This window comes from Manduca sexta, chromosome 5, assembly GCF_014839805.1.
Source record: "Manduca sexta isolate Smith_Timp_Sample1 chromosome 5, JHU_Msex_v1.0, whole genome shotgun sequence".
Lineage (NCBI taxonomy): Eukaryota > Metazoa > Arthropoda > Insecta > Lepidoptera > Sphingidae > Manduca > Manduca sexta.
In genome coordinates, this window is record NC_051119.1 from 928,242 (window position 1) to 1,000,330 (window position 72,089).

Below are 72,089 nucleotides of genomic sequence, written 5' to 3' on the forward strand. Positions count from 1 at the left end.
CAATATTTAAAGTATTTTATTACCACACACCATAACGTTACAGCACGAATTAGTACATACAAAAAAATCCTCCATCACGCGGTAGTACGCTCAAGATGATTGCAGGCTGTTTGACTTTGATTTACGCCACACTGTTCTATTCGTCACTAAGACGTCGCACAAGTCTATGGTTACAATGACTGAAATAATTGCACAGTTTTGTTTGGCGGTAGAAATAAATATCGCGGTGGTACCTACCTACCCTGCCGGATTCTCGGATACTAGATACCACCTGATCTAATATTAGTATATTTGGGTTGTGAAATTAAGCAGTTAGGGGTTTGCTTCCAAATTCGGACGACAAGTGATTTTCCGATTCGAGGAAAATATGTTATTTGCCGCGGTTTGGAAATTGTGCCAAAGATAGCGGTAGACTCGTCTACCTGGTACCTATATCATATTATTGAATTTATATAACAGCGAGTGGTTGGCCTAGTTACACTTCTGTTTATGCTTTAGGACTTTAAATCTTAAGTTTTCAGATCGAAAACGTTAATTGAAATTGCAACAGAGGAAAAAAAAGCCTAGTAAAATAATTATAATACTACGTCCTAAGTTACTTATTGCTATTAAAGTTTTTAAGGCGCACATAAATTCAATACGTATATTTTATTTTTGAACAAAATAATAAGATGTAAAACAACATGTGTTTCAAAGAGCTAGTTTATAAAACTAATGGATTAGTTTGTAATTTCGAGTTTTTTAAGGTTATTAATATTAGCGTAAGATGTATTATATCAGCACGTTGCCAATAAGTCTTACTAAACGTCGTTTAAGTAAACGAGCCGATTATTCTTTGTTTTGGCTCAGATTTTAAATTAATGAATGAATGAAGACTCACTAGAAGAGGTATTTTCAAACACTCATCCAGATTCCAGACCACATTTATTGTAGATTTAAGGTTTGTTCAGTGTACGCGGATGTAGCCGTGAGCAGAAATTGTGTTTGTCAACTTTGAACTTTTATACTTAGATATTTTACCTACAAGATTTCTCGGATCCCTCGGTGCACGCGTCCAACTCGCAATTATCCGTTTTTTTTTGCTCATGCTTATATCATTAAAAGTTTATTTCAATCAAAGTAATCAGAGAAATTAAATATTCTGTTTCGTGTCAATTATTTTTTTGTATTTTAATAGATACACGTATCTATTAAAATTATGTTTTTATAATAAGAATTATGTAAGGACAGCGTATGGCGCAGCTGTCGCGCACACTAGCTTGTAATTAGGGATTGCAATCCGGTACAAACTTAAATCCGGCCGGATTCAGCCGGAATCACGAAAATTCCGCCGGATCCGGCCGGATCCGGATTAGTATTTTGGGTGTGCAACATAGCACATATTTCTAACTTCATGGCGTAATATAAGGAATAATCTACGGGGAAAAATAGAAACGATTTTATGCGAAAATGAACTCTTATTTATTTATAATTATTATCAGTCAGTTATTATATAATAATCAGTCTCAAAGATTACAAACAACAGTGAATTATTTATGGTTTAAATTAAGTTAAACCCGTTCATAAAAACTAAATGAAATCAACATCATATTCTTCTATAATCCAAATTAAAATTTCCAAAATCAACAGCTTATGGATACTATACCCATGCATTCATTACAGCACAGATCACTTTTCTTGTTGGAAATACGCTCTTAGAAAACAAATTGTATTAATAGTATCATCCTTTAGCCTACTTCTCAAGGAACTGCAAATATAACCAGCGGCCGAAAAAGCCCTTTCAGCTTTAACACTGGTTGGTTTCACTAAAGTCAAAAGGACATATATTAGAGACAAGTATTTCCCTCTATCTCCTTCAGTTTCATAAGCGCTCATTTCTTTCTTAAGTTTTTTAGTACTTTCGCACGGTTTTAATAAGAGAAATCACGTTTTTCTTAATATATCGGATCCGGCCACCGGATCCGGTGATATTGTTGGATCCGGTAGGCAACGAAAACGTACCGGATCCGTCGGATTACCGGATCCGCCGGACCGGATTGCAATCCCTACTTGTAATACTTGGCCTTCTAGTTTTAGCGTTAGTGAAGCGCGCTACTCTGTCTAGACATTAATTTGTCTAAGCTGTACTGTTTAATGTCTTTGCTACGGAACAATTTACTTTAAAATTTATAAAATTCCCGCGCCCCTTCGCCTCGAGCACACCTCAAACACATCACTCCACTCACACACCGTACGTTATCATATTTATACTAATCATTTATAATAATCCTGAAGAATTTGTTTGTTTTTTATTCTTTTGTACGCACTGATCTTAGAAACTACTAAGCCAAATTTATTTATTTTTTAGTCTTGAGTGCTATAGGCTCCAGGAAAACTTTTTACGCGGGTGCTGCCGTGAGCAAAAGTTAGTACAAAATATTGGTATAAATGCGGATAAAATACATACTTCTTTCTCTTTCATACTGATGAATGAAAATTATACCGATAAAATGTTACCACAGTAATGTTTTCTACAGCAATTAGTAAAAAAATAACCCATTTATACTGCAATATATTGCTTTTTTTAAATGAACAATCTTTTAATTTGTCATAAATATATGACGATTTTAGTATTACTATAATTTTATTATAATAATTACCTATTTGTATTGCACTTTCTTTTTATCCAAAAGTTTTTGTCACAATATTTTCAGCATTAATTATGTGGAATAATTTTAATTTCGTAATTGGCAACACCAATAATTTGTTTTGATTGAGTCCACTGATGAGCTGGTGATACATATTGAATAATTTGTATTTATGAAGTAATTATTGAGTTATTTTAAACGTTCAATTACAGAAAGATGAGTGAAATTATTATTTGTGAAAGTTTAAAGTGTGTGAAAGTTTTGATCGGCGGGAATAAGATAAATTTGTTAGGTTATGATACAAACCAACAACTTTGTACTAGCTGGCGGATGGCGCGAAATGTAGGTACTACGTACGCGTCTTAAAACATTAAAGGTAAATACATAATTAGATCAGCATCTAACTTATTGGCGTGTTGGATGCTCTCATACGAGTAAGTATTAAGTTATAATCTTGTCCTTGCACATTTTTCCCGAATGGCTTGAGTTTGGAATACTTTTAGTTAAGAATAATGATTTAACCCAATTGATCGGTGCTATCACTACTGGTGGTACTGGTGGTAGGTCTCTCATATGTGAGAGTCCGCCTGGGTAGGTACTACCGCAATGTCTATTTCTGCCGCCAAGCAGCAGTGTGTAGTCACTTTCATATAATTTCATATAATTATTTCGCAAATTATAACCTCATTATTCCGTCAATAAAGTAGGTAGGTATAGATTTTTTTTGTTCCTGACTCCGCAGCTAACGTCGGGGAAAATCTGCGAAAGAGATAGCGGAATCCGGCTTAGCAACTGCTGGGGCCCTGGAGGAACGTTGGAAGAGGATAGATGGCAAGGAAGTGTTGGGGAAGAAGAAGGGACCATCTTATAATGGCTAGGGAATGTTCGCGAACCCTTATAGGCGTCAATGTGAATTTGGCAACCAAAAGGTACTTATACATTTCACTATGTGCTTAGGGCTGCAATAAATCATATAAATGTCCCCCAGTGCGGGTGTGCGTTCGGTGTGGAGACCGTGCGCACAAGAATTGCTGAGGGGGGGGGGGGGATAGATATAGTTTTGCGACAATATTTGTAAATAAATCTTACGCGTCGTAGTAATTATCGTAGTATTTTTTTTTGACTGCCTCGGTGGCGTCGTGGTAATTGTACACCGTACAAGTACGACTACCGCGCTGAGGTCCTGGGTTCGAATCCCGGGTCGGGCCAAAATAATTGTGACTGGGTTTTTCCATCTTAAAAATTACTCAGTCGCAGCTCGGAGTCAGGAAGTTGGCGGTGTGATACCTCCGTGCCTAGGAAACCACGTAAAGCCGTTGGTCCTGCGCCTGATCTCTCTCCGGTAATGTCGGCTTGCCGTCTCAACGGACTATGAGAGTGAAGGAACAGGGAGTGCACCTGTGTATTGCGCTCACACTGGTGCACTATAATATATCCTGCGTAGCTGGCTGATCTGTTAAGCGTGAATTAATGTGTAAAGGATACTATACTGTATCTGATTACCTTAATGATAAGACGGTTTGGAAAGTTTGTCCTGCACACAATGACCCACCATGTTAGCACACATTAGTAATTAATTAACTGCCTAAAATGTCTTTTGTTACATGTCTCACATGCTTTTTTTTTTATAATAATGACATTTCTATAGTTCTAATTTGACATAATCATATCATATCTTAATGAAATGTAATTTTTGAAAGACGACCACCCGATCATGTTGTGTTTGCCTGTTCAATATCACTATTTTTTTTTCTTTTCTCATGATTGAAAACTATGATTGTAAATGTAGGCGAATGCACGCTGTACGCCGTTATTTAAGTATGAATCTATGTTCTCTTTTATTTGCTATCGCTAATTTTATTTTATGCCGCTCCAGGTTTAGTCGATTGGATTTCATCTTATCCCATGTTAACGGTGATGTGCGTGCATTAGCTTATATAACTATTGTGACTATGTACAAGAAAGACTTGGAAAAAAAATACAAAAGAAGTACAGAACAATTGATGACAAAAAAGAAAGCCCGGAGTTTCTTTCTGCCTTTCTTCTTCGGGTAGTCATCACTTAGGTAGCTAGTGAAAGGCTGGTAGGTTAGTTAGGCTAGGGCTCATGTCCTCACCGGTGAGGATCGCGACGCGTTACCCTTCTATTTCCCCCTACTTGCCAGCCCGAGCTGGTTACTTCGGTTTGTACCTAGTCTTTTGTATAAACTTTATCCCTAATTTAAAATCTCCATAGTTATATAAGTGATTTTAATAGTTGTTTAGAAATAATAATTATTCTTATTCTTTGTTTTGACGTATCATAAGTGCAACTTTGTTCGCCTACGTGATAAATAAAGTATTTTATTTATTTATTTTATTTTATTTATTTTTTATCTCCGTTGAGATTGGCCGCCGTGGCCGAAATTTGGCTAGGAGGAGGTTATTTTTATTTTTTTACTAGCCTTTGGCCGCGACTGCACCCGTGTAATAGATTTCTCGAGATAAATGTCTCACTTCATAATTTCCCGGAATGAAGAGAGCTTATGTTTTATGTCAGATCTGTAGTAATACTTTGGTTAAACCTGCATTGAATTCCATGCAGTACATTTTTCGTGGTGCGTGCACAAACATACAGACACAAAAATTCTAAAAACTGTTGTTTTGGCTTCTTTTGCTTTCACAAAGGCCACCACATTAGTTTCACTTCAATATGTATAATGTACAGACGTCGGCATGTTACAATTGATTATGTATATGTTAAGGTGAGATCAATATATTAAAAGAATTTTCTAAATCGGTTCATAAATAAACGAGTTCTGAGGTAACAAACATACAAAAAAAAAAGAATTCACGTCGAATTGATAACCTCCTCCTTTTTTTGAAGTCGGTTAAAAAATAGGTTGTTTGTTATTTAACATGAGACCTTCCTTTCATAGGTCTTGATGTGTCAATATCCTTGTTTAATAAAGGCAAGTACCTAATTTGTAAAATGCTTCGACGGCGCGACACAGTTGTGGTGCGTGCTCGGTGCGACCACCGCTCTGAGACCCGGCTTCGACGCGAGATAGGGTGGATATTATTTAAAAAAAATGCATTTCATATGAAACTGTGACTCGATGTTTTGTTTTGTGCTACATTGGCTTGCTCATACCCAAAAAATAGACAGGCCACTATGTACTACAATATCTTTAACCTGTAATATTATTTTTTTAAGGACTAGTTTCCATATTCATGTTATTATTAAATTCCTTTTATACGCTTTCATACGAAGTGAATAAGATGGATGGATTTCTGTTTGATTTTTTTTACGTCTCTTACAATATTTCAAAGTAATAAATTTAATCGTCAACTTTTTTTTAAAGAGACATATTTTTACACAAAATGATTTAACGAAGATTTTAAATTGGTGGGTCATCAAGAGTTCCGTTACTTGTAATTAAAATATATATATATTTATTTTATGCAACATTTTTAATGTTCCATGTTTTCAAAAATTTATAATATTATATTTGACTCAAAAATAATTGAGATAACATTTAAAAGTTTTATAAAATCAATTTTTAATGCCTTTTAATTAATGAATTATTTTTTTTAATAATATTAATAACAGAGTGTAACAAACATGACCTATCACACGATGTTTGTACCCAACTACACAATCTGGCCGTATCTGCCGCCAGACACCGCAGCAGCGTGACGCGACGCGACGCGCCACTGTCACTCCACGGCACTGCGCTCGCGCCCCGGCCACACCCAATCAGCGTGCAGGGGCGGGACACAGAACGAGACACCATGAGGCCGCGCGGTCGCGACAGAGCGAGACAAAACACACGAGGGTTGGTCTCCAACCGGGCGGCGATGGTGGCAACCAGCTCTGAGGCAGTCGAATGTTAGCGGCGAGCCGTGCCGCAGTGCTGTAGTGCTGTGTGATGTGAGTGAGTGAGCGTGGCGCGATGTCGGACTCGGCCCGCCGCGGCGCCGCCTACACCATAGACAGCATCCTCGGACGCAACGACAACAGAAACGGTACGTCCACAACAGTGACAAAGCCTAGTGATTATTAAAAATCTATACAAACTTGAAAAAGTTCTAGTTCAAGTTTTAAAAGTCTAAAGTTTAAAGTTTATAATTTTGAAACTTTCTCACATTAAAGAAGCAAAACACTACCTTAAAAAAACATCTTTATTGACCCTAAACACTCAGGGCTGTATGCAATACTTTGATTGCGAAAGTTCTGTTGCTTTTGGAGAGTTGCGTCATTTGTTTATTGGGTTGTAAAAAACGTGTAAGTAAGTAACCTATAAATAATGACATTTAAACTCAGTTAGCGTTGCTGTAAATAGCGGCAATGTAAGAGGTCAGTGACAAAGTGTCCATACAAACCGATTCCTACCGGCTTCCCTTTTAGGTTGATTTACGTTTGTCTTAGTTCTTGTTTACAGTTAAATTGGCCGATATGTTAACTAAGACAATTTTGGTTACCTTTAAACAATGTCACCCTTTGCTACTAAAAGAGGCTTCAATATTAAAACTACAAAAACTCTTTATTAATCGATGCCGTCTTCGAAAAATGCGATTAACATTACATATTCATTTTTCCCGTCTCATAGGATGACGCAATAAACTTAAAAAGCTAAATTACGTATAGTTTACCTTCTAATGATATTACAGTGTTAAATAATTAATTTATTTGAACTTTATGTACAATTAAATATTGTACATAAGTGGACTTTGTAGGCATTCTCTACCAGTGAACTTTAAAGTGGTGCGGAGATAAACAAGGTAGATGCATCAAAGAAATGTTACGGGAGACAAATACAATATAGATAATACGATATATGATTATAATCACCAGCAGTTATACTGAATATTTAATTGTAAATAATGTAACTACTGTTTTATAAAGTGAGTTTAGAAGAGTATATATAACACTCAAGTTTCCTGTTGCTGTGAAACGCTTACGAATTAGTCGTAGTAAAGTTTGCGAAAGCCACTAGAATATCATGTTAGTGGTGCTAGGTTAAAAATAAAATAACATAACTTTCAGTGGAAATATTTGATTTTTTTTAAAGAGTACCCGACACTACACAGTAGATTTACTAATGCATAAACGCAGTTTGCAAATTGTTCTATATTTTTCATAAATTGCGAAAGAGAAGCCGGCACGAATCGGGTTATATGGCTTGATCAATATTAATAACTTTAAAAGAAATAAATCAATCAGACAATTAGTTCGTGAATAAAAACATCGTCAGAAATGCGTTAAAATTTATAAATTGTATAATTAATAATTAATTAATGACGCAATATTACAATTATAATTGCAATAAATTAATATTTAATTAGTAATTAATTAGTGAAACTGGTCGAACGTGTTTAATTATCGATGCGGTCACTCTTATACGAGAATTAAAATTAATTTATTAATGTTTCGATTCATGCCAAATTTTTAGCAATGTGGAACTTTAGTTTTATGAAATATTTTTTTGTAGGATAAAGTATACTAACGAATTAAAAATGTCAGTTGTATGTAAAGTAAATTTATAACACTTTTATATTCAGTCAATTTATAATTTATTTGAGGAATAAATTGTATCTGATGATTGAAAAATCATTTAAAAACTAAACGATGAAACAATGACCTTTTATAAATTGATTTACAATACGAACAAGTTACTCGTCTGATGGTGGATTTTCCAAAGGGGAACCGGACATAATATATTGGTATTAATATGCATAAATGAGGTCTGCAAATAGTTCTAATGATAATTAGATTTTACATAAATTCTACAAAAAGTGAAGCCGATAGGAATCGTGTTATATGGACACTTCGCCACTGCCACACAATCCGATTACTACCGGCTTCCCTTTTAGGTTTATTTACATTTGTCTTAGTTTTTGTTTTCTGTCAAATTGGCCGTGATATGTTAAAATTCTTAGATATGCAACTTTATTGACGATATTTTTTTTCATCGTTAAATCATTAAAGCAAACGATAATTAACACTTAAACACACCTTAGAGCAGTTATGCTCCGTAGTTGCTACGTGCCAACATATTTGCATACAAAAGATTTCAATGCGCTCTAACAAATACTTTGACCAAGACGTAGTGTTTGTAAAGCAAAAGCTTGGCTCTATTTGAACAGTAATAGCTTTTTAACAGTTATTATGAGCTTGTGAGTATTGGCGGAATCTATTTTAAATGAATGTTTTTGATTGATACCTTACTTTTATATCTTACTAATACTATAAATGCGATAGCTGGTGTAAATATTGTTAGAGGTAAACGTAGACACAGCTGAACGGATATGGATGAAATTTTACACACGTTACAATTTTACACATAATCATTTTTTTATCTCGGTAATTTATAATAAAATAATATCTGCCTGGTATACTGTCCCACTGCTGAGCACGGGCCTCCTCTACTACTGAGAGGGATTAGGCCTTAGTCCACCACGCTGGTCAAGTGCGGATTGGTAGACTTCACACACCCTCGAAATTCCTATAGAGAACTACTCAGGTATGCAGGTTTCCTCACGATGTTTTCCTTCACCGTTAAAGAAAGTGTTGTTGAAAAGTTGGAGAATTGTTGAAAAGTTGGAGATGTGTACCCTTAGGATTCGAACCTGCGGACATTTGTTTCGGCAATCCGTTCCACACTCAACTAGGCTATCGCCGCTTTCTCAGTAATTTGTTTCGTGGAAAATAATGGGATTATTTAAATAGATGGCGCTTGGATCTCGGTTAAATTTACTAATGGTTTAATCATTTCATAGTTTAGTGCACTTTGAGGTGTGCGCGTGGTTTTGTAAGTGTGATGGTACCGTTCTGACGTATTCTCTCAGTCGGTGTAAAATCAACCTTTATTTTTTTGCTATTTTTTTTGTTAGGAAATCACATTAATCATCTTTCATCTACGGTTAGAATCATATTTTTATTTTAAAGTTTTACTTTCATGAAGCCGAGTTTGCGGGTATTATTCGATTTATTTGAAATAAATTAATATATTAATATAATTAAGCTAAAATAAACATTTCATAACGCTATATCAAGATGAATCTGTTTGCAAATCGTATAAGTTCAGATGGTTTAGCACATAGGTATATGAAAATAGCAGTGAATAAGGGTCCATATAACCCGATTCCCACCTGCTTCCCTGTATGTAGAATTCATGTAGAACCTAATCAGCATTAGAATGATTTACAGCAATTTTTTTTTGCTTTGAATGACGAGACGAGCTTGACGTTCGCCTGATGGTAAGCGATACGACCGCTCATAAACAGTAGAAACACCATCCAACACCTTGAATTACAAAGTATTGTTTAGTATTCTGAGATATGAGATGTTAAGTCTCATTATGTCTAGAAGTTACACTGGCAACAATATCCTTCAAACCGTAACACAACAGTGACTACACACTGCTGCTTGGCGGTAGAAATAGACGTAGCGGTGGTACCTACCCAGGCGGATTGTCGCATATGAGAGACCTATCACCAATAATAATGCCTGCATTTATGCATTAAAAATAATATGTTGTGTCTGGTTCCTTTTGGGAATATTTCACATTTCGCCACTGCTAGATAGTATGGTCTACTATTATGCCAAAACATTTTGCATGGTTGGCTTATTCCAAAAAAATGGCTTTCATACACAAAGCCGCGAGCAAACACTGTATTTATAATATAATAACTATAAAGAAATCTGTAGTGGCAATTTGTGGCGCCCCGCGGCGTGCGACAATGGGCGGGGGATAATGGGCCAGCGCCCAGCACATGTGGCGAGTGGCCGATCATCCCTCTCGAGACTCAGGAGAGCGCTAGACGTATATTAAAATTGGTGCAAGAATAGAAAATTTACCTTAACGATCATGTGTTTTAAGTTTTATATGTTTTCTAATTTTTGGTGTGAAGTAGATACGTTTGTGTTGGTAATGCATTCCTATGTTGTGTGTATTATTTTAAAGTAATTATTGCTTTCTTTGACGATTAACGAAATCTTTGCAAAGAAAATAGGTGCTTAATTATAAATATAAGTTTGGAATGTATGTGGAAACAGCCAGTGCGCACTAGGCCAGCGTGGTTCATGAAAGCCAAATGCCTCTGCATGCCTGTCCAGCAGTGGGATAGTATACAACAAATAATAATATAATAAATCATTTTATTTCGTACGACAGGGATCGATATGCGGGTTAGGAAGAGAAGGAACGTTTATAGCTGAGGAATAGTGTTAGGAACATTTTTTTATTTATTTATAAAGGCATAACAGAACACAAACATATTTCTTAAACGATTTTCAATTGTTCTGCTATGGAATGTCTTCTCTAATTAAATGAATTTATAAATAAATAAATTATAGTTTACTTATATAGGTTATCTACGAATTATAATATCATGCAAGGATGTTAATATTATTATTATCTGTCCAGAGGTCCCCGAAATAGTCTGATATTATATGAACTAGTTATAAGTTGAGCTTACAATGATGTTAGTCAGAACATAGCATTAACTTATAACACATGTTGCTTCGATTAGTGCCAGAAGCCATTTTTCTATGCTCGAATTAAAACACTAACAAATCGTTATCGTGCTCTGATTAAAACTAACATGATTTTCTTACAATTGAGCCGATACCACGCAATCTATGTGCTTAGCGTTTTCACTAACTTGTAATATAAATATATACAAATATCTTTCAATCTTATACGATTCCTGTTTTACGACTTATACATTTTGTTCGTCTAAAAACTTACTGTACTTTTAATGTTTCGTGCGAAATTAAGTCGTACGAACTTGTGTCGTACGTATAACCGCATTCCACTGTTTGATGCTCGCTATACAAACTCACAAATAAGATAGGTAGGTGCAATGTCAAGCGTTAACGCACGTATGGTCACACGTCTGATATGGGTTTTTGTTAGTGATATTTCATAAAATAATATGAAATCATCTTGCTGCTAGAATATATTTATATCCGCCCGGATAGCGACCACTGTACACAAGTTGTTAAAACCGTTATAGTGGCCCACATAAGTGAGTTGCGTTCCGGGATCACCCTTTATATATCCAGTTTTAACAGGCCAGCATAATTGTTTCGACTGTTAAGGGGTAATCATCTCTCGTCAATAGATCCCACCCGAGTTACCATGAGGTGCAGAGAGGTCACTTTGCCCGTATTTCAAGTATCACGGATCTCCTGGACAGAACAGCGAATGCCTCTTTATAAAACGCCCTGTTGGCTTTCATTCGTGCATTTGCGTACGACTCAAATTCTTGTAAAGTGCGACCAAGTGTACCTACATAAATATGTATTAGTTGTCAAATGGTACAAATTGCAGAATAACTGCAACTATAATGACATTATTGGAATGCATAGTTCTTTAAATTTCTATTAGGACTTTGCGTCGAAGAGGATTTTAGCCTTCGGAGAATTTTCTTCAGTTTTAAACAAATTCCGGAGATTATCCGGATTGCCTCCGACGAAGTACTATTGTATCATAACCTACATTATAACCACCTAAAAAGGTAAGCAGAAATTATTTTCTGCTACTTTAAAAAAAATCTGACCCGGGCGTCCGGTAAATAAAGCCGTCCATGCATAATTAACTTGATAAATAACTATCGTAAAAATTTGCGGTTATCTAAATCTATTCTGTCCGGAGATTCTTCGGTTTGTTACCTCCAGAGCAAAGCCTTAATGTTTGGTATACAGCTGATATGCTCTGCAGTGGCGAAGGATCCATTTATTAAACGGGTTAAAGCCGATTCCTACCGGCTTCCCTTCCGTAATTATAAATTACATAAGTAAAATCTAATTATTAGTCGATTTGCAGTCCACATTTATGCATATTAATACCTACATTATGTTGGATTCCCTTTCAGAAAATTTCACCTATTGTACTGATATACTGTAGCCATCTATAGCAAAACACGCGCGGCACACATCACAGAAGCACTCGATAACAAATTGTAAAACTGTTTTGACGTGTGTAAGCGGCTTATAAAAATGCTGCCCCGTGTTCCATCGAGTGCCAATTTGACGGGATTACACTGATTCACATGAGCTTTGGATGCACTCGCGACTGTAGGGCTCTGCTTGGCTATTTCCACTGGTACAGTCGTTATTTATAGAGGAATTAATAGAAAGGTAAGGGAGGTCGTTAGTTGTAAAGGAATTAATTTAATAGAAAGGTTTAAGGTATAGATTTGTGTAAAAAACATTGATGTGTACGGATTAAACGGGTCAAAGCGATTGGGTTTGTTTGGCTGTTAAGTATGGTTAGTTTTTGGAACTTGGAAGCAGGAATTAATTTATTAAAAAGGTAGGGAGGTTTGTGCAAAAAATATTTATGTGTATAGATTAAGTTTGTTGACTCGATTAGATATGTTTGTCTGTTAAGTATGGTTAGTTTTGGAACTCGGAAGCACTGAATATTTCATCTACGTCTGTTCAACAACTCACAAATTTGTCTATATGTGTTGCAATAACACTGGATAACATTTAGAAATTGATGTTTAATGCAATAAGTTATCTTAACCTATTTTAGGTGTTGCTTGCTGTTATGCCTGCGTGAAAAGCCCGTATTTTTTTTTCGCGGAGAAAAATGTGCCTATCGCGACCACTATTTTGGTGGTGAGTGGAACCGTTTGTTAGTTGCACCGGTCTTACTGCCTAATGTCGACACTCGGCCTCTTTCGTTGCAAAAGTCTATAATACTGCAATGATTTATAGCGTAACGTGTATGACGCCAAAGTCATCTCTTTTAAATATTTGATTTAAAAATTTCGTTATTTCTCATAAGAGTAAATTACCGGGGAAAAAGTAGCCTATAAGTTAAACTACGACATGGTCTATCCGTGAAGCAAATTTCATCCAAATCCGTTCAGCAGTTTCTCCGGTTACACAAACACCCAACTATCTCCGACGAAATTCGAGTTAATCCAAGACATGTTCTCTGCGTGTGCTAAATTTCATCCAAACACGATCATCTGTTGCTACGTTTACTTTTAACAAACATTCTAAAAGTTTTCCCAAGCTTTCGCTTTTATTATATTAGTAATAAAATTGCTAATTAAACCCAAATTCTAACCTAAAACTATTTTTATACACTACTTTAAAATATTATATTTCCATTTCCTGAACTTTTTACATGTGACCTTTTCGAAATTCCATATTAATTTGAATATGGAATCCGGTCCTTTCCCGTTCGGCGAACAGATAGCGTTACATTCACTCACCGTTCTCGTGAAGTTTGGTATTTAATTAAAGTTATATAACAATACAGGCTCTCGCTCGTGGCGCGAAGTTCGTGCATTCAGGGCTGTAATTTGGGGTGGGAGGTATACATACCTATAACTGTATGTAGTATTATTTGTAATATCATAATTGTAAGGAATGAACTATAGATTAATATAGGTTATTTTTCGGTTGAAAAATAAAATAAGATGTATTTTATATCCGCCCAGGTAGCGACCACCGTACACAAGGTGTTAAAACCCGCCATAGTCGCCCACGTGTCGCGTTCCGAAATCAGCCTGTGTATATCCAGTTCCATCAGGCCGGCATAATTGTGTCGACTGTATAGGGGTAATCATTTCTCGTCAGTCAACATTCTTGTTGGACCCTACTCCACTTACTATCAGATGTTATGGTTACTGCCGAACGCGTATAAAAAAAAACTTTAATTGAGATCGAGAAGCTACTTCAGCAGTGGAATACCATTAAGTTGTATTTATATTGTACTGCAGATCGCGTGGAATTAAAGAGCGAGACTGGCGGCCATTCAGACTCGGAGCACGAACACGAACATGAACACGAACACGAACAGGAGCACGAGGCGGAACATGAACATGCGGCGGGCGAACATGGCGACCATCTCGACGCGCTCGACGCCGCCAGACCGCGCAAGGTGACTTGCACATATCCATGCCTTCAGCTTCACCTTCATCTATTGTAAAACTACATACATTTAGGGATGAGGGGCAAATAAAAGATAGGAGTCCTACAGAAAATCTTTACTTTTGGCCCAATTAATTTTTAATTACACGGTTGCGCGCACGCCTGAGCGTCTGCCGTATCCACCATCGCTCGCGAGAGAGAGAAAAAGCACTCTCACTTTTCTCTCATGCACCAAAAATCGGATATGCGTACAAAAACATTTTATTATAATTCTCTTAAAATACGATCAGATATTCCCCACATACATAGTATCACTCCTCTATCCCATAGGGGTAGGCAGAGACGGTTGCCTCTGCATGATTTTGGCATAGTTCTCTCGCTTCCTGCACCTTCAATCTTTTCATGCATTCTCAGCGGTTCCGGGTGCTTTTGACCTGGCCATTAAGAATCGGTCGCCCCTACCGGCTCTTTTATCTATATTCGCCTTATAAACCATCTTTGTCAGTCTGTTATCATCCATCCTCACCAAATGTCCAAACCACTTCAGCATATTCTTCTCAATTTAGGTAACTACATCCATGTCATTCCAGACAAAAGTAGGTAAACAAATTCAAAACTTAAATCACCTGAATATTTGTATGGCCTTACCAATAATTATTCTGTCTTTCATAAAATGAATTGCAAAGTGATTACTTTGTTTAATATACAGAGAGAAAATAACAATACAAATTTATTTGTACAGAAAGAAGTTTATTTTTGGAATAAAGATAAAAAAATAAAAACACAAAATCCTACATAACATTAACAATTATTGCACCAACAATGGGCCTCCCATTCAGCTATATACTGCAATACCACCTGTAATACTGCAGCGCTGGTTTTCAATGAGTTGCCCTTGTGACGTACAGACAACAAACCGTATACAGTAGTAGTAACTTAATAATAAAAAAAGTGAAAACATGGCAAAGAATTTAGAATTACAGTACAGGTGATTTGAAGTGAAATTGTTTAGCTATTTTCGTGGCTGATTGTACTAAGTTGGAATAAAATCTATGAGTTGTCAAAACAAAATCTTTAGTGTAGTCACAGTAACTATGACTGCGATGAAGAAACTAATCGTTAGAAAGAATTGACTTCATTTGTTTATTGACATAAAGCTCAAATTGAAAGGCTAACAATTCCAAGTTGGATTTTCAATTATAGAATTACCCATAAAATGGTTAAATTCTGAGGGTAGGTATAACTTTTCTTTTCTTTTAGGAAATTTGCTCGACCATAGAAATAGGGTTGACGCGGTGCACCAATAAGTAATTTTAATCAGTGACTTTAGGCAAGTTAAGAAACTGTAATAACCTAGTTTAATAATATTTTAAAGGCGTTTATCGAACCCGTATAAAAATAGATGTGTATTGGAACTAGCGGTCGTCCGGTTGTCGAAATTGGACCGTCGAATTTAATATATTTAAAACACATATTATACACAAATTTTTTTTTTGTACACTTCTCTATATACTTTAATCATACCAAATCCGATACCCTTCCGTGTGCGATGTACTTAAAAGGGATACGTTTTCTCTGAATTTGTTTGTTACCTCGGAACTCAGTCATTTGTTAGCTGATTAGGAAAATTCTAAGCTACCTAAGCTAGATAAATACATGAACAAATATACGAAAACATGTTTGATTTCGACTCCTAAATTGGTGACCAGTATATACATAATGGTAAATATTTATTTGGCTTTTAGTAGTTTTTGAAGGCGGTTAATATATGGTTTTTTATTTATTTATTTTTTTTTAGAAATATATGATAGTAAAATGCGCCAGGGGAATCTACTAGAAACGTCTCTCTTTAAAACTAATGCTTTGCGATTATAGTCCTAACTAGATTATTAACGTAGTATTGACACGGTCGCTAGTGGTGTGGTAACATGTTGTGTGAAGCAGGTGCGCCGGAGCCGGACGACGTTCACCACGTACCAGCTGCACGAGCTGGAGCGCGCCTTCGACAAGACGCAGTACCCCGACGTGTTCACGCGCGAGGAGCTCGCGCTGCGCCTCGAGCTCAGCGAGGCCAGGGTGCAGGTCAGTGCAGGGCAGCGGCAGGGGCAGGAGCAGGGGCAGGGGCAGGGGCAGGGGCAGGGGCAGGGGCAGGGGCAGGGGCAGGGGCAGGGGCAGGGGCAGGGGCAGGGGCAGGGGACTCGCCGTACCTACTCATACACACGGTGACTAATTGAACCTAACGTGTTTCTTTATTTTTTTTATTGCTTTGAATGACGAGACGAGCTTGCCGTTCGTCTGATGGTAAGCGATACGACCGCTCATAAACAGTAGAAACACCATCCAACAACTTGAATTACAAAATATTATTTGGTAATCCACTGCGCTCGCCATCTTGAGATATGAGATGTCTTATTATGTCCAGTAATTTCACTGGCTACAATGCCCTTCAAACCGGAACACAACAGTGACTTTACACTGATGCTTGGTGGCAGAAGTAGGCATTGCGGTGATGACACGCGGACTCCTAACATATGAGATACCTACCACCAGATGTGTAAGGTTAATGTGTAACATGTACAAATGTGTTGGTGATGCAAGGTTTATAAGAAGAAAAGCTGTTTTGAAAAATCTTCGCAAACTAAAACTAAAATCTAGGACAGATAGGACGTGTCGGGGAGGCTAAACCAGGCGGGCGCGGGAGGGTCGCGGGAGGGACGAGAGGATCGCGGGCGGCGGCGGCATGTGTGTAATTAAAATTAGTTTCTATTCTGATCCACATGCGCATACGGCAGTGCTTACAATTGCAGCTAAATTGTGCCACCTGACCGCCCCCCCTCGCCCCACCCCCGCCCCCGGCCCGCCTACACGACCGCAACAATACGACGCGACCGACTGCAACACTCCTTTGCGATTTCGTTATCAACTCATTACTCTGTGTGATTAAAATGCTAAAATTATTTAAGTGCGCTGTTGTTGGATTGGTTTTGCTTGTCCTTGAAATTTTGACGTCATGAAGGCAGCCGGTCGTAAAGCATAAGCAGAATAGGGTGTTTCACTTATTTTAATTTATAACTTCTATAATATATGTACGGTGTACAAATTTTATAACAGAATACATTGTAATCTGGTGAAAAATATACAAGTTACAAGCCATTGAAATTAGGTAGTAGGGGCTAATGTCAAAAAACAGAAAAATAGAAAATACTTGCATGTGACGTCAGCGGGAATTACGATGCGTGCGAAAGAAAGAGATGGAGCGATATCCCCTCCACACCCACTCCTGCACGTAGCAATATTTGAAATTTGAATTACTGCCTCATTTCACAGCAGGACTTTTTGTACTAATTGCTATTACATATTAAAAAAATCACAAAATCATAGTCAAATATCCTATTACAACATTGTTGAATACACTGTTGCTTTTAACATGACACTATGTTTGTTAGCCTAGCATGGGCCGGCTTATATAAACACTTCGGACTTTTGGGTGAGCCCTTTACGCGCTTGCAACCTTTGAAATTATGCGTCCTGAGGTAACCCACTAACGGGTTACGAACCTCGGCTCAGGTCACTGGAGAGGATGAGACATCAACGATTAGGGATGCATAGTCGTAGCGAACTAATAATTCAACCATTACCGTATTCTTCCGAACCGTTAGAAAATACACTGTTGCGTTAGCACTCACAAGAAGGAAATAATAGGGGACCGGACAAATTTTCAGAAGGTGTTTTAAATTGATCATTGTGGATATAAATAGCCAAGAAAAATAGTATTTTGCACAAATAAAGCTTAAAAAGTACATAAAACCATGCCTAAATGTTAAATAACTATAATTCCCGCGCAAACGCTACATTATGTCATTTCGTCTCGTGTGACGTCATACGTGGATAAAGCAACTTGACACGTCTTGTCATTTGAACAGTGATTCAATAATGCCAGATTAGGGTTATTTACCCTAGATTTAGGGTAAAACTGAATCAGCAGGGTATTTTTTTTATGGTAATTTTTGGGGTAATTCTACGAATTAAGGTAGTAAAGCTATTGTTTCACGGTATTGTAATAAATATTGAGCTAAGAGAAAGATGTTTCCTACAAAAATTGTAGGCCATGAAACAATTATAATTTTTTATTCAATACAATTTTCGTGTACAGCTAGTTGTTCCTAATAAAATGAGATAATTAAATTAATAATTATTGAAGTGGAAGTGAAGAAAGAAGTGGCGTCTACATAGATAAGGATATAGAAAAAAAAGTACCGAATTATTTATGATTGGTTTAAGCGTAAAATTTTAAATTCCAAATAATCCTGGGGTAAAGAGAAATTATGATCTGGCAACACTGCATAGACCGTGTTAATCTCAGGCAATCTCAGGTTACTGTGTAACAACCAGAATTCTATATAAATAAATATTCTATTCCATATCATGTGGCAGCTAAAACATAAATAAATACATCTCATAACCATAACCTCCCTGGGTGTACAAATGATTTAATTAATTGAAATATTCATCAATTTATTTTAAACCGAAACACTATTTTTTATTTACTTACATCAAAGTGATCCTCACAGAACTAAATCGGTGAGTCTGCAGACATTCCGTCGTAGGTTCGTCTTGCTAACTGCAACCAGTTTATTCGTATATCTGCTTTTCGTGGTACATCAATAAATAATTTGTTTGCTAAAGATATAGAAGTATTATTACATTCAGGTACGACGCACCAATGATATTTTTTGCGGTCCATTAAATGATTAACGATTAAACAATTTGTAAACGTTAAGCTGGAAGATAGTAACAACGTTCCGTATAAATTAATATTAATTATTAGAGCAGTTCTGTGTCAAAAAACACATTTAAAGCATTAAAATAACACAACGCGGTATGACATCCAGATGACGTCTGTTTGTTTACATTTTACCCACGTGTGACGTCATGCGCCGTGATTGGTGTTTCATTTGCCGTAAAGAATAGACTAAAAATATTATAATTATTGTATTTTATTTATTGATTGAAAAATACAAATCACAACTCTTTTACAAAAACAAATATGAGATAATATTTTTAATATTACAAACTTTACTTTAAACTAAATTTCAGATTTTTTGGTAATACCTGTCCGGTCCCCTATTGTAGGGTGTAGCAGTGGCGAAAGGTAAAATTTTCCAAGAGGGATCCCGACAGAACATAGGTACGGTCCATAAATGCGGTCTGCAAATCGTTCTAATGATAATTAGGTACAAATCCTTCAAAACGGAACACTATTATCCTTGCACGCTGCTATTTCGTATCAGAAATAACGCGTACCTACGCAGAAGATATTTTACGAAGAGTTTGCGAAGGGATTCGTTCGTCTTTACTATTTGTATATACCGGATTTTGTCTACGGCTCCGGTCGCGTGTAAAAGTTGTCCGGGATATATATTTTTCCAGCATAAAAAGTCTATAGCATTCAGGACTAATGTAGTCCTATTAGAGAAAAAAAGGTCAGTCCTAACATTAGTACGTACAAACGAACTCTTCAATTTTCCATATGATGTAAGCAGTGGCCGCATTAAACAACGCGAAGCCTCAGGCGAGAGCAAAAAAAAAACGACGTGAAGCCCCGCAAGAAGCATAACAAAATTGCCCGGTTTAAACAGTTTTGTCGGAAGAAAAGGTCCTCCGAGGCCCCTGTAAACCGAGGCCCCGGACGGCTGCCCGGTTCGCCTTCCCTTAAGACCGCTTCTCGATTTAATCCCGAAGAAACCAAAGACGTATGTTTGGTTGAAACGAAGATGATTGGGTCGCATTACGGCTGTGTCGGAGTGGCGGCGCGTCCGGACGCACAATGCGCGGTAATTCGCGGCTCATTATGTGCTCGCGCGGAGTGCGCTAATGTTTGCCGCGTCCGACCGCCTCGCTCGCGACTCGCCCGCGACTCTCCCGCGACACGCCCCCGACTCGTCCGCGACTCGCCTGCAACGCGACCGCGACTCTACTGCAACGCGAACTATCTCCATTAATTAGAAAAGTAGTAGAGGAGGCTCGTGCCCAACAGTGGGACAGTATATAACACAGGGCTGATATTATTAGAGTAAACTTAATAACCATTGTTTTTACAATAGTATTGGGAGATTAAGAATAAGACCCGGTGATGCCAAAATGTACAAACCCAACAATTGTCCAAAGATAAGTTATTTAAGAAATAATTAATCCAAATGTGATACTTTACGGCTCAAGAAAACATACCAAGATCTATTTATATCTATCTGATCAAAAAATATATGTATGAACAAATCCACACATTTTTTTTAAATATAGAAAAAAAAAACAGTTTTAACATAATAACAATCCATAAATGATGTAGAAAAGTTGTTGGAACATTGGCAAAATTTGGTTCATTTATGGAGCTATCATCGAACTGTGATCAATACATTGTAACTGATGTTATAATTGAGTTTCAGCTTGAATCATGCCAATGCGGAAGATGCAATGTGTACCTACTTTGACGATCTCGAATATCTATTATCTAGTCTGTAGTTTCGAAATAAAGTCTTCCCCGTACATTTATATTGCTGTTTATTGCATACTAATTCTGCCCGCGATTTCGTACACGTGCACAACTTTTAGGAAATCCGATTTTATTGAAACAAAGCTCTGTTACTGTTCTATTTATTTGGGAAAATTATAAAAAAATCCATTCAGTTTTCGAAGATGTGCGCTAACAAACAAAAAAAACAGAGCATTCTAAAAATGGCTTATTTATCGTCTCCAATCATCCCCTTACTTTTTATTCCTTTCATTGAGACACCGGGTTATGCTCTTTTATTATATAGATAGATAACACGTATAAACTCCAAAACGTCGGCATGACACCAGGGGCCTTATTCTCTATCCCGCACGTTATTTTAACAGTGCGTAACAAGCACGTAACACAATCATGTTTAGGACTATAGAAATTTAGCTTACAGAATACCATTCCACGCACATTTCTCGAAGATAACATGACACGGCCGCGTTACGCGTTTACACTATCATACAGAATAAGATGTACGCAAAACGCTTCCTGACGTTAGCGAGTCGCGTCGCGGCGCGGTGGAGCGAGTGCGTGGTGGTGCGGGTGGGGGCGAGCTAATTGCCGCAGATTAATGCCTTGGAGGAGCGCGGTCTAAACGAGCGGCATTCAGTGGCGCCATTTTTGCACTACAATGCTGTAATTGGCGGAAGAGTCGGCGGACGCTCGCCGCGCGGTCACTGCACGCGCAGCCAATCAGGTGCAAGAGTAAACACTTAGCGGACAAGATTACGCTCAACAGCCTTACTAATAACATTTCGCAAAGAAATGCTTAGTTGAAAGCGCCGATAGCCTAGTTGGTTGTGGAACGGACTGCCGAGACGAATGTCCGCAGGTTCAAAACCCAAACACACCTCTGAGTTTTATAAAAAAAAATATGTGTGTTTTCTTTGTGAATTATTGCTTGCTTTAACGATGAAATCTGCACACCTGAGAAGTTTTCTATAGGAATTTCGTAGTGTGTAAAGTCTACCAATCCGCACTAGGCTAGTGTGGTGGATTAAGGCCTAATCTCTCTCAGTAGTAGAGGAGGTCCGTGCCCAGCAGTGGGACAGTATATAGTACATGGCTGATGATGTTGATGTTGTTGGACAAGTTTATGCTCTAACAGTCTTATAAACATTTTGCAAAGCTATACTTAGTTAAAACTATCGATATATGTACTACGTACTAGATTTGGCGTTCCGAACATTCATTGTGTTCAACCGAATTGAACTGTAATCCATTCAAACGGATAGCATGGTGTCAATGTTGATGTTTTTGGTTGTGTACGGAGTGACGCTCATGATATAAGAACTCGAGTCTAAGTGTAAACCTGGATGTGAATAAAAATATTAGTCAAATAAGTAAATAAGTCAAATTATTTGTTGTTAAAATGAATAAATAGGTTATAACAGTGACGTTTTGGTTGTCATTGTAGTTCAGATTTTGAATAAATAGTTTATATGGATGTTCGTATCTATACAATATACGTCAATGGTTAAATAAACAATTTACTCGATCAAGTAAGTAAAAACCCGCCATCGTGCCTCTTAATAAGGTTTAAACTAGGAAACCGGTGATGGTATTCACAGCTATTTAAGCAATTTTTAAACACTTCTTAACGCTGAAACAAGTTTATAAGTAAGACTGTGTTGTTTATTTGTGAGATCCTAGTGTTGTTATACTAGTGGTAGGATATGTTTATATCCGTCCGGATAGCAACCACTATATACAAGGTGTTAAAACCCGCCATAATAACCTAAATAAGTGTCGCGTTCCGGGATCAGCCTGTGTATATCCGGTTCCAACAGGCATAATTGAGTCCACTGCTGAGGGGTAATCATCTCTCGTCAGTCGATATTATATTGGACTCCACTGCACTTACCATCAGGTCCAGTAGGTCCAAATTACCGTGCCTTTAATTGTCAATCTGTTTAACAACGGTATGAGGTTTTTGTTTGACTTGATTTGACGTCAGTCGACACAATTATGCCGGCCTATTGGAACCGGATATACACAGGGTGATTCCGGAACACGAGCTTTACGTGAGCCACTTTGGCGGGTTTTAACATCTTGTGTACGGTGGACGCTATCCGGGCGGATATGCACCTGTTGAACTAAATTTTAATTTAATGATATCAATGAGTCACTTAAAAAGCGGCGATAGCCTAGTTGGGTGTGGAACGGACTGCAGAGACGAATGTCCGCAGGTTCAAATTCCAAGGGCACACACCTCTGACTTTTCTAAAAAATCATGTGTGTATTCTTTGTGAATTTATCGTTCGCTTTAACGGTGAAGGAAAACATCGTGAGGAAACCTGCACATCCGAGAAGTTCTCTATAGGAATTTCGAGGGTGTGTGAAGTCTACCAATCCGCACTAGGCCAGCGTGGTGGATTAAGGCCTAATCCCTCTCAGTCGTAGAGGAGGCCCGTGCTCAGCAGTGGGCAAGTATATAATACAGGGCTGATATTATTATTATTATTATTATATAACGAGTCACTTCGTTTCCCATAAAATAGAGGATAGAAATTCAAATGTAAAGGACAAACATCGACTTTATAGGTGAGACATAAAATTTAAAATAATGTAAAGAATGGAAAATCATAATCTTTATTACTCAGTTTTACATTTTTGACATTTAATACAAAACCAAGTTTAGTAGCTCCCTCATTTTAAGAGACATTATTATTTTTAAAATATACAGATGGAAAATAGATTGTAGCCAGTGTAACTACTGGACATAAGACTTAACACCTCATGTCTCAGGATGGCGAGCGCAGGAGAATACTAAACAATACTTTGTAATTCAAGTTAGATGGTGTTTCTGCTGTTTATGGGCGGTCGTATCGCTTACCATCAGGCGAACGGCAAGCACATCTCGTCATTCAAAGCAAAAAAAAAACCTATTCAACTGTACCTATTTATTTATTTCCAGCAGATTTAAAACTATGATTACAATAATTAATATATTATGTTATAGCTATAATGTAAGCCCCATTTAGGAACTCAACATTTATATAATTGAATCTAAAAGTGACTCAAGCGCAGCAAATTAAACACAATATAATTTGGAAACGTTCACACAATAAGTTAACCTATGCCAGACTATATAAATCTTGCAGAGGTTAAAACATAATATTCAAAGAAAATAACAAACAAACAGTCGAATTGAGAATCCCCTCCTTTTTTGAAGTCGGTTAAAAAGAAGCTAAAAATTGTGCAAGCAAAAATGACCCTTACGTCGTTTGATATTTCGACCGTCGATATGTTCCCGCGATCCCGTTGTCCGGGACTCGCGACTAATTTCCACGTCTCCAAATAGCGCAGGGCTGTAATGACACTTGATTTTTTACGCCGCGCCGAGCTGCAGGGCTGCCACAGAGTACTTAATTGCACTAATTATATTAATTTAGCTGCCGCTTTGTGCGATACAATTAAATTGTTGTGCGTAGTCAATTAATTTTAATTGCTTTTAGCGTAATAAAATTATTTGTGAGTAGTTTTATTGTGTAATTCTAGTTGTAATTTTATTTATAATGTTTGGTAAAGAACGAGTGTAATTGTAATTTTTAAGGATTTATGTGAGGAGAAAATGGGTTATTTCGTCGATAGAGTTCATTTTTAATTGTCAGATATATTTTGTTTGTTAGTAAGTTTTATATTTTATAGGTTCGCTATGGAAGATTAAAATTCTATATTAAAATGTTTTTCGCTGAATAGAATTCATTTATTGGGAAATATATGAGTTTTTAGAATATTTTTTAATTACTAAATATACAAAATGAAGTCGCAGTTAACACTAACAAATAATGTCACTTTCTTAATCTGATAGTTGATGAAGAAACGTCGAAACGTCGGTCCGAAACGATGAAACGACGAACTTCGGATTTAACTTTACTACCAAATTACCTCGGATCTGTCACCGTTCTGTAGCTTACTTTAGTGGTAGGATCAATTGTCCGTATTTTTTTTTTGGAGAAAGCAGTTGGTCTTTATCAGATGGTGTTAAAAAGGGATACCTTATAAGTTCTTACAAATTCCATGTCTGAAATATGACGATCAACCGATTGGATCCGTTGTCGAATCCGTCATCGGATCCGTCATCGGATCCGTAACACTTCGTAGTAACAAAATGTGCGATTCGTCATCCGAAACTACAGATTTCGTTTCTCGAAGTAGACCCTCTGATCTTTTTCGAAAAACTAGCGAATCGTTCGTACGGCTGAATCTTCACTGACCCTAGTTCTAAAGTCAGTAAATCTCGTCCACCGACAACGTTCTAACAAAGCATGTCTCATGTGAACCGCGTACCCTGTAATTACACCAGCTCTCGTGACCTCCGAGGAGACAGGGGGAGGCCGCGGAGTGCCGGGGCGTAATCCCTCCCGCCAGACCTCTCCCACGACGGATACAACGATCGGAAACTTCCAAATGATTTGCTGATTGTTAGGGCCGTCACAAGCGCGTCGAGTGCCGCCAAAGCGTTTGTTCCGCGGCGACTCGCGCCAGCCCTGCGCCGAGCGCCTCTTAAATCACACTTTACTCACTGCAAATTGCTTTTAATCCACTCGATAGATGGCGCTCCTTTACAAGCGCCTTACACGCTCCCCGCGCCGCGCGTGCTAATACCGACCTTATTTATGTGCATCAAGGCGGGTATTTGTGCGTACATTGATTTCGAGTTGAAATTTAGAAAGCAATTGAGTCGCCAATGAGCGGTGATTGTGGAGTGGTGCGGTGTTGCCACTGCACCACGCCACTCCACCACCCCGCCGCGCGGATCGCGGATTACTTTGATGCAGACGTTTAACAATTCTCAATAATGCGAAATTCGTTTGTCTGATTGTCCGCTATTAGAATGATTTTTCTACTTCAGTGGCGAAAGGTGAGATTTTCCGAAAGGGAATACGACAAAATATACTAATATGCATAAATGCGGTTTGCAAATTATCAATCACTAGCGACCCGCCCCGGCTTCGCACGGGTATAACATAACAAAATAACAGTATTTCTCCACTATTTAATGGATGTTATTATACATATAAACCTTCCTCTTGAATCGCTATATCTATTAAAAAATCCGCATCAAAATCCGTTGCGTAGTTTTAAAGATTTAAGCACACATAGGGACAGAGAAAGCGACTTTGTTTTATACTATGTAGTGATAATAATCAAAAATTTGCAATGTTGAAAAGGACTACTATGTCATAAGAACATAAAATGTAACAACAGCAATTATTATACGCTTAGTAAGCAAATAAATCTATATATATAAAAATGAATCCCTATTTCCCTTGGTCACGCCATCACGCGTGAACGGCTGGACCGATTACACTATTTTTATATTGTTGTGTTTGTTATTGACAGGAGAAGGTTCTTATGAAAGAAAAAATTCAAAAAATTACGCGGAAAATTAGAAAATTTAAGAAAACTTAACGAAAATATTAATTTTATATAACTGTCAATTGTTTGAAAAATTGTCAGCGATCGACAGAATGCGCGCTGCACATTCATAGTTAAGACAGGACAACGTCTGTCAGGTCAACTATTATATAAATAATTATATTGTACATAAGTTACGAAAGGGCAGTCGGCAGTAATCAAAATATATGGACCCTTCGACTGTACCTTAATCGATGAAGCATCGGAATGTTTGCCGGCAAACATGACAGCTACATGACATTTACGCGTGTCACGGGAATATAACCTTATATACTACATAATAAGGTGACACGCGTATTGTCATGTAGCTATCGTGTTTGCCGGCAAACATGACAGCTACATGACATTTACGTGTGTCACGGGAATATAACCTTATATACTACATAATAAGGTGACACGCGTATTGTCATGTAGCTATCATGTTTGCCGGCAAACATTCCGATGCTTTAAGTCTAAATAAAGTTTCTAAATATCCACGTCTGATTTTATTGTCAAGTCAGAAGAACTAGTCGTCCTCACCGGTGTGGATCGCGACGCGTTCCTCTCTTTATCTTTAAGATTATGTACATCTTTATTTCTTCTTTCCTGCCAGCCCGAGCTTCTTTGTTTATTTTAAAGTCTTTCATTTATTTTATGGCTAATATATATTGTCTTTAGTTTATATAAGCTACTTTATTTAAATAATAATTAATTATTCTCGTGTATCTTGACTTATCATAAGTGCAACTATGTTCGCCTACGTGATGAATAAAGTTTTTTTTTAACGCGTTAGCCAGTTACACGACTTTCGAATTTATAGAACTGAATGAAGAAATATTTGATAGTATTGACGTATGATTCGTTCGCCCTCTTCAAGAATATACTGAATTCGCTTGTTGAAATCTAAATCTAGTTTTTCCAGGCTATTGTTATGGGACATCTATTGTCTCTGATGACAAGCGCTGCAATATGTATTTTTAACCGACTTCAAAAATAGAGGTATGTACTTTTTAATTTGGTTACTTCAGAAGTCAGTCATTTATTAACCGATTTGAAAAAATATATTTATATTTCAAAGGATATACTTCAAAATTGGTATAACCAGTAATTATAATCAAATTTTTGGATTTTAGTTTTTGAAGGCGGTTTCATTATTGTTATTTTACTCTGGGTGACGTTACATTTTAAGAGCAGTATCTCTCCCTACTGGCGAGCGTCGTGCCGTCTCGTTACTTTGTTATATTAATTTTATTTCATGAATACGTCTAAATTCGCTCGACTATAATGCGAGCATTGAATTATATTGATATCATTAACAAAATATGACCCCATTTGTCCTATACTATGTGCGTGCGTGCGCGTCGGCCGCGATCGGGCGCCGTCGGGTGACTTCGGGTGACTTCGGGTGACGTCGGCTCTCGCGTCGCGTCCGCATGCGGCTCCGACTAAACGCTCTCATTATCATATTATGAAATTACACCAATTTTTACATCGTACAATGTCTTTTTATTAGCGCACTGCGGTTCCGCAAGCTCAATTTGTTTCTATTCTCCGTAGTAATGCTACACAAATGGGACCCTATTCGTTAGAGTTAGAGTCGCGATTGCCGCGACCGGCCGCCGCCGTGGTAACCACGTATGAGTAATTGCTTTTCATTACGCTTCCATTGTAGTCGAGAGGTGTGGGTGGGTGAGGCAGGGGGTGCGGCGGGGCCGCGGGCGGCGGGCGGCGGGGAAATTGCCAACAATTACACCCAATAAAAAAATTAAAAGTCGGTCGCAATCCGCTGCGACGCGACATTTTGACGCAGCAACCATTTTCACATGCTGCCGAATTATCAGCTTAGATCTTTTTTATGATGTAGCTGTTAGATTTATAATAAACAAATATATTTTTAAACTGACAACTCTGTCTTCTTGGTTCGGCACTACGTCGTCCGGACGTTCTCTTGTCATTTGTGGTGTGTAAAAATAAAACGTTATCGAACAATTCACGGCTAATCATTTAATATTTCGCCCTATAAAACCAACAGTAGCTTTGGCTTGCCGCAAGGGTTTGGATATCTGATGTTCCAATCGACATGGTCTTATGCGCCAAAATTCGTTTATTTTACGTTTCCCCAACATCTTTAATAATGTTTAAGGGATTTGTAAAACATGATTAATAGATAAGTCAAGTTGTGGTCAGTGGACTCAGCTGCTTTAAATGTGCCTATATTGTTAACTACTGATAAGTCTTTCGAAGCGAATTCGCGAGTAAAACATTTTTATTATAATTATAAATGTAGGAATTTTTATTTTTTTACCCCACTGCACATGATGAAGTGGAGTGGGCTCCAATATAATGACGACTGATGAGAGATTGATGGATTATGAAAGAAATAACTTAGGATTGTAAAAGTATTAGAGGATTTATTGAGAACAGTAAAGACTAGACAATGACAAAATAGAAGTATATAGTTTCTAAATTTAAAGCGGCATACTGCCAGTACTAATATAGCTCACATTGGTTATTATTGTTAAGTTTATACTCTTTGCTACTATACAGTTCCAACAGAGATGATTATTCCTGGATAGTCGACATAATTATGCCGGCCTATTAGAACCGGATATACACTGTCTGATCCCCGGAACGCGACACTTACGTGGGCCACTATGGCGGGTTTTAACACCTTGTGCACGGTAGTCGCTATCCGGGAGGATATAAAATATATCCCACCACCAGCAAAGTCTATAGTAGTAAGTTGTAAGCCTAAATGAAAGTGTTTTGTGTACAGGTGTGGTTCCAAAACCGTCGCGCGAAGTGGCGCAAGCGGGAGAAGGCGCTGGGCAGGGAGCACGCGCCGTTCATGCACCACGAACACGGTCAGTATAGTGGGGTAGCTGTCCCAGTCACCGGTCACATGCGCCGCTTGTTACTTAAAGCGACGCGCAGACTGACAACTTGTTTGAAAACATTACATACATACACCACGCATTTATCCCCGAAGATAATTAGAGGCGCAACCAGGGCACTCATTTTTCGTCAAGTTTGTTCCGTCCCATGATGTGATAGGTGGCGAGCCTATCGCCATATCAACACAAATTACAAACTTCGGGTTGATACTGAGCACAAAAACCGAAACATCACCCCACCCAGGATTCGAACCCAGGACATCAGACCGCGCACGAAGTACAACCACGTCACCGGGGCAATCATGTTATGCTATTATGAAACTGACAGTTGCTTAAGTTGAAACAACTGCTTACAATACAACGGTGAAAACTGCATTCAATTCCAAGCAGTAGTTTTTGAGTAATGCGTGCACAAAGATACACATCGAAACATTCTAAAACCTTTATATTGATTTCTTATGTTTACGCGAATTTTAGATATTGATTTTTTTTTCCGTATTATATCGCGTTTTTATTATTATATTTTTCTTCCGACGTTTCGAAAGACTAGTAGTCTTCGTCTTCGTCTTTTGAGGGGAGACTTGTGTAATAAAATTCGGAAAAAATAGTTTTGTTTAGGTGTCTGACATTCTTGTAAACATAATAAATCATTATGTTCATAATAAATTAAATACAGGGAAACTGAAAATATCCTCTATTTAATTTGTTTTGTTACAAAGTAATGCGGTTGCTATAATCTCACTGAGTAGAAGTAAAAAAGTTAAAAACGCCAAAGTGTGAGCGAGCCTTCAAAGGAGCTAAATTCAAAATTACATTCAACAGATCTTATATAGTATTTTTTTTTAGCTCTCTCTCTGATCTGTGACATTGTTGGAATCGCAATTTCTTTAAAACTAAATTAAAGTAAATATAATGTATTTTCAGATTATTATTAAAACTAGCTTTTGCTCGCGGCTCCGCCCGCGTTATAAAGTTTTTCAGGCTAAAGTTTTCCGCTATAAAAATAGTAGTTTTCCGGGAGCCTATGTTCTTCCCAGGGTCTCAAACTGTCTCCATACCAAATTTCATCTTAATACGTTGGGTAGTTTTTGAGTTTAACACGTTAAGGCAGACAGATGCAGCGGGGGACTTTGTTATATTATTTAGAACTTTTTAAGTGAAACAATCCCGTTATACATAATTGTTGCATAACTTTAACCGTTTACGCAGCGCACGCAACGGAAGCTCTCAAAACTCATAATTTTCCCCGTTTTTGCAACATGTTTCATTACTGCTCCGCTCCTATTGGTCATAGCATGATGATATATAGCCTATAGCACTCCAGGAACAAAGGGCTATCCAACACAAAACGAATTTTTCAGTTGAAACCGGTAGTTCCTGAGATTAGCCATTACTGCTCCGCTCCTATTGGTCATAGCGTGATGGTATATAACTTTGAGCACTCCACAAACAAAGGACTATTCAACACAAAAATATTTTTTCAGTTCGAATCGGTAGTTCCTGAGATTAGCCATTACTGCTCCGCTCCTATTGAATATAGCGTGATGATATATAGCCTATAGCACTCCACGAACAAAGGGCTATCCAACGCAAAAAGAATTTTTCAGTTTGGACCGGTAGTTCCTGAGATTAGCGCGTTCAAACAAACAAACAAACTCTTCAGCTTTATATAATAGTATAGATTAAAAACCACTAAAAATATTTGTTTGCAAAAATATCTAAAAAATCGTCAAATTTTAAAATCCTCTTCAAATACACGTACAATTAAAGATTATCTTTTGTTAATGTCTCAGTAAGATTACGTAAAACGAGGGGACTCCCCTATTCTGTGTACTTGATTGTCAACTGGTCACCGATTTTGAAGAATGAAGGGCACTTAATACAAATATAAGTAAATAACTACAATTCGATTAAATCCCTAATGTATTTAAAAAGGCAGACGGCTAAATCAAGTTAATAAAATAAAACTTTTAAAATATTTTGTCCGGTGTTTGGCATAATTTCGATGTTAATTCCTTTTTACCTTCTTTTCAATATTACGCCTAGCAAGAATATTTGATTATACTTCTAGATTGGCACGATCGTATTTTTTCCAAATCGGTTCAGTAATTTAGTTTTTAAACTCAAATAACTGGAATAACCATATCGTCCAAGTAAACAAAATTGCGAGAAACAGACTTGTTATCACAGCAATGCTCCGTCCTCAGATAAATAACGTTTTTAGTCTATCACGCTATTATATATCTATATAAAGATTTATCCGGGGGTTATTATTACATTATCGGCATTTAGGTTTTCCTTCCTTGCATAAATTTAACTGTAGCTTGACCAGGAAAATAAAAAACCGGCTAAGGGCTAAACTGCCATGCCGTCAGCACTGAGAAACAGATTTATCACAGCAAAGATAGAGCCTAGATAAATAACGTCTATGAATAAGGGGGTATAAGTATACTCAACGACGTAAAGAAGTTAAACATTAACTAACTCCTTATCATATCCTCTAACGACTAAACAAAAGTTAAACGTTAACTAACTTAATATAATAATAATATCAGCCCTGTATTATATACTGTCCCACTGCTGAGCACGGGCCTCCTCTACTACTGAGAGGGATTAGGCCTTAGTCCACCACGCCGGCCTAGTGCGGATTCACACACCTTCGAAATTCCTATAGAGATTTTATCAGGTGTGCAGGTTTCCTCACGATGTTTTCCTTCACCGTTAAAGCAAGCGATAATTCACAAAGAATACACACATAATTTTTTAGAAAAGTCAGAGGTGTGTGCCCTTGGGATTTGAACCTGCGGACATTCGTCTCCGCAGTCCGCTCCACAACCAACTAGGCTTGACTAACTTAAGGTTATAGCTTAAGGTCCATTTTTCATACATTTTGTTTCACCTTTAATCTGGGTAACTAAACAAGTATTGACAAGTAAAGAATTTAAATTCACGTCTAGTTAGTGATTAGTTCTCGCAGTTGAAAGAAAAATGTAAAAATAATTAATATGCATGGATATTTCGGCCTTTAAAATTTAATACGACGAAATTTTAAAGGCCGAATTATCCATGCATATTACTTGTTTATTTACCCAGATTAAAGGTGAAACAAAATGTATGAAAAATGGACCTTAAGCTATAACCTTAATACAAATAGTTAATTCTTTATTATCCATGTTTGTGGTACATATTCTCGCGTAATGCGTAAAGTCCGTCCCGCGCGTCGATTTAAAATCGTTTAATAAATATTGAAGCGCGGCGCCGAGCGCTCGTTACAATATATTTGTCACCTGTTATTGAGCGGGTTGTCACACCGTAGTGTCGACGTTTGGGACATTTTTAATGCGGAAATAATAATTTGTCTATAATATCGGTAGATTCACGTTGGTAGCTTTATTTATTACACTTTATATGCAGAATATAAAGGTGGACTTAATGAATAATAAATAAATTATAAAATTAATTAAGTTAACTTTAAATGCACTTTGAATTTGTTTAGCAACGTAATTTTCAAAGAAGTATGAAAAAAATTGGAACTGTGAAATTTTGGTATGCCCTTAGACTGAACTATACCCGTCTCAGATCGATAGCTCGAAGAGATTCGTTGATAATTATTATTGGGACACGATTCTATGTAGTTTGTTTATGCGTAACACTTTATTTTATAAGTCGTTAGTTAAACACTTGATATTTTAAATGTATTACGGGCTACAACATGTAATACATTCTTAGTATTTTATTTCAGCCTTTAACACTTTCGTAGTCTGCCTTGGTGGCATACTTGTATTGCGGTACGACTGTAGTGCTGAAGTCTCGGGTTCGGTCTCTGGGTCGGGCGAAATGATATTGGCTTTTTCTACTCAGTATCAGCCCGGAGTCTATGCTAAATATGGTGATAGGCTCGCTCCCTATCACATCATAGGATGGAATACAGACGATAATTGTATGCACCAGTTGCGTCTCTGCCTACCCTTTCGATGATAAAAGGCGTCTTTTGTACCTCATATAACAAGACCTAACATAGCGTACGAAATCTGTCTACCCTTAAATACAGAAAAGGCGTGATACTAAGTGTATTTTTAAGTTTAAAACACCGTTTGAACTAGTCTCATGTAGGCATATCGTTCGGTGATATATATCGTTGACTGCTTCAGTGGCGTAGTTGTAATTGTACAAGGTACACGAATACGACTACTGCGTTGAGGTCCTGGGTTCAAATCTCGGGTAGGGACAAAATAATTGTGACTGGGTTTTTACATCTTAAAAAAATACTCAGTCGCAGTTCAGAGTCGGGGAGTTAGTGGAGTGATACCCCCGTGCGTCGGAAAGCGCGTAAAGCCGTTGGTCCTGCTGATATCTTTCCAGTCATGTCGGGCCGTCTCACCGGACTATGAGAAGAAACAGAGAGTGCTTGTGTATTGCACACTTGTGCACTATAATATCTCCTGCGTGGCTGATCTCCGTTGAGTTTGGCCGAAAATTCGGCTAGGATTCATTCATCGTTCGGTGTTGTGTCAGGTTACGCGTCGGTGTGAGCGGCGTCCGCGTCCCCTGCTCACTCCACCCCTATCATAATCGAGCTCATTTGTGAGTTATCGATAAAGCGCCGCTTACACGCACGTTAAAACAAATCACTGTAAGGCCGTGTGTACACTGACATTTATTCTCGTGGGATATTTCCGATTAGATTTAAATAATAGTAGTATAGGCATTATTTTTAAATCATTTTGGTACTTAACTTAAGCAACTTAAATTTAATAAGCTGTTCCTATAATGTAGAATGTTACTTACATTTGTTTGTTGTTTTTTCTTGATAATTTTTATTGTTTTGTTTTATTTTGTCTTTTTGATATTTTTCACTCAAGCGTCTTGGCGCATTTCCACTGTAAGCTTTTGTGATACTTAATTGATAAATAAATAAGTTGAATGCGTCTGCGCGGTGCTTAAAATATATTTTATAACTAGTAGGATGAAATGACTGTATCATCATCATCAGGCTTGTGGCTTTGCAGGGCAGAAGCCTCTCTACCAGTCTGTCATTTATATTTGTAACTAAACACAGGGTCCAAAATTTGTGACAGTTGTATGTTTTCGCACATCACGCACTATGTCAAACGAGAAACAAATAGAGTTGGAAATTATAATACGGGCGGTCAACATTAATGTGTATGTAATATATAATATCAGCCCTGTATTATATACTTTACCAGTTGGGCACGGGCCTCCTCTACTGCTGAGAGGGATTAGGCCTTAGTCCTCCTTCGAAAATTCCTATAGAGAATTTCTCAGGTATGCAGGTTTTCTCACGATATTTTCCTTCACCGTCAAAGCAAATGATAATTCACAAATAATATACACATGATGAAAAGTCAAGAGGTGTGTGCCCTTAGGATTTGAACCTGCGGTCATTCGTCTCAACGGTCCGTTCTACAACCAACTAAGCTATCGTCGGTTACAGCGGTTGCTGCGGTAAATCATACGCAATATTAATTTATTTGAAATCATAACCTTATGTGTTTATTTATCTATATATATAAAAATGAAGCCCTATTTCCCTTGGTCACGCCATCACGCGTGAACGGCTGGACCGATTTCACTATTTTTTTTTTGTTGTGTTTATTATTCACAGGAGAAGGTTCTTATGAAAGAAAAAACTCAAAACTTGCGCAGAAAATTAGTAAATTTAAGAAAACTTAACGAAAATATTAATTTTATATAACTGTCAATTGTTTGAAATAACTGTCAGCGATCGACATACATAGTTAAGACAGGACAACGTCTGTCGGGTCAACTAGTATTTAATAATATTTTCTTTGATGTCTGTGAACACGCCCTTACGCATAAACGGGTGACATACCGCGTGTAGCGTGGGGTGGATGTTGTCACGCTTTACGTCACTCCACACCAAGGCCCTTATTCTGTATGATAGTGTAAACGCGTAACGCGGCCGTGTCATGTTATCTTCGAGAAATGTGCGTGGAATGGTATTCTGTAAGCTAAATTTCTATAGTCCTAAACATGACTGTGTTACGTGCTTGTTACGCACTGTTTAAATAACGTGCGGGATAGAGAATAAGGCCCCAGTAGTCGATCAAACATAATACAAGTCGGTCTGGGGCCTTATTCTCTATCCCGCACGTTATTTAAACAGTGTGTAACAAGCACGAAACACAATCATGTTTAGGACTATAGAAATTTGGCTTACAGAATACCATTCCACGCACATTTCTCGAAGATAACATGACACGGCCGCGTTACGCGTTTACACTATCATACAGAATAAGGGCCCCGTAGACCTAATGATTAAACAATCTTATTACATATTGCTGGCTCACTATAACAATGTCTTATGTCAAGTACTACTTGGTTGCCAAAATTAAAAATGACTGGTGGTAAGTCTCTCATATTTGAGAGTCCGCCTGGGTAGGTCAAGGGTTAGCTTAATATATAAATCTGTTTTTTGAAATCTAATTACATCATTTCTAAGCTTTTCCTTTTAGTATACCTATTTATAGTAATCATATGAAATTTATCTATTCGTGTATTTTACTCGTTGTTTCCTGATACTTCACTGGAAGGTCTCTTTTATGGGAGAGTCCGCCTGGGTAGGTACTGCTATGTCCATTTCTGTCGCCAAGCGGTGTGTAGTTACTGTTGTGTTCCGGTTTGAAGGACATTGTAGCTAGTGTAACTACTGGACATAAGATTTAACACCTCATGTCTTAGGATGGTGAGCGCAGTGGAATACCAAACAATACTTTGTAATTCAAGGCCTTGAATGGTTTTCTACTGTTTATGGGCGGTCGTATTGCTTACCATCAGCTAACGGCAAGCTCGTCTCGTCATACAAAGCAAAAAAAAAAAATGATGAAAAAATTTCATGTCAGTAAACATTAGATAAAACAGTCATTTACGGGTCCCCCCTTTGTTTATCTGTGGTAATTATTGGAATCAAAATCAATTGACAAAAACTGCATTCAATTCCATGCAGTGGTTATTGCGTGATGCGCGTACAAACATACAGACAAACAATCTAAAAACTGTTTTGGTTTTTATTTTTCTTCAATATCTATAATTAGCGACCCGTCCCGGCTTCGCACGGGTGCAATGCCGATACTAAATACACTACAGAAAAACTGTGAACGTTGTATATAAAAACATAGCGGCCCGCTCTGGCTTCGCACGGGTATAACATAACAAAATAACAGTATTTCTCCACTATTTAATGGATGTTATTATACATATAAACCTTCCTCTTGAATCACTCTATCTATTACAAAAAACTGCATCAAAATCCGTTGCGTAGTTTTAAAGATTTAAGCATACAAAGGGACATAGGGACAGAGAAAGCGACTTTGTTTTATACTATGTAGTGATGTAGTGATGTACGGACACCTGCTTGTTACAATTTTACTATACATAAATGTTTGTGTAATTTACGTAGTTTTCGACAAAATGATTGCATTTAAATATTAATCCGCAGTAAAGTATTTAACTGGAAAATATTGGTATCTGTGAAGTAAACATTTACAGTGCTTCCTGGTTGATTAACATTATTTTATTTATTGTTCATATTTATTTGAAGGTATAATTATTTTGTCGAGAAATACCAACCACATTAAAAATGATTATGAATATTATGGTTATACTCATGAATTAATGTGAATTAATGTTAATATTGTAGTGGAACGGACTGCCGAGACAAATGTCCGCAGTGCACACACCTCTGACTTTTCTAAAAAAATCCTGTGTGTATTCTTTGTGAATTATCGCTTGCTTTAACGGTGAAGGAAAACATCGTGAGGAAATCTGCAAACTTGATAAATTCTTTATAGGAATTTTGAGGGTTTGTGAAGTCTACCAATCCGCACTAGGCCAGCGTGGTGGACTAAGGCCAGTATATAATACAGGGCTGATATTAGTATTATTACAATGTGAATATTTGTAACGATCATGAAATCAGTGAATTAATTTTAGCGTTCATTACAACCCAGTCGTCGTACCTCCACTCGAATGCTTAGAGATGAGCTATTGGGATAGTATACTGGTAGGTGTCTCATATGTGAGCTTCCGCCTGGGTAGGTACCACTGCAATGCCTATTTTTGCCGCTAAACAGCACTGTCACAGTGTGTTCCAGTTTGAACATTGTAGCCAGTGTAACTACTGGACATAATGAGACATAACATCTCATGTTTCAGTGGAATACAAAATAATACTTATTTAAGGCGTTGGATAGTTTTTTTTACTGTTTATGGGCGGTCTTATCGCCTATCATCAGGCGAACGGCAAACTGGTCTTGTCAATTAGAGCAATAAAAAAAATTTGTTTATTGGAATTAATTGTATCGACAAGTGTTTGTGCGTTGTTGTAGTGGTGGGCGAGTGGGGTGGAGGCGGCGGCGGCGAGTGGTGGGCGCTCGGGCTCGGCGCGGGGCTCGTGCCGCACCCGCTGTGGCACGACGCAGAGCCCGCCGCCGCCTTCCGCGCGCTGCTGCACAGGTACCGCGCCGCACCACACACCACACTACACACCATACAGTACACACCACTCATCATACACTACACACCATACACACTATACACCACACACTACACTACACACCACACACTACACACCGCACATCGTACACCGCACACTACACATTACATATCGTACACCGCACACTACACACTACACACTACACACTACACACTACACACTACACACTACACACTACACACTACACACTACACACTACACACTACACACTACACACTACACACTACACACTACACACTACACACTACACACTATACACTACACACTACACACTATACACTACACACCACACACCACACACAGCCACTACATACAAAAATTAACCAATCAACACCTAGTAATTATATTGTTTTGTTGTCTTTGCTGTGTATTTTCTACTGATAGGAAGGAGTAATGTAAAGTCGGTTTGTGTAGGTACGTGCTGGCGCTGCCGCCGCCGGTGCTGCGTCCGGCGGGCGCGGCGGGCGCGGGCGCGGGCGCGGGCGGGGTGCCGGGCGCGGAGGGCGGGGCGGTGTGCGCGGGCGCATCGCCGCCGCGCGGCTCGTCGCCCGACGCGCTGCGGCTCGTGCACAACAAGGTGCACACGTAGCCGCGCCGCACACACCACACGCCTGCCGGTCGCCAGTCGCACGGACTGTGCCGGTACAGCTTGCAGGACGGAACCGATGGACGATTGTGAACCAAATATCAAGTTTTTTGGCGTTTGATGTTTTTATACAGGGTGGATTTTATTTACTGTTTTTCCAAAACGTATGTACTGAGTCAATGAAGTACAATATGAATACAAAGCAAATAAAAAAAAATAGTCTAGTGCGAGCTGGACTCACACACCTGGGGTACTGTACAAACGTATTGTATCTAAATAAAATAAAAAATTGATAAATTTTACTATGCCGTTCACTCCGTAAACATGGAAATTTGCGGCATAATCGGTCATGTTTATTGATCGCGTTCACTTACAAATTTGACCTTTTCTCTACTGAAAGAAACCGATGGCCTACGAATTTGATATAAATTTCACGTTATATAAAAAGTCTGATTTGCCAAATGAAACTTTTATTTTGCTTTCCAAATTCTTCAGAATCATTGTATATAATATAAAGACGACGTATGTTCTGGAAAATCAGTGAATTAAATTCAACCGTATGCAGATATGGTCAAGAACTTGATGAAATAATTGTCAGTCTGGGAGTTATACTGAATAAGTAATTTCACATTCCATAGTTATAAGTCACATATCATTTTGTATCGGCACGTATTGAGTTGTTTGTAAGTGTTCGACATAGTGTCGCGAGTCGACACGGGACTTAGACGTGTGTGCCTTACAGTTGTGTGTGTGCGACTTCAAACACACCGTATACTTCATACTTTAGAATTGTAGAGCTCTAAACTATATCAAAAGAGGTTTACGGACTTTGAATATCACAAAAACATTTTTGCAAAATTTTAATTATTCGAATAATAATAAATGACCATAGATTCTAATTCTAGATAATTTCCTTCATGATTTAAAATCAATAAAAAAATATTAGCTGTACAATTCTAAAGATGTGATGCATGTGCGCCAGATTTAATACTTGTGCAGACGTATTGAACGTAACTACGTGTAAAAACAATAGGGATGTTGTATTATGTTATTTAGTCATTTTCATACTGAAATTTAAAAGATACGTGAGCGTTTCTAGGCAGAAACATTGTATGATTGTTGAGTTCGATTGTATTTATTATTCTGGTGCGCAAGTAATAATTGTTTCACTGAGCAGTGGAGTCTTGCGCTCTTGATTAAGAATTTGAAATTCTATTGAGTTTGATTCTAGTGCGCAAGTAACTTGTGCAATTGTTTCATTAAATAATAATGTCTTGTGCTCTTGTTTAAAGAATATAAAGTTCGATTGCATTTGATTCTGGTGCGCAAGGAACTTGTGCAATTGTTTCATTAAACATTAGTGTCTTGTGCTCTCGTTTATAGATTATGAAATCCGATTTGCATTTGATTCTAGTGCGCATGTAATTTGTGCAATTTTTTTATTATTCAGTAATGTGCCATAACTGGGCTTTAACTTCTGAGGCTGAGATTTAACTTCTACTATTTTGGGATGATGAAAGCAATTACAGACACGTTCAACTTTTGACTAGTATATCATTGAGCAGACTTCATCATCAGGCGAGAGGCTTCTTTATTGCTTCAGAAGTATTAAAAAGCGTGAAAGTCTCACAGTTTCTGATATCCATGACAGTGTACTTGTATCCTTATTTAGCATCAGAACTATGTGAGTCTATTGCGTTTATTTATTTGCATGTGCAAGTTACTTGCGCACCAGATATTCAATCTATAGACATATATCCGTGTGCAATGTCAATATTGAACGAATGAAATGAATGTAATGTACGTTCGACGCAAACATTGTTTGTCATGTATATTTATCTAATTTCAATACATTTAAATTAAATTAATGTGTACATAGTATGTAAATAGTGTAAATGAATACTAATGGGTAGAAGTGGGCGCGGCGCGTGACGTCGACGTGATGTTGAGCTGACGTGGACCTGACGTGGACCTGACGTGGACATGACGTGGACCTGACGTGGACCTGACGTGGAGTTGACGTGAACATGACGGAGCTGACGTGGACGTGACGCGTCGCGCTCTAGCGGGCGCGTGGAGCGTGTAGCGTAGTGTAAGCGAGTAGGAGATATCTATGTATGGAGTTATCAGTAGAGAGTTTGCAGCAACGTGTCGTGTAGTAGTCACAATAAATACATATGACGAGTAAACATCGCTTTTATTTATCCACCCTATGACCTTAGACGGAAAGATTGTTTTTGAATGTCCCCAAATAAAGTACTTGAAGACGCTTCACGAGTAACAAAATATTATCGTTAGAGGCATTTATACTTCATACATAATACAGAATTGTAATAGTACAATTTATACAGCGAGATTCATAAAAGCTTTTCTTTATTTGAAATCAACTCTTTTTGATGAAACGAATTTTCTATCGATTTTACTGTCCGACGGTTATACTGCGCGGGTGTTACATAACAATAGATTAATGAATCCCCACGCCGTCCAGTTACAGGGGGTTCGAAGTTTACAATCGAATCCGGTACACATCTTCAGTAATCCCCCCCTGCGTCTGGCCGGATCAGTCGGGCGCAAGATTAAATTCGCTCCTCCGTCGATTGTTGCACAAAGAACATCAAGTGTTTGAAGGAAGATTAATTTGGTAAAAATTCGGCTTTCCCGCTCCCTCACCGCTCCTCCCCGCCCCTCCAGCACGAGCTCTTAACGCGTTCTTTACTTACACATTCGATTGTGTTGGAGAGGCACTTGTATGTGAATTGTAATTTGAGTTAGGTTCAGTGGAGGACTTCGATTCCCCAATTATTGTGATTTGAATATATTATTGTATTGTCTTGTGATACACTGATATAAAATGTTTATTTGAATGCGTTAATTTTCAGTATTATTATTATTTTTTTATTATTTTAACACTATATGATTACTGAGTGCTATAAGCTCATTGACGTATATTCTATAGACACGAACGTTCATATAATCTATTTGTTCAAGATTTGGAGTTAGAACTAAAGTTTGCTGCAGCGCTAAAACATCAATCGTCTAATCAAACTTAAAACATGCAGTGCTAAAGCGCTTTAAATAGAGTATAAGTAAAATGGCAACCAATACCGGATTGCAGTACACTTCAGTTGAACAACAGTGAGTGTTCGGAACGCCAGATCTAGTACTTAGTACATATATTCAAAAAAAGGGAATTATATGGGGATGGAGCAAGAAGCTGGTACAGAATATTCAGAACAGAAAATTCGTTGCGTAGTAGCTGCATATGTATGAGTATGAGTCGAACCCCACTCTCCTAAGGTAAATGGCCATTAATGCAAATTTTCGGTTGTGCCTCGTTGTAAGATTACTAGATAGAACTAGATAGTTCAAAACATTTATAAATAACTAGTTGACCCGACAGACGTTGTCCCGTCTTAACTATGAATTTGCGGCGCGCATTCTGTCAAACGCTGACAAGTTATTTCAAACAATTGACAGTTATATAAAATTACTTAATAATTAATAATTAGATTATTCTTTTCCACCAAAAGGTATAGAGCCGAAACTAATTTATCGCATTTTACTGCTTTAGTAATGCTAAGGGCGACTCTATTGTTTTATTTCTTTATTGAATTAAATTGTAAGCTTGGATTTCCACCATCATTTATGATTAAAAAAATTCACAAAACAGTTGCCAGGACTGGAAATCGAATTAAAAAACAAATAATTCACGAACTAGTGCAAAATGTATAATTCCTTTTTTAAATCATTTTACGTTTTAAATAACTGATGATAGTTCGTAATTTATACGGTAACGCGACTACTCCAGTCTTACTGAGTGGCGTTTAGATATAGTATCGATTAATGAGATATGATTATCCCTCGCCAGTTGACACAATTATGCCGGCTTGTTACAAGTTTAAACTGTGTATGAAGACGCGTCGCGCGTGAGGCGCGAGGAGGGCTCGTGGGAGGGGCGCCGAGTCCCTCCGAGCGCCTCCGAGCTGCGAACCGACACGCCCACTAGTAACAAGAGATACACTTACAAACTTGGAATCAACTGCGGGAAAAAATTGGTGCTGAGTGTTAAGTCAATAAAGTCTAAAATGTGATAAATTTTTAAACTTAATTATAAAAAAATGTAGTTACATTAATAGATATATAATTTTAGTTCAGTATCACAATTTCATTATGTACTAGTTCTTGCTCACGCTTCTTGCCGCGTAAGTTTAGCCGATATAAAAGTCCAGTTTTATATTCTTCCCGGGATAAAATGGAGCACTAAATCGCTGTAAACTGCATTCAATTCTATGCAGTCCTTGCGATATGCGTGTAGAAACATACAAATATTCTAAAAAGTATTGTTTTGGCTTCTGTTGCTGTAATAAAGACCTCCCATATTAGTTTTGTTCAATATCTATAATGTACAGACATCGGCCTGTCACAATTTATCATAATATGTAAAGATAATTTAAGATGTATAATATTAATATATTTATTAAAATTCGAGTTGAAATTGATATGGTGATGTTATACTTTATTATTTTTGCAAGGAAAGCGTTCATTTATATGAGCTTCCAAACATTATTTATGAGATAATTTACAATATGTGGATTATTTTAGGGCACTAACTTTTTAAAATGATTACATCATTGTTTGTACAGTGCTGGTCATACTAGATATTATCGGTGGCACACTTGAAACATTAGTGTAGCTACATTTACGTACAAAAAACTCACCACCCGATAGTGTGTCCACATCATTGATGTATATTGTATAGACACGAACGCCCTTACAAACTATCTGTTCAAAATCGAAACGTCACCGTTATAACCTATTTATTTACTTGTACAACATATAAGTAATTTTACTTGACTAATAATTTTTATTCAAATCCAGGTTTACACTTAGACTCTTTTATATCATGAGCCACTCCGTACACAACCAAAAGCTGTCAATATTGACCATACTAGTCAGTTTGATGGATATCAGTTCAAATCAGTTGAACACAGTGAATGTTCGGAATGCCAAATCTAGTATGTAGTACATATTATATCGATGGTAGCTATTATACTATGCACGTTTATGCGGGGAAGGGTTGCTATGTAAAATTCGAAAGTTGTTCACTTTTCGGCCACGTTTCTCTTCCTGAACACACTATACATCTTTCGAAGTCAGAACTATGTATGAAACTATATCTTTCAAATTTGTACTTTATATCATTGCTCTACTATAAGGCCGGGTCATCCCCTCCCCTGTAAGTCTGTACATTGTTGTCCACGGTAATGCAATTAGCGGCAGCGACGCCCCCGGCCCGCCCAAACCGACGCGGCACATGACTTATAAATATCTTTTACCCAAATGCCCCAGAAGTGTTGTTTTAACTGAATGAAGAAACCTGTTTTCTTAGTGAATGATTCTAGTATTATACTAGGTTTAGGGTTTTGTATCTTAAGGTTATAGCTTAAGGTCCATTTTTCATACATTTTGTTTCACCTTTAATCTGGGTAACTAAACAATTATTGACAAGTAAAGAATTTAAATTCACGTCTAGTTAGTGATTAGTTCTCGCAGTTGAAAGAAAAACGTAAAAATAATTAATATGCATGGATATTTCGGCCTTTAAAATTTATTACGACGAAATTTTAAAGGCCGAAATATCCATGCATATTACTTGTTTAGTTACCCAGATTAAAGGTGAAACAAAATGTATGAAAAATGGACCTTAAGCTATAACCTTAAAGGAATTCTTATAGGATCACTTTGTTGCCATATCTGTATTCATTTTGTATTATGTGTATAGATGTGACGTTTCGTAATTGAAGCATTTACCCCCTTATTCATAGACGTTATTTATCTAAGCCCTATCTTTGCTGTGAGAACAAGTCTGTTTCTCAGTGCTGACGACATGGCAGCCTTGCAGTGCGTAGACATAGGGCCGTTGTGATTGGCTAATATTGAGATACAACTTGAATCTAGTTGGCTGTCAGATAAACAACGCTGAGAAACAGACTAGTTATCACAGCAATGTCCTTAGATAAATAACGTCTATGAATAAAGGGGTTAGTTTTTTGTTTGAAACATTTTTTAACCAGGTACCGATGTATGTTCTCTGAGTTGTTCCTTTTAATAAATAAATCTGTCAATAGCTCTTTTTTTACGAACGCGTAAAGGTATCAACTTGAAATTTATATAAATTACTGCGGTCTGCTGCCTCTTTGAAATGTTAAAAATCAACGTAAGTCAATGCTATTAAAAATACGATCATTTTGTCGCATATTTTGCGAGTTCACAAGAGAATCAAAATCTATGGGTGCTTTCTGTTAACCTAGAATAATGTAGTTTGGCAAAAAGTAATGTCTTAGAGCAAGTATTAAGCAAAAATTTGAACATCGTGAATATGTACTTAATTATGTATTTAGATACTTTACCTTTACTGGTGGTAGGTCTCTCATATGTGAGAGTTCGCCTGAGTAGATACCACCGCAATGACTATTTCTGCCGACATTCAGTGTGTAGTAACTGTTGTGTTCCGGTTTGAAGGACATTGTAGCCAGTGTAACTACTGGAAATAAGACTGAACATCTCATGTCTAAAGATGGTCAGCGCGGTGGAATGCCAAACGATACTTCGTAATTCAAGACCTTGAATGGTGTTACTACTTTTTATGGGCGGTCGTATCGGTTACCAGGCGAGCGGCAAGCGCGTCTCATTATTCAAAGCATTTCAAATATGAACCCAGGACCTCGGGGCGCTTGTCCCACTCATTACACCTACGCTACCGAGCCATTAATCTGCTGGAATATAAATATATCAATTGTATAATTAACTAGTTCATAATAAGGGCAGAGTGACTTCATTGCACCTGATGGTTACCACTACAGCTACTAATCCGCATGAAGGTAGACTGTTGATAGTATACCTATTTCCCGTGCAATTGGGGCATCGGTCCGCATTTTATACCTAATGTACAGTGATTATTCAGACGATAATACAATAAATCAATATTTTTAATTCAGATATGATTTAAACCATAATATTCTGTATAAAGTTCCCAAGGCTGGGTAATCAGGCGGCGTAACGCGATCCGCTGATGTTTGTAATTGACATCGAGAGACAATGCGCGGCGGGCGGCGCGTCGGCACAGCACCGCGCATACAGAACCATCATTGTGATCGGTAGAATATAATATGTTAATGGTGATAAAGGTTTGCGCGGGTAGTTGGTAGTCTGTTGTAGAATATACGCCATGGGAACCGTCGCAAATTACTATAGGTTTGGCGGTTGTATAAATGCCTGTTGGTGCCTCGATTTTATGTCAAACATTACTAATTCTATGTAAAGTGAAGGCGCGCAAGAACGGTTAAATATCTGTCTGTTGATGCTTTGATTTTTGTGTAGAAACAATCGCAAATTGTTGCAAGGGCGCTCTCATACGAGGCGTCATGACAGGATGCATTTGAGATAAAAGTGGCATATATGTAAATCTAAAACAAAGTAGATACATGTCAAACATTTAAAACCACGCAGCGGTTTATGCTTTACTTTTAACTTACATTTAAACATCAAAAGGTCTTCTTTTAATGTGAACATGTTTCATATAAAAGTGGACCGTCTGCAGCACTAGTGTTGTGTCCCGTCGCGTGTCGCGGACAGCGACGCGACCATTGTTGTACGTTTTAATTACTGCTGTTTGTTTGTTTGTACACCCCCCACCCGCCACCGCTCCACACCGCCCCCTGCGCCAGGGGGGAGAGCGGGTAATGAGCCGCGACCGCTCTAATGCGCGATGTCGGTGTTATCTCGCCCACAGTATCGGAAATTACCGATTATACTGTATCATTCCTGTTTGGGGGTACACTTTTCGTATAGGGGGTGGATGATGACCTCAATATTTAATGAGTTTGAATAGATTTATAAAACGCTCGTAAGTTTGGAATAGTTGGAATGTTGATTAATGAAATATTTTTCAACTGTTTTTTATTAGGTCGTCTGATCTAGGTGGATGTTCAATGCTTGGTTGATGTCGTTACGACAGGGCTGTGAACTAATGAAGTAGATGTAATGATTAAATAGTGTTATTTAATTCATTATCGCATAGAAGCATTAGTAATGCATAAGTTGCTAATCTAAAAGTCTAACGGATGTAATTTAACTATTAATTCGATCTAAATACTAATAATTCAGTCTGTTTTACAACTCCTAAGTAGATGCTACCCGTTACAAATGTATAATCCGACCGAATACAAAACTCACACTCTATTATGCTTCCAAATAAATTGTAATCCAATGAGTACAACTACATTAGCTGTTGTACACTATATCCAAGCTTTTTTGTCACTTCTTTTTTGGGGGCACTCTAATACTCGAAAGTTGTAATTCCATGGATTTTTGTAGGTACTTCTCTCTCTCACTATGCTTTTCAATGGCAATTTTGCGATATTTTCGAAATTTCTTTGAGTGGTACTGCGTGCTCCCACAACAAAAACCCAGACTCTAACTGTCATATAAAATTTACTTAAATCTGCGAAAGATCCTAACCGGTATCATCGGTAGCAGTTAACGATCGTTAACTACTGTCCTCGGCTCTTTCGTATCTCTAACAAAATGAGTACATAATCCCGGTGTGGTTATTGAGTTAAACGGACATCCCGGCCGGATCATCGGTGACAGTCAACTAATAACGTGCCGCGGGCGCAGGGCGGGGTGGGAGAGGAGGGGAACGGGCTCAATTGACCCAATAATAACGTTCGCACTACTGGAAGAATTAACCGGCAGCGCACACTGGGGTACCAAGTTTTATTAGTAAGCAATTGTGACGGACTTGCTTGTCCGACTTGTATGTGAGGGATAAGTCGAGTTGGTTGTCTAAAGTTGTTGCTGTTTATGAACAGGAGCATTAACGATTAGAAAGCTTCATGACAGTGCGCTGTACTCAGTGGCAAAAGTTAAACTTTTCGAAACCCAACGCAACGTATAGGTTTTATGTATAAATGTCCTCTGTAAATCGTTCTAATGATAATTAGATTCTACATAAAGGAAAGTCGGCAGGAATAGGGTCATGGACCCTTCGCTAACGTTCCATTTAACATCAATATCTGACTAAATAATTATCCTTGTGAATTACGTTGCTAAGTAAATATTTATTTTGCTTCTTACGTTAAAATCAATTAACGAGATGTGACTGTAACTGACTACGACTAAATCAGATGAATACCTTTATTATTAATGTGATAGATGTTGATGCGGCGAGAGTCTAGTTGGGTGTGGAATGGACTATCGGAACATATGTCCGCAGGTTCATAGCCCAAAGGCACGCACCTCTGAATTTTCTAAAGTTATGTGTGTATTCTTCGTGAATTATAGTTTGCTTTGTGAAGGAATACATTGTGAGGAAACCTGCATAGTTAAGAAGTTTACTATAATAATTTTGTGGGTATGTGAACTGTACAATCCGTGGTCCATTCAATAGGCCAGCGTGTTGGACTAACGCCTAATCCCTCTAAGTAGTACAAAAGGCCCGTGGCCAGCAGTGTGACAGTATACCTATAATAATACAGGGCTGATATTATTATGTCGGCTACAATATGTTTGAAACTAGAACATAAACAAATACAAATAGATTTAAGGTTCGAACAGCTGGTCTTAGCAGCCATATTTGTCACGTATAGTTAGCGTCTCAGTGCGCGCCGCTCGCTGATCGTGGGCCGGTGTAAAGAAGGGTACAAATCGCTGTATAAACTTAATATCGGCTAAATTGCCGCCCCGGGCGCGTTCGGGCGGGGGGTCGCCGGGGGGTCCGTGGGGGGTCGGCAGAGCAAACACCCAGTGGTTTTATTGCGATGATCGCGTATTGATTCCGGTCATAAGTCGACATCAGAGCTGCGGATAATTTCATCTCGCGGTGACACTTTGAACATTGAGCGCCACACGGCACTATAGCGTTCCAAATTCAAATGATAATAAGGTTGAGTTTTTAAAACAAAATACACGCATTTATTTCCGAAGGGGTATGCAAAGGCGCTACCAGAGCAGCCACTTTTCGCCAAGTGTTCCGTCCCATGATGTGATAGGGGGCGAACCCAATGCCATATCGGGTACAAATTCCAGTCTCCGTGCCGATACTGAGCAAAAAAAACCCAAATATAAATTTGCCCGAACCGGGATTCGAACCTAAGAGCTCAGAGCGCTGCCGTACCGCGCAAGCAGTACAACTACGCCACCGACACAGTCGAGTTACGCTATTATGAGAGTTGTTTAAGTTGAAATGTTGAAATTTAACTCAAAATAGTACTTTAATTTCGAGAGTCTCTCAAATAAGCAGAGCAAAATTTTATCAAGTTCAAAAGGAAGGAAAACAAAATATGCCTCACACTTTTATCCCCGAAAGGATTGGCATAGCTCAAACTAGGGTATCTACTATTCGCAGTGTTCCAATGATAGAGGCGTACCTTTCGCCATATCGGGCAAAAATTCCAGACTCTCGACTGAACTTCGTACCCAAGACCTCAAAACAGAAGCTACGCACTCTATACAAATGCCGCCAAAGCAGTAATTTTATTTATGAGATTCAGTATTAGTATAATATTCAATGCCAACAAACAGCGCTCTCACGCGAGCCACTGAGTCCCGCTTTTGTTGCGCGCTGGCGTGGACTCATGTATTGGCACACGAATTAACCCACTGTGGGAATGTGCATTGCAAATTGAATTAGTTGATTGAACTGATTAATTTAACATAGGTACGTTTGGGAAGTGTAGAACGGTATAGAATCATTTATTGGTGGATATTAAAGGCCAGGTGGTTTATTTCGGCAATACTTGTTTTGGAGACCAATCTACTGTTCATATTTGGAGCGTCGTTTTTAGTCGACATCATATTGGTGGTAGGATATATTTTATAGCCGCCCTGTGGAATGGGGGCGTTTGGAGAATTCCACCACTGTAAACCCCTGCCTGTCGTAAGAGGCGACTAATAGGGGCCACGAAGGGGGTCGTCGACGGGCAGCATGGGGCTGTCCGCCCTAGTGCATTTTTGTGCATTTCTTGCACATTTTTCGGTTGACCCCGGGATGGACGGCAGTGTGGCGTTGACCTCATGCTGCCGTTGACGCTGAAAGCGTCCTTCGGTGCGAGGGGGCTTAGGAGCCCCCCCACATTTAGGAGACGGGCCGCAAGGCGGCACCGCGCAGGGGCGGCCGCGGACGAAGACTCAGACCTGCTGTCTCGGGGAAGCCCGCAATCGTTCCTTATGCGCCGAAGAGGGTCAACGCGGAGTTTTAGTTGGTAGGCCGTTGCGTAGGGACTTAGGTTAGGTTCATTGGTTAGGGACTCGGCCCGACCGCCACCCGAGGGTCCCGGGCCGATTCAATTGACGGGTCGTAAGGCAACGGTTACCCCAACATAACCGCTCAGTCGCCCCCCGCGAAGACTGGGCGGTAGTAATAAGGGACTTTCTCCGCGAAAACAAAAAAAAAATGATATATTTTATATCAGCCAAGGTAGCGACCGCCGTACACAAGGTGTTAAAACCCGCCAAAGTGGCCCACGTAAGTGTCGCGTTCCGGGATCAGTCTGTGTATACCTGGTTCCAACAGGCTGGCATAATTGTGTCGACTGCCGAGGGGTAATCATCTCTCGTCAGTCGACATTCTTTTATACCCCACTTCACTTACCATCAGGCGCTGTGGGGTCATTTTGAAAATGCAAGAATAAAACAATGACTTATTGTAGATATAATCAAATTAAATGAATCTTACTAATAGACTAATAAATCGGATGAAGTAAATTTACTTTGCCGTAGTAATATTGACCACATGACTATGAATAACTTAGATATAACTACGGAAACAATTACAAATCAAACCACCTGCATCACTGGTTACATTAACCACCCGCATGTAATCGCAAGTTAATAAACTTCTAATCACGCCGCGTTATCAATGATAAGCACCTGAGCGCCACACGTGTCCGTGAGAAGCGACACGTGTCGTAAACACGATAATCTACAATCACAGCTTGAACTAATAATTATCGGAATTGTTTTTTCATGAATTGTTAAAGTAAAACTGCTAAACAGTTTAGGTAAAAATTCGAACGCCAAGCTTATACTAGTAAGTTGTTTTTTTGATTATTTTAAGAATAACAAACAGTTACACTACACAGCTTATACAATAGTTATAAATTAAACAGTTTACCTTATTGTCTAACCAACACCGTTGTGCCCAGATTTACTTAATATGATAGTTTGTACCTACACCACAAAATCAGTAAACGTTAGATTAAACAAACAGGAAAACAAAAAAATTGCAGCAATATATTGCAAAAGAACTTTAGAATGCGTTTACACTAGCAGCTTTAATTCTGTATACATAGGGCTTGCCGCGAGTTCCTCAAACTTAAAAATTTGCAGAAGTCAACTTGTCAACATCAACATGGGAAGAATGCTAGGGGAAATTGATTTCTGCAAGTTTCTTGTTAATTTAATCCTTGTTCAGATGTCGCCTCAACACAAATGTCATTATTTTTACCAAAGTAACAATAATTATGATTGATACGGTTAATGAAGAAATTAGCCGTAAATACATCGCAATTAAATATCAGGTTCAACATTTTCGGAATAAATTAATTTAATTTATTCATTTATAAATTAGTAAATACTTCAGTTATAAATTAGTAGCAAAAACACCAAGATTAGGTATTATACGAGATTAGGCAACCATTTTAACTTTGAAAATACTACAGCCACATGAAGTGCACTGCTGAAAACAGATTCTAAAGATTGCCTAAATTAAGATACTTTATTTCAATGTCTAAATATGAAATTTGTGATCCTATAGTTTAAACGGACTATGGGTCTTCGCAGTATTATTTGTGTTATTAGTATTTTAAACTTAGCATTCACAATCATGATATTCATAATTATGACCATGAAAGATTGAGTGCGGAATACTATGTTGATTTTCGTGATCCATGTGAAAGAAGATGAAGTGACCAACATTGAGAAGTAGCAAGCAACATTGACAAGAAGGTAGGGCGAGTGTGGATAAAAGAGTCGGTAGGGGTCGACCGCACCGAACCTTCGAATGTCAGACATTTATTATTCTTAAAGGCCAGGTCAAAAGTACCCTGAACCGGCGGGAATGTATGAAAAGATTGAAGGTGAAGGAAGCGGGAGAAGTATGCCAAAGTTGTGCAGAGGCAATCTATAGTCTCTGCCTACCCTTATGAGATAGAGGCGTGATACTATGTATGTAGAATTCGTAATCATTGTATATACTTACCCCCCATTTCCCTTATTTGATGGGATAACTTTATTACATGTTATTGATTGATGATATTGTAATATCGTGTAATAGTTATAACGGTTGGATCAGTGTGCAGTAATGAAGTCAGCTATCACCTCTCTAATTCCACGACAATATTAACAATGCGTTCACTTCACACCACGCGCAGCGGTGCCCAAACATTACATCTATTAACATTAGTTTTATCAGCAAATGGGCAAAAGTAATTTATATTGCACGTAAATACAAAACCAGAAAATTAGATTGGTTGCTGAGGTGATAGTAAAGAAATAGTGATTTGAAACTAAATGAAATGATTTATTTGAACCCGTAAAATGTTATACTTTATTTAGATTGCGTCAATATTAACTCTACCAGTTCGGAAAGCAGTTTTCATCCGAAAAGAATGGGCAAGAAACTCTGGTGTTGCTTTTTTCAAAATCAGTTTAAGGTATAAACCACAGTATAATATTTGAATTTAAAAATTATGGTTGTGTTTTCAAATGTTGACCACAGCGCCATTCATTGTGTTCTAAAATAGTATTATTATTCCCGTAGAGCTCATGAATCTGTGTTATATATATACGTTTATAACGAAACACTACGACTTTTAAATTGTATTTTAAAATGCACTTTACAAATAGGACATCCAAATCCGCCGAGAAAAGCGGGCGTACGCTACAAATATTGAGAACCTCACCCCAGCGTACACGCAAAACATTGCGGGGGTGCGCCCGCGGAGGAGGGGCGGGGTGGAGGTCCGTTATCACTTTATTATCAAGCACTTCATCACATTGTCTCATTATGCGATAATTCAGACAAATTGCGCGCCCCTCGCGGTTATATCGATGGGAGTGCGCACCTGCCCGCGAGATGCTTGCGTAAACTTGTTTTGGCTTGAATTATACCCTTGTAGTTTATTATTTTATATTAGTAGTGGTAAAATACTTAAAGTCTTTATTTAGCAGAGAAAAAAGCTTACAGTGTATTCTAATATTATTTCCAACGGCAAGTATTATTAGAAGTAAAGCTGCAACGGAATGCTACTTTTATGATATTGTATACAATGTTTAAGAAATATGGATACAGTATTAGGCAAGTTAAAAACTTTTCCATTCTAGTCTCTTTCTACAGATTTTTTGCGTACTGTTCTCTTAGACCATGTGTTATATCTCCAGTATATGTCATTCCTATATTATTGTTTTTAGGGTTCCGTATCTCGAAAGGAAAAAACGGAACGCTTTTAGGATCACTTTGTTGTACGTCCGTCTGTCAAGACCCTTTTTCTCAGGAACGCGTGGAGGTATTTAGGTGAAATATCAAATACTCAGGTCTACTGTCCCTTGGAGCTGTATAAATCAATTATCTTAATATTAGTATTAGGATTGCAGAAAGAGATCTTGTCTAAGGTCTCAGAGTTAAAGCAACCTAATCTCTTCACCAAGTTTAATACTAAAGGTCGAAGTTGCTCTACAAACGCACTCTATCATTTAAAGCTACGGCCGTTTCTCACAGAACAATAAACTTTATACAAAGGAAGCTTAAATAAATAGTTACAAATACATTATTTGTACTGAGCGCTGGTACAACGTTAATCGCTTGTATTATTGTTATAGGATTTAAATAAACGTAATAGTGAATTTGAATGACGTCAATTAGGGGAGTGCTTCTGTACTATCCCTAATGTATTTTTTAGACGGGCTTCTTTTACATTTACATTATGGCTGCCCTTAAACAGTATCAGAATATTAACATAGATGTTTTCGACTTGTTGACACACTACTATGGATGACAGTGATCTTTTTCTCTTATATTATGGATTTAATACTTTATCGGTGATTTTGCAAATTTGAAGTAGTAATAGTAATAAAGAATTTTAACTAATATAGAATTTCGGACTGAAGTTACCTAGTTATGTAGAAGATACATTAATGGGGCAGTTACTTAATATTTAAACTGTCTGATTCATAGTAGAATAGTGCTTCTAGACAACAAGTTGACTATCGCTCCCACTGTTGCCAACCTCAGCAAATCAAAAAGCAGCAAATGATAAAAAATAAACAGTAACATCATGATTTTGGGCGAGCAGTAAAAAGGTTCGCGATTTCGATCTTTTCATAAGTTATGGTAAGATATCCAAATCGGCAAAGTAGAAAATAGAGATGACAAGGCGATTAATAAAAAAAGTAAATGTACAGTTAAAATAGTATAGTTGGCAACACTGACTCTGCCTATCATCTTTAATAGTTCCATTAAGGCTTATAATACCTTTAAAGCGGCAAACCCTAAATAGAATGCTAATACACTATTGCAGAAAGAATTTTACAGATCTTGCATAATTTGTGCCCTGTATCTATAATGCATCTTTGTTATTCACGTACGTATTGTTGTGTGTGTGCGTGCAGTTTATCCGCATCAGTAACGAGCGCTGCTAATTGGCCGGCCACGCGCCGACGTCTGAACTACAGGGTGTTGTAGATATGGGTCTTTTATTAGTATTTTATCATTAAATTGAATAAAATATAATTTTATAGTCGGACCAAAAACACATTCCATATACAGTTTTATTTGGGCGCTTTGAAGTAAAACTATTTTTCGAAATAGTTTTATTGCAATGTTTAATATTCGCGTAAACATAAAAAAATATTATGGCATGATTTTTTCGTTTTAAAGTTACCAGTGAAAGAAATTAGTTCCATATATTACCTGAACATGGCAAGGCTTTTAATTTTTTTGGTCAGCTTATAATTAATAACTTTACCTTGAAAATTTTTAATTCACCGCAATTTCGCTGCCTGTAGGAGTATTCATGAGCGATAGTTAATAAAAACTAATGATATAAATGTTTGTTCGTTTTAAAGAAAATGTTATATTTTAGCACGCTACACTACCACAGCAAAATAATAAACTTTTTTTAATCTTTTGTATTATAAATGAAAACATCTTCAATTCAGATAAGATTGAAATTAAATAATTTATTTGAACCTGTAAAATGATATACATTATTTAGATTCCGTCAATATTAACTCCACCACCAGTTCGGAAAGCACTTCTCACCAGAGAAGAACGGGCAAGAAACTCTGGTGTTGCTCTTTTCAAAATCAGTTTAAGATATCAAGTACGGAGCATGATACAGAAAAAAAATATAATTGTTTCTTTTTTATTGCTGTTTAGAGCAATTCATTTAATTCTCGCAAAATAGGTAATAAATAAATTTTAAAATTCATACGATTACGTACCACTATAACGGTTTCATTAATATGTACATAAATACACAAATATCATGCTTGTAACATACTCGTATAGGGGTAGACTACTACGGATCTGCGTGGTGCACCAATTGGCATACTAACCTCCCTTTATTAATTTCCAATCTTCTCATTGAAATATAGCTTACTATCATTACAAATGCAACACAATACCGGCATTAAACGAAATCAAAATCGGATTAAAAAATCATTATTAAAAAGGTCTGTTTACTAAACTCCTTTGTATCTGGGAGTCAATAAAAACGTTTAACAGAATTATAAGCCGGTCGAGTGTTTGTATTGGAGCCATACTACAGGGGTGTGACGTCATCATGCGAAGACTAGGGGAGCGGCTATTGTCCAAGTGTACATGACTCGCATTTAGTTCAATTTATCGCTTGTTAATAGTTCTTTTTAAGTAGGGTATTGAGTTACTTTGAAAGCCTTTTCTAAGCAGTTGGTGACTGAAGTTTCAATGAACTTTGATTTGCGACTGTTTTTAAATGAGGCTTTAAATACAAATAATGCCATTTTTATGGTGATGGCTGTCTTTGTCTGTTCAAATAACATTTATATTGGCAAAATCGCCGATAAAACGGTGGAATATTTTTTTTAAAAGAAGAAGAACATTTATACGTTTTCTTTTGTCGATAATGGTGGAGGAACGATTAAACCTTCTCAGAGGCATAGGTATCCCGTGTTCAGTAGATTGATAGTATAAATACAGAGCTGATATTAGTTGTCAAATTAAACGTATTTCACCTGACAATATTCAATAAGGCATTACATAGACGCTGTTACCTTACCACTGCAGGTTATTATTTATCTCGTAATTGCGCACCGTCGTACCATTGAATACATTTCTCTGTTGCAGTTGAAGTCAAAGAAGGAGACACAAGCATGAGCTAATGCTTTGCTTTTTATATCGGTTGGCGAGGGGTGATCTCCTCTATTCAGTGGACACTTTTTCTCGAGCCCACCATGCAATGTAGTGGAGTCACTTTATTATGAAATTAATAAAAATTGCCTCGGTGGCATAGTTGTACTGCATGCGCGGTACGGCAGCGCTGTGAGGTTCTGGCTTTGAATCCCGGGTCGGGAAAATTGATATTTGGGTTTTTCTGGTCAGTATCAGCACGGTGTCTTGAATTTGTGCCCGATATGGTGATAGACCCGCCCCCTTTACATCATGGGACGTAACACACTTGGTGAAAAGTGGGTGCCCTGGTTGCGCCTCCGCATACCCCTTCGTGGATAAATAAGTGATGTGTGTTCGTTTGAATAAAAAAAAAAACAAAATGTGACATTAATTTTTTTTTTAATTTTAGAGCACCCTGTATACCCAATACAGTATCAATCATCGTGTTATGTGCCTCTTAAGCCAATCCGGCTAATTGGCATGCGAACTCGCTGGCACCGGTCGACGCAGTCATGTCCGCCATTTTGCTGTCCATCGCTGCGCTTGTAGCGGCCGTCAGAGGGTACGGCGAAGGTAAGTGGAACGTGGCTGGCAATGTATATTAATTTGTGGTTTGTAATTGTGTGATTTTGGTTTTTGATTGTGATATCTTATGAATATTTATATAGAGGAGTGCTGTATGCGTTGATCTTGATAATATGTGAATTTTTAATTTATTCTCCATAAAACCATGGACAGCATGACTGTCACTTTAAATATAAGTAGCAAGAAAATTTGCATCAGTTGACTTTTACAGTGTGAATAATCACGGGAAGTTAACTTCTGCAAATTTTGAAGTTTGTTCGACTTGCGGCAACTTTCATGCGTGTAGAATTATTGAAATATTGCCGCTAGTTTACAGGCATCTGGAAGTTCTTGCGCAATATTTACTGCGAGAACTTGCTAGTAAACTGAGGTTTATCTTTATAGTATTGATGGTAATTAGTATTCCTTGGTACAGATCCTCGCGTGTCGCGCATTCGTGGCGCGCCGTTGCCGGGCACGCTCAGCTCGGTGGGCGGCGAGGGCGAGGAAGCACCCCCTATCTACCGGCCAGGCTCGCAGGCGTGAGTACCAGGACCCAAGATTCAGGGTATTTGGGGAGAAAACACTCTACCCTTTACGTGCTAATATGTCGATGATCAGATTCTGTGAATTTGTTTTTGAAAATGTTACACTAGCTGCTGTGAAACTGATGTTACTTCAGCATTGTCAACAATTTTCAAGCGCATATAAAATCTCAAAATTCGAAAGCTCGCAATAAACTTCCTTTCATTTTAAACTGTCAGTTAAAAATAGTGTACTGTTTTCAGCTACAAGTTATCAGCATCTGCTGTATAATTATTTTAGAGGCGTTCGCGTCAACAACCAATTAATAAGATACATTTGTGTTCAACTTGTCACCGTCAACTTGTAGTGTGATTTTTAAGCAACATTATGCATTCCAGAGCGTCTGCCAACGGACAGAAACCAATGTCACTATTTTGTTACCGCTAATAACCTAACTTTTCAATATTTGTAGTATTATGTACCTATGTCCTAAAGGTACGTGGTATCTCAATTCGTGAAGCCGAAGCCCCCCCACCAGTATTGGGAAGAGGAGACGGCGCTCACCCTGGTGCCGGAGAACAAGAACTGCCTGCTGTGCGAGGCGCAGGACTCCGGCGCGTGCCGGGCGATGCCCTCGTGCGTGTACTGCGAGCCGACTGTCACCGCGCTGTGCGAGAGAAGCACGCCGTGTCTGCGATGTACTGGTGAGGGATTAATAATAATCTATATATATATATATAAAAATGAATCCCTATTTCCCTTGGTCACGCCATCACGCGTGAACGGCTGGAACGATTACACTATTTCTTTTGTTGTGTTTGTTATTGTCAGGAGAAGGTTCTTATGAAAGAAAAAATTAAGGAAGTTGAGCGGAACGTTAGAAAATTTTATAAAAGTTAATTTCAGCGATTGACAGGATGCGCGCTGCAAATTCATAGTTAAGCCGGGACAACGTCTGTCGGGTCAATTAGTAGTTTTATAAAAAAAAAACACAGCAGAAGTTTTATTCCGCTATACGAATTACAAGTCGCGTATAAAAGTTATCCTTTAATATAAATGTAAAGACACAATACTGTAAACTGTCGACATTGTCCCGGGGCAGTCCCGCGGGACCTGGGGTGGATATAGTTAATTTGTACAATAATATAGGCGCTATATGTTTTTTTATACGTACACGCCAAAGTGAGCCCTTTGCACCTGATGGTAAGTGGAGTGGGGTCTAATAGAATGTCGACTGGCGACAGATGATCACCCCTTAGCAGTCGGCACAATTGTGCACTGTTGGACCAGATATTCACAGGCTGATCCCGGAATACGATATAGTTACGTGCGCCACTACGGTGGGTTTTAACACCTTGTGCACGGTCGCTATCCGGGCGAATATAAAATATATCCTACCACTAGCATATTATATATATTATATACTGCCCCATTGCCCGGCACGGCCCTCCTCTGCTACTGAGCAGGATTAGGCTTTTGTCGACCACGCTGGTTTAGTGCGGATTGGCAGTCTTTGCATACTTTCAAAATTCCTATAGAGAACATCCCAGTTCTACAGGTTTTCTTACACTGTTTTCTTCCAGTGTTAAAGCAAGCGACAATGCACTAAGAATACACACATAACAACTTTAGAAAGGTCAGAGTTGCATGGCTCTTTTGAACCTGCGGCCATACGTCTGGGTAGTCCGTTCCACTCCCATTTAGGCTGATGCTGGAGAGGGGTTGCAAATTGGTTATTTGAGAGGGGGGACCCAGAGATTACTTGTCATTAGAAGACCATACTTATTTCCTCCTTTTATTATATAGAAGAATCGTATTAGATAAGTATATTTAATAAATCATTCATTACCTGTCGAGTAAAAAAAAAGTAATTTTGATAATCCTTTTTTAAATATGGCATTGCCTTCCAAACGGGCAACTAGTTCACTTGATTCTTAATTTCCACTTCCAGTAACCACGAACTATTAGGAATTAACAATCATGGATATGGTAAGAGCCTTAAAGGGTATAGATATCAGTGACTCAATATTAAGATATACTTTGTGTATTTTTTAAATCACGAAGAAATCCTACACTTGTAAATAAGCCTTATAAATTACACACAATCACGCTTTATTTCCCTGAATGTGTCAGCAGAGTCGTTCTTTTCGTCATGACATGCTCTTCGTTCCGTAACATAAGGGGTGCGTCTAAATACATTATGTAAATAAAATTTGATAATACTTTATCACTTTCCTTGAGAACTATTTGAAAACAAAAGAAATCTCATATTAGCCTAATCACTGAATATTTTTTTGTTAAAACCATTGTCTAAATACAAAACACTCCAACGCAACTTTACAGCGAAACAAGTGACTTTATTTATTTCAAAACTACTTAAGTTATTTAAAATAATGTTAAATAGTTTACTGCATAATACCGGAGAGATCTCATCGCATTTCTTTGGAAAAGACAGATTATTTTTAAATAGAAAGGACCTTAAATACGCGATATAATACTAACAATGTAGTACACTTATAAGTATAATTAGGTATATTAGCTTCTAGTCAAGGGTTAGCTCAATATAAATCTGCTTTTCCACTTACTATACCATCTTCTAGTAATCTTATAAAATTTATCTATTAATGTATTTTATTAGTTGTTTCCCGATACTTTATTGGTGGTACGTCTCTCAAATGTGAAAGTACGCCTAATTAGGTACCACCGCAATGTATATTTCGGCCGCTAAGCAGCAGTGTGTAGTCACTGTTATGTTTCGGTTTGTAGGACATTGTAGCCAGTGTCACTACTGGACATAAGACATGTCTCATGTCTCAGAATGGCGAGAGCAGTAGAATACCAGACAATGCTTTGTAATTCATAGTGTTGAATGGTGTTTCTATTGCTTATGGGCGGACGTATCGCCTACCATCGGGCGAACGAGAAGCTCGTCACGTCATTAAAAGCAATCAAAAAAAAGACTTTGAAACGATGTGTCTAAATGAGCAATGAGAAAACACCACGAATTGCCTACATTATAATATTAATAGGATTAGTTAGACTTTACCAATGTCGAGAAATAATAGTATAAACAAAACAAAAAGAGACTATAAAATCAGACCGCCATTTTCCGTATTCCCGTCCTTAGTCATTGATCTTTCCTTTCTTTGATTTGTATTTGAGATGGCCCGACGACCTGGTGAAGGTCGCCGGAGTTCGATGGATGAGGGCGGCGCTCAATGGGGAGGCTTATGTCCAGCAGTAGACGATTCTCAGCTGAAATGATGACGATGATTTTTGTGTGCAGTGATCAAGAATCCGTTCTTCAAGTGCATTCCAGGCGAGAAGTATATGGATGAGTGCGACTCCTGCCGCTGCACGGACGGCCACGGCGGCTGGTGCACCAACCAGTTCTGCGAGTTCCGATCACTGCACCTCTATGCTATGAAACTCTCAGACGGAGAGTTCTACTGACTTTACACTTACTGTTCATTTTGTTTTTATTTACCACTTCACATTACTATAATCAGTTAAAGGTACTCTAGTGGTGTATATAGGCTGCTCTAAAGATTTACAAACCAATGACTCTTCATTTATATTTATAAAATTTAATGCCTATTTCCTTTCTTTACACTGTACACATAACGCTATAACATCGATGACTATAAATGAAAACGACTTAACCGATTTTATTAAAGTTTGTAAGTTTTCTAATACTTCGTAAAAGGTTCCTACAGAGAGAAAAATTAAGATATCTTATTTAGAAAATTTAAAATTTCAGAAAATAAAACGAATATTTTGATGTTTGCTTTGATGAATGTGAATTATGAAATATTACTTTAGTTCCCGAAATGTTTTTGATTAGAAACTAAACGGAAAGCCGCAGTTCGAATCGAATGTTCATAACTAAGACAGAACAATGTCTGTCGAGTGAAATAATTATCATTAATTATCACTGATTTCAAATATTTGAAATAAAGGAAAGAAAAAACATTTATTGCCCACAGATTATGTGGTAATCATAATTTATAATAAATGAAACTTCTTATGAGGTAGGGGGAAAAAACAAAAAGAAAATACAAGTGATTTCTTATGTTTACGCGAATGTTAGACATTAAAATAAAACTAAAAACTATTTAACGGATTTTATCGCGGTTTCTTATATTATTATTTTCTCCCGACGTTTCGAAGACTTTGCAGCCTTCATGGTCACGGGGGGGACTGTAATTAATTATAAATACAATTTTATAATTAATTTCTTCACTACTTCATAAAGTCTTAATTTCCTTGCCGCTTTATTAGACACAGAGATTTATTAAACATCTTAACATGCCCTGATTTTACCATAATTTCATTTATTCAAAGTATTTGTTGGTTATGTGCGGTGCAATATCGACAATAAGTCTTTCAATATTCATTTAATTTTATTTATTACACACAAAATCAGCTATAAAATCGGGTACACATTATGTCCAAAATTACTATTTTTTACATTATTATAACCCAAAAAGTTTCATAAGATACCAATGTGGTTATCCAGTTGCATTAGAGAAGCGTCAGTTATTCCCATTTAACATTATGTAGTCCTGGTATAACAGATGTAACATTTTATAGTAATTTTTACACAATACTGAACTTTTTGCTACCAATTTTCAAATTAAATTTAAATTCTGCAAAATCCTTTACCGAACCTATTACTTTCATTGTAGCTACCGGAACCTCACTTCGACGGTAATTGATGCAAATATTTACTAGCGAACCTCTCGACCGTATATCCCTTTCCTTATGTCTATTGTAATAAGGTTGAAATTGCGAAAGTGAAAGTGATTGTGGGTGGTCAGCGCGGATAATCCTCGTGTAATCGCTACTGTCGCCAGAAACGGATTTAGGATAATTATTTGGCCACAAAATTTGTTAAAAAATACAATAATGGTATAATGATTGGTTTTTATTGAGAGTAGTAAAATAGTTGATACAATAGTTGATATTGATAACCGATTTTAATATGTTTTTAATTTTTCTGAATTAGATAAAATAATTAATTTTCACTCTATAATTAATATAGAATAGAGACTTTGATAGCGGAATAAAATGTTTATTTCTTCATAGTTACATAATTATACCACTAAATGAAAGATCTGTTGAATAACGCAGAACCATATTATGACTCATCCACAAATACTTTAAATACAAATTAAATAAAAATACATATTTCATAACAAAATATTTTCTTTCATTTATAATTATTGCACATAAACTCGCAAGTCAAATTAAAAATTATTACAATTGTTTTAATAATTTAACCAGAATATCCAATTGCGTACCCATGTGGTCATGACCCCCAACCATTCCCCAAATCCGACCATGTATACCACGTGTTAACTAAATACTCATTTTAATATTTTTGTCACCGATCTTTTGTATTTTTTCACTTATTACTTAACAATAAGAGAATTAGTTTGAGTTAATTCTTTTTTTCAAGTTCTTTTTGGAGAATTCTCAGGTATACATTTCCTAACGGAGATGTCTTTACAGCAATCGATAATTGACAAATCATCAACCGTCTCACCGGACTATGAGAGTGAAGGAACATAGAGTGCTTGTGTATTGCACACACTTGTGCACTACAATATCTCCTACGTGGCTGAGGTCCGTTGAGATTGGCCGCCTTGACCGAAAATTCGGCTAGGAGGATTGCATCGAGAAATAATACATACGTAATTCAATGCTTCGGTGATGTAGTTGTATTACAGTACAACTGGAGTGCTGTAGTCTTGGGTTGGATGCTTGGGTCGGGTAAATGATATCCGGTTTTTCTATTCAGTATCAGCCCGGAGTCTGGAATTTGTGCCCGATATTGCAAGTAGGTACTCTTGTTGCACCTTTTCCTACTTCGGAGATTAAGGCGTGAGGAGTGGGTGATATATTTATGATGTGCACGGCAAAATAACCCTTATGGACCTAATGGTAAGTGGAGTGGCGTCCAGAAAGAGTGTCGACTAAGGGGACATGATTATTCCTCCCAGTCGACATGATTATGCCGGCATATTTCAAACCGGCATACCCAAGATGATTCCAGAACATGACACAATTACGTGGGCTAATATGGCGGGATTTACACATTGTTTACGGTGGTCGTTACCCAAACGCATACAAGTATCCTGCAATCAAAAAAAAGTTGTCAAACCTCGAGTAGAGTCTTTTTCCAAGCAAGTACTAACTCTAGAAATCCTACGTTTGTATCATATCTTTGGCTTGGCCATTTCGTCACATAACAAGCCTACGTCTATATTAAAACTATAGGTTAGCCATTTCGTCACCCAACGACAAGCCCCTGTGGCCTAATGGATAAGGCATCGGCCTCCTAAGCCGGGGATTGTGGGTTCGAGTCCCACCAGGGGTACAAATGAAGTTTTTTTATCTTTTTTACACAACAGCTTGCGCTTTTTACAGAAGAGATAGGTAAAGAAAATTAACGCGTCTTCCGTAAAATATACTTCATGCAATATAAAGAAAAATAGGTGTTATTCTACTGCAAACACATTTAATTATATAATTAGTTATTCTATTGCTACATCAGGCACTAATTCTAATCTTGCAGTAATTTTCTATTGAGATCCAAAATTCTATCTTTATTTTATAAAATAAAACTACAGTTTCTGGCGAGTGTATACATTGAAAAAAAAAGCATTATTGAACTAAAACTATATTACGGATTTATCGCGGTTCTTTATATTATAATTCTCTTGAAGTTTCGAAGACTGCAGCCTTCGTAGTCACAGGGGCCCTGTCTGTCATTATCCCAGAGTAAAATAGTTTTATATCAATGTCTAACATTCGCGTACACATAAATCAGAAAAGTATTACAAAGAAAGATGATTAAAGAAGAGTAATAAAACCCAAATAAGCGATTTTTATAATTCTTTCTGTTAGCACACATCTCCGAAGCTACTGAACAGATTTTAATGTAGTTTTGTTAGGTTGAAAGAGTATAATTAGAAGAATATCGTTCTTGTTTTATTAAATCCAGGTATTTTAGAGTTATAGATCTACAGTCTTACTTATAAACTTGTTTTAGCGTTAAGAGATAGTCAAGAATTGCTTAAATAGCTGTCAAAAATATCATCGGTTCCTAATTTAAATCTTACTAAGATACAAGATGACGGGTTATGGCTTACAGCTAATCGAGTAAATTTGTGTTTTAACTAAGCATAGCTATGCGAATTTTTTGTTAATAAAACTAATATGTGTAATTAATTTAAAACTTTGATTACAATTATTCCTCGACTCGGGTTTTTCGCGAGCGGCGATGCGGACAGCAACGCTCAATATAAATGCAGTTAAATGTAAACAGATATTGACTATTTTCATCAAAATTCCCTTTGTTATATTTTAAGGACGTGCCACATTTATAATAAGGGAGATAATAGCAGGCATTAAGGTCTAACTTAGCAGTTAGGTGTCTGCAAGGTTTGTAGGAAGCGCGCGCGGTTGGCTCCGACTGTAGCGACGCTTTGAACGCCCTCTGACGGGCGGAAACGTTTCAATATAATCACTATAATGAGGGTACAGAATATTGTGTAGTAAATTACTTCAGTTCTTACTGTAGTAAGCCGCAATCTCATAATTTCAGTGTTAAGCCATCTTATAAGTAAAGCCAAGCCTTTTTTTCGCGGCGAAAAACATATATTTACTTATTTAGATACTTATTTGGACCATCAACAAAACGTACACCATACATTGTTATTTGTTACAATTCAGTAAGTAATTGCTGCAGTGCTGTTTTACTTACAGGCTGTCACAGCATGAACATATTATTATTACACTAGCTTTTGCCCGCGGCTCCGCCCGCGTTATAAAGTTTTTCAGGCTAAAGTTTTCCGTTATAAAAGTAGTAGTTTCCCGGGAGCCTATGTTCTTCCCAGGGTCTCAAACTGTCTCCATACCAAATTTCATCTTAATACGTTGGGTAGTTTTTGAGTTTAACACGTTCAGGCAGACAGATGCAGCGGGGGACTTTGTTTTATAATATATTTTTTAGAACTTTTTAAGAGGAACAATCCCGTCATACATCATTGTTGCATAACTTTAACCGTTTACGCAGCGCACGCAACGGAAGCTCTCAAAACTAATAATTTTTCCTCGATTTGCAACATGTTTCATTACTGTTCCGCTCCTATTGGTCATAGCGTGATGATATATAGCCTATAGCACTCCAGGAACAAAGGGCTATCCAACACAAAAAGATTTTTTCAGTTCAAACCGGTAGTTCCTGAGATTAGCCATTACTGCTTCGCTCCTATTGGTCATAGCGTGATGATATATAGCCTATAGCGCTCCACAAATAAAGGGCTATCCAACACAAAACGAATTTTTCAGTTGAAACCGGTAGTTCCTGAGATTAGACATTACTGCTCCGCTCCTATTGGTCATAGCGTGATGATATATAACTTTGAGCACTCCACAAACAAAGGGCTATCCAACCCAAAAAGATTTTTTCAGTTCAAACCGGTAGTTCCTGAGATTAGCCATTACTGCTTCGCTCCTATTGGTCATAGCGTGATGATATATAGCCTATAGCGCTCCACAAATAAAGGGCTATCCAACACAAAACGAATTTTTCAGTTGAAACCGGTAGTTCCTGAGATTAGACATTACTGCTCCGCTCCTATTGGTCATAGCGTGATGATATATAACTTTGAGCACTCCACAAACAAAGGGCTATCCAACCCAAAAAGAATTTTTCAGTTCGAACCGGTAGTTCCTGAGATAAGACAATACTGCTCCGCTCCTATTGGGTATAGCGTGATGATATATAGCCTATAGCACTCCAGGAACAAAGGGCTATCCAACGCAAAAAGAATTTTTCAGTTCGAACCAGTAGTTCCTGAGATAAAACATTACTGCTCCGCTCCTATTGGGTATAGCGTGATGATATATAGCCTATAGCACTCCACGAACAAAGGGCTATCCAACGCAAAAAGAATTTTTCAGTTTGGACCGGTAGTTCCTGAGATTAGCGCGTTCAAACAAACAAACAAACAAACAAACAAACAAACTCTTCAGCTTTATATAATAGTATAGATAACAATAAACAATTGGCTGCACCATAAGTGCAGTATATTCTAAATATAAAACTAGATTTAGGTTTCAACAAGCGATTTCAATATTTTCTTATTGAAGATAGGAAGCGAGTCATTAATATGTCAATACAATCAGATTCTTCTACAATTCGGTTATATTATAGCTAACTAGCAAAACAAATTACAAGATAAAGGTCCACCAGACGAATAAAAGAAACGGATATATTGGCTTTATCGGGCTTACGATCACTTTTTGACGATAAAGGAGTAAACTTACATTATATTAGACTATTAATATTACAACTATGAGTGCCTCTAACTCGTCAGGGATCGCACGAACTTATAGAGTATTAAATAATGTATCTTATACAATCAAATTCAAGAAACCATTGAACCGACAACCTCTGCATTGTGCACATACGCTGAGATGAACAGCTCTTGAATTCCATTCACCGCATTTACTAATGTATCCGTACACGAATACAAATAAGACCTCCCGCTGGTACATTGTGCGCGCCAAAAAGTAACAGAAAAGTTTGTTTAGGGTAAAAGTTAGAGGGTTCTGTAGGTTAGGAATGCCATACACCATTATCATAGATTATACTGTGTATGGTACTCTAATGTGACGTGGGCTAGCATGGCGCATGACGGGGATGACTCACGATCGCTGGCGAGCGCACTCCCGCGCAGCTACAAAATATAAAATAAATAAAGAAAGAAAATACGTTTATTGCGGTAACTCACAATAAACATAAATTATAAGTATAAACAGAAATGATACCTAATTATAGTAACATTGATTTAAAAAGTAAAATAAATATACAACGATAAGACACTAAAATCAGCAAAATACAAATTCTATAAAATACATACAGTGTATCCTACAAAATCTTAACATAATCAAATCTATCTCCAAAGTTGTCTCAGGACAACGAAGTCCTCTAACTATTTAACAGATCCTAAAGAACCCTACTGTCCCAAATCTCCATTAACATTAATGGTTACAGACGGAACCCTATTTCACAACATTATAAGCGGTTATTATATTTTGGTTAATAACATACAATAACAAATATTGCCCCCTTTGGGGATAGTTGCCAGCGGGGGGCGGGGGCTCTAATGACAGCAATGTATTGTTAGTTGAGGTTTTTTAACTTTAATTGGCCTGGCGCGGGGGGTAATTGCCTCCATTGAATGGGTTAAGGAAATCGTTAAGCGTTCTAAAGTGATTGTTAAAATCATGTTACGGGATATTGTTAGAAATAAATAATTCGGTGTATTTTGAAGATTTTTTTACTAGACTCTATTTGAAGTAAATTTTTTTTTGTCTAATAGCAATTGTTTCGCGATGGCTCTTGGTGATATAAGAAAGTTGTAGGCGTTTTGGACGTTGCGTATAAATTATGGAATTATTTGTGCGTTTATTTTGACATTTTAGTTTTTGGTCACCCTTATACCACCTCAGACGAACATATTAATACTGTTATATATTAATAACTAGTTGAACCAACAGATTTCTTGTCTTAGCTATGAATATTGAATTCGAACTGCGGGTTTCCCTTTAGTTTCTATTTAAAACCATTTCGAGAACAAAGTGATATTTAAAAATTCGCTCTCAAAAAATTTCTGATTTTTTTCTAATGTTCCGCTCAACTTCCTTAATTTTTTCTTTCATAAGAACCTTCTAACAATAATTAACACAACAAATAGAATTATAGAAATTGTTCCATACGTTCACGCGTGATGCGATGACCAAGGGATTAATTTTTTCATATAAAGATAGGAACATTACTCCTGAGCGATGACTACTTTTTATACTAGTTAAATATTTATCCCGGAAAAACTTATCCACGCGGGCAAATCCGCGAGCAAAAGCTAGTAAATAATATAACCAACTGGTCATTAGTGATTTAGGAATTCGTAAATAGTTTATCGTTCTCATTTCCTCCATATCGTTCAATAATGATTCATTGATATTGTTTGGGGAACTGTGTGGTAAATCATTTATCATTTGGACACTTCGTAATGATTTTATCGTTTGTGTGTCATTATTTAATACTATATTTGATTATTGAGGAATAAATATTGCTAGTTACCACCCATGCCTCCGCACGCGTAAAGATTTAAGAAATTATTATGTTATTATAGTATATTCCTATTACGAGAATTTTGGATTGTTGAGCACAGATTTTACGACTAAGGAAGGAAGGTCCTCATTCATAGATGTGAAAGTATGTCGCTTTGTATTTCAACAAGTAATTAATATATTGCTTTAAGTTTAGTATTAGATGGTTCGAAGTTTGGCATACGCCGCAGTGGCCCACGTAAGTGTGTTGCGTTCCGGGAAGCCTGTATATATGCGGTTCAACAGGCCGGTATAAATGTGTCGACTGCCAAGGGGTAATCATCTCTCAGATGACATTCTATTAGATCTCCATTTACCATCAGGTGCAGGGAGTAACTTTGTCGTGCTCGTAAAAAAACACTGTTATATTTCGGTTATTTAAACCATCTATTTATTAAGTACCTACATTCTGCAATAAAGGATTTCTATTTCCATTTCTTATGTTTTTCCAAAACAGTATCAAAGCTCAGTCGCGAGTAAAACCTATTTCAATACATTTGAAATTAATAGCTTTTTTCTTATTTCCGGCACAGGATACATATCCATTACAAAACGTCACATCCCTTACAGCTTCATAGTGGAGTTTAAATCTATATTTACAAGAAAAAATCTGTTAAATCATCTGCCGACACAATGACCTACAAACCGCATTCGCAAAGAATAAGTTGCCAAAAAAAACGCGGCAAAAAATGCGGCGGCGATGTGGCGGGTAATTTGACGCGTAATTGTATGGGGACAAAGTTTGGGCCACTTATTTGTAGGTTAGGATGGCGACACACGCGGCAGAACATTTGCAAACATGTGGAATATTTAGAAGATGATAAGGTGCCCACAGGTTGTGTTTGAGATACCAGTCTTTCTAAAGTGCTAAATGAGATCAATATGGGATTTTAGTTGCTTAAGTTAAATAAAATCAAATCATTTATTGTTTGCGAATATTGTTACATTATTTAGCAATATTTCACCAGCAGACATGCACACATACAATAATAAAAATCAATATAAAATCCGATATATTTTGATTTACAAACTTGTGGGATATTTGAATTAGTGATTAGCCGCTCATCAGCTGTTTTCAATATATCGGCGTTCTTTTACAGTGTTGATGGACACTAACATAGCTGGGCACCGTTAATCAAATAGTTAACTTCGTTAATCGTTAATCCGCTAAAAAAAAAGTTAGCTTCGTTAAGCGTTAAAGCGTTACATTTCGGAAGAATTAACGCAAGTTAACGTTAATCGTTAATCCGTTAATATGTGTAAAGTTGCGTTAGTGAACTTATACAACTTGTTGGTTTAGGTTCTGGAAGTTAACAGGTTAAGAATAAAACAAAATACTTGTATAATTCAAATGTGTAATTTAATCGTCGGGCATAAGGTGCATATTCCCCTTCATGAACATTAACATGTTGAAGTTCTCGTCTGAAAGTGAGGCTCGTTTTGGTGTTAAAATGTCTTTACCCGTGGAAAACAGACGTTCAACTGCAGCGCTTGAGGGTATAGCAGTATTGTATTTAATAAATACATTTATGAATATCTGTTCCCCGAGGAATGCAGCATCGTTGAACGAGTCTTTTGATTTCATATCCAGCCACATTTTAACGAGACTTTGCGCTTTACTCTTTAAAGAGTTGGAGCTCTTTGGTTTTTCTATAGACTGAGTGACAGAATTGAAAAAGTCTTCCTCCTCGTCATCATCGTTGTTACTCGCATTGCTCCCTCCGCCAGTTAAACTATCTCTGTCCTTCGAATTTTCCGCTGCTTCTTGTCGTAAAGCATCTTCTACCTTTTTTTCCATGACCTTTTTTACTGCATCCACTCTACTGCTGTCATACGTTTACTTGTCTGAACCTGTTTTTCGCGCCGCGCCGCGGTGCCGTGCGGTAAATAGTAGGCATTAGATTAACGATTAACGGGCTTTTGCATATTAACGGAAGTTAACGTGTCCGTTAACATTTTTAAAAGTTAACTTAAAAGTTAATTCGTTAATCAAAATGTTAACTTCGTTAATTAACGATTAACGGATTAACGAGTTAATGCCCAGCTATGGACACTAATATGTAATTTTAGTTAAAAATACGATGTATTTTGCGGCGTAAATCTTCCATATTACAAAGGTATAAGAAAATGTTCTTCTTGAAGGAAAGCAACAAGTCCGGGTCGGTCTTAGGTGTCATGTTGTCTATTTGTGCTGAACACGTAATCGTGTTAATTTGGAGGTTTGTAGCCGTTATTGACGTTATATGTAATATTTTAAAACGCAGTGTAGTCGGCGACAAAAGTAGCTTAACATATTGAAAATTTCATATCCACTTTCGTGTTCCTGCTAACATGTTTGTTTCTTTACATAAATAAAATAAAATGGATTTAGTATACAAAAAAATGTTTTAATTAAACTTAATACGTGTATGCTATTTGAAGTTTTGAATTTGTTCATCTAATTTTTTGGGCTCATTAACCGTGCCAAGTTTTGTTATTCATAGTGTATGTCGATGATATTATTCATAATTTTACAGGATTGTCTCGCTCGTCTCGTAAATCAACTATATTAACAAATTTGTTTTTGCTTGCGGCTCCACCTGTGAAAAAGTTCTTCCGGTAAAAAGTCCCGTTTTATATTTTCTCGGGATTAAATGAGCCTATATTTTATGTTAGACTTCTAGCAATACATCGGTGAAAACTACATTCAATTCTATGCAGTAATCTTTCTGTGATGCGTGTACAAACGTATGCAAACAAAAATTCTAAAACTTGTTATTTTGACTTGTGTAAAGTCACTCCATACCAGTGTTTTTTCAATATTTATAATGTACAGACATTGGCCTGTTATAATATTTTTTTTAAAATAAGTTTTTATTGAAAAATTACATAATGTTTATTACAAACAGTAGTTTGACAAACCAAATATATAAAGTATTTACCAGGGGTACACATGACACAAACTAGGCTATAACTTGAGATACCATTTAAAAATGGATATCGTATATAACTTGTAATTATATGTAAAGATCTCAACTGTACTATTCACACTGGCTATACAGGATAGTTACGTAGTACAGATCTCGGTGTATCGCCGCCCTAGCTCTGTATAATATAGTGCGCGCCGGAAAGCGTCTCCATTACGCGAATATCGATGGCTTATCGAGTAACGTGTTCAGTTCCGCTGCACTTCACGTATTACTGCGGCCTTAGGGTCCCTTAAATACAAGACCTTACAGTATAATTAGGTATTGTGTTTATATAGAAGTCAGAGTTATAGTTGGTCTTCATTTTAAATCAATGTTGTTTGTCTAAAATTATTATTTTGAAGGGTGCTTTTAAACTATTGTATGTAGCAGGATTTTTCGCATTATTATAGACTAGTTTTTGATTACTAAAAATTAAAAAAAAGTAGCCTTGCTGCCGAAATAGTACAAAAATAAAAAAAAAAATTGTCCTAAAATTATCCCATAAAAAAGATAATTTTGGTCAAAAGTTAGATTGGTTAATAATTTTGGTTTTCTAACTCCATTAGTCAATTCATATAATTTGATAGTTTTTGACTATAATATTGTCATCATTAAATAATCGTTTCTTACGTACAATCAGTATTTCTTGATGAACATCAGACGTGTGATCTACATAATATCTGTTACTTACTACTCGTTGTGTTCATAATTTTATGCTGGACTTATGAAAATTTTAACTAAACATAGCTTTGTCATTTACATATAAACAAAAAGTCTGACTGCACATTTATATCTTTCCTTTTCTAAAAACTGCAATTATTTTTGTGGTAATTAAAATGTATTAGTCAATATTTTGAATATCAATGTAAACTTTAAATTATATCTCGCTGGGTCGCAATTATACTGAACTCTGTATCCACCATACGATGCAATCTTGGCTGATTTTTTACTG

General features: G+C 37.4%; 2 protein-coding genes and 1 non-coding gene across 3 annotated transcripts; all 3 read left to right on the forward strand.

Moving 5' to 3' along the window:
* The first annotated feature begins 2,752 nt into the window (after positions 1-2,752).
* LOC115446104 (aristaless homeobox protein) lies at positions 2,753-38,485 on the forward strand. The gene is made up of 8 exons (XM_030172663.2): positions 2,753-3,003; positions 3,370-3,556; positions 6,289-6,634; positions 14,357-14,517; positions 16,452-16,589; positions 29,243-29,330; positions 37,730-37,856; positions 38,311-38,485. Exons 3-8 carry the CDS (start codon positions 6,562-6,564, stop codon positions 38,483-38,485), a joined length of 762 nt encoding a protein of 253 aa, XP_030028523.2. The 5' UTR covers positions 2,753-3,003; positions 3,370-3,556; positions 6,289-6,561.
* Positions 38,486-56,378: 17,893 nt separating this feature from the next.
* On the forward strand, positions 56,379-60,783 carry LOC115446118. Its single transcript, XM_030172678.2, has 4 exons — positions 56,379-56,486; positions 56,914-57,019; positions 57,498-57,706; positions 60,289-60,783. The coding sequence occupies exons 1-4, from the start codon at positions 56,426-56,428 to the stop codon at positions 60,453-60,455; spliced, it is 543 nt and encodes a 180-aa protein (XP_030028538.1). The 5' UTR covers positions 56,379-56,425; the 3' UTR covers positions 60,456-60,783.
* A 2,528-nt stretch (positions 60,784-63,311) lies between these two features.
* On the forward strand, positions 63,312-63,384 carry Trnar-ccu. Its single transcript has one exon. It is a non-coding gene; the product is annotated as a tRNA-Arg (tRNA).
* The last annotated feature ends 8,705 nt before the right edge of the window (positions 63,385-72,089 follow it).

Excerpts from the sequence above, each read along its gene's own strand:
- LOC115446104 (XM_030172663.2), top strand. The coding sequence starts at position 6,562 with ATGTCGGACTCGGCCCGCCGCGGCGCCGCCTACACCATAGACAGCATC. Across the intron at positions 14,518-16,451 it reads ACGCCGCCAGACCGCGCAAG|GTGCGCCGGAGCCGGACGAC; the intron begins GTGACTTGCACA and ends TGTGTGAAGCAG. Across the intron at positions 29,331-37,729 it reads GTTCATGCACCACGAACACG|TGGTGGGCGAGTGGGGTGGA; the intron begins GTCAGTATAGTG and ends GCGTTGTTGTAG.
- LOC115446118 (XM_030172678.2), top strand. The coding sequence starts at position 56,426 with ATGTCCGCCATTTTGCTGTCCATCGCTGCGCTTGTAGCGGCCGTCAGA. Across the intron at positions 56,487-56,913 it reads CGTCAGAGGGTACGGCGAAG|ATCCTCGCGTGTCGCGCATT; the intron begins GTAAGTGGAACG and ends TCCTTGGTACAG. Across the intron at positions 57,707-60,288 it reads GCCGTGTCTGCGATGTACTG|TGATCAAGAATCCGTTCTTC; the intron begins GTGAGGGATTAA and ends TTTTGTGTGCAG.